Source organism: Papaver somniferum, unplaced genomic scaffold, assembly GCF_003573695.1.
Source record: "Papaver somniferum cultivar HN1 unplaced genomic scaffold, ASM357369v1 unplaced-scaffold_107, whole genome shotgun sequence".
Taxonomy (NCBI): Eukaryota; Viridiplantae; Streptophyta; class Magnoliopsida; order Ranunculales; family Papaveraceae; genus Papaver; species Papaver somniferum.
In genome coordinates, this window is record NW_020619603.1 from 5,837,784 (window position 1) to 5,909,872 (window position 72,089).

The 72,089-nt window shown below is 35.3% G+C and overlaps 3 protein-coding genes and 4 long non-coding RNA genes across 16 annotated transcripts in view; 3 read left to right on the plus strand and 4 right to left on the minus strand.

The window, feature by feature from the left end:
- The window catches only part of LOC113327644, a 3,171-nt gene extending 544 nt beyond the window's left edge, over nt 1-2,627 (minus strand). Inside the window, exons 1-5 of one of the 3 annotated variants that reach the window (XR_003349114.1) lie at nt 2,303-2,627; nt 1,940-2,188; nt 1,632-1,711; nt 1,270-1,460; nt 1,089-1,140 (exon numbers count right to left, since the gene is read on the minus strand). This is a non-coding gene — a long non-coding RNA (uncharacterized LOC113327644). Of the gene's footprint in view, nt 1-1,088; nt 1,141-1,269; nt 1,461-1,631; nt 1,712-1,939; nt 2,192-2,302 lie in introns of all 3 variants that reach the window. The other 2 variants (XR_003349113.1, XR_003349115.1) reach the window with 2 other exon arrangements.
- Nucleotides 2,628-3,483: 856 nt separating this feature from the next.
- LOC113328407 lies at nt 3,484-6,001 on the plus strand. The gene is made up of 3 exons (XR_003349388.1): nt 3,484-4,971; nt 5,115-5,274; nt 5,428-6,001. It is a non-coding gene; the product is annotated as an uncharacterized LOC113328407 (long non-coding RNA).
- Nucleotides 6,002-7,319: 1,318 nt separating this feature from the next.
- Nucleotides 7,320-10,389, minus strand: LOC113328440. 8 transcript variants are annotated; one of them, XM_026575558.1, is made up of 6 exons: nt 9,590-10,389; nt 9,400-9,513; nt 9,211-9,324; nt 8,988-9,088; nt 8,020-8,146; nt 7,320-7,855 (listed from the first exon to the last, which is right to left on the minus strand). In XM_026575558.1, coding segments are annotated over exons 2-6 (351 nt in total). In that variant the 5' UTR covers nt 9,401-9,513; nt 9,590-10,389; the 3' UTR covers nt 7,320-7,847. The 8 variants fall into 8 exon arrangements, 1 of the variants encoding a protein (XP_026431343.1); XR_003349405.1 differs by having other exon boundaries at nt 8,020-9,088; nt 9,211-9,466; nt 9,590-9,920; nt 10,097-10,389; XR_003349409.1 differs by having other exon boundaries at nt 8,020-9,088; nt 9,211-9,306; nt 9,400-9,466.
- Nucleotides 10,390-14,233: 3,844 nt separating this feature from the next.
- Nucleotides 14,234-16,065, minus strand: LOC113327665. The gene is made up of 3 exons (XR_003349126.1): nt 15,687-16,065; nt 14,457-15,143; nt 14,234-14,348 (listed from the first exon to the last, which is right to left on the minus strand). It is a non-coding gene; the product is annotated as an uncharacterized LOC113327665 (long non-coding RNA).
- A 7,268-nt stretch (nt 16,066-23,333) lies between these two features.
- Nucleotides 23,334-26,285, plus strand: LOC113328190 (methylthioribose-1-phosphate isomerase-like). The gene is made up of 9 exons (XM_026575284.1): nt 23,334-23,520; nt 23,609-23,664; nt 24,238-24,396; nt 24,538-24,637; nt 24,894-25,036; nt 25,118-25,223; nt 25,352-25,490; nt 25,585-25,853; nt 25,952-26,285. The coding sequence occupies exons 1-9, from the start codon at nt 23,440-23,442 to the stop codon at nt 26,009-26,011; spliced, it is 1,113 nt and encodes a 370-aa protein (XP_026431069.1). The 5' UTR covers nt 23,334-23,439; the 3' UTR covers nt 26,012-26,285.
- A 601-nt stretch (nt 26,286-26,886) lies between these two features.
- Nucleotides 26,887-29,059, minus strand: LOC113328193 (40S ribosomal protein S29). The gene is made up of 3 exons (XM_026575285.1): nt 28,916-29,059; nt 28,125-28,224; nt 26,887-27,200 (listed from the first exon to the last, which is right to left on the minus strand). The coding sequence occupies exons 1-3, from the start codon at nt 28,975-28,977 to the stop codon at nt 27,192-27,194; spliced, it is 171 nt and encodes a 56-aa protein (XP_026431070.1). The 5' UTR covers nt 28,978-29,059; the 3' UTR covers nt 26,887-27,191.
- Nucleotides 29,060-31,577: 2,518 nt separating this feature from the next.
- On the plus strand, nt 31,578-36,269 carry LOC113328139. Its single transcript, XR_003349270.1, has 3 exons — nt 31,578-31,761; nt 34,376-34,460; nt 35,607-36,269. It is a non-coding gene; the product is annotated as an uncharacterized LOC113328139 (long non-coding RNA).
- The last annotated feature ends 35,820 nt before the right edge of the window (nt 36,270-72,089 follow it).

Consider the following 72,089-nt stretch of genomic DNA (forward strand, 5'->3'; position numbering starts at 1 on the left):
ACATTGTTTCTAATTCATTTATCAGGATCCAATTTAATTAAAAGGAGATGAATAAATTGTTCTTCAAAATGCAAAGAATACATTTGAAATATTAGTTCTGATCCAAGAGTGAAAGATACAAATACTGCACAACATGATATAAACCAAGGATCAAAAAACAATCTATTAACATGACCAAAACATAGTTCTTATCACTTTTCTTAATACTGTGACCTGTTCTTGACATCCAAAATTTTCCTAACGAAGGATTTCCCATTTACACATGCAATTCTTAACTAAAATCCTTTGTCCATAGATTATAACCACACTCATCTATAAAACTCAATGCAACAAGCAAAAGTTTGAAGTATAAACCAGAAACTAATAAAAATCAAAAACAATTATTCTAAGCTAAAATTTCATGAGGGCCAGCTATTTTGTTCTATATATGACATATTCACCAAATATGACCGTTCTACGACCACTGTGTTACATGAAAACAGCCAAAGTGATAATCATTTAAAAATAAAACTGTTTACTACAACAACAACGTGATAATCTCTACATTAGTAGAAACTAGGTAATACATGAATAAACCAATAGCAAACCGAGGTTTTAAGCAAAACTCCAAGTAGCAGACCTAACTTAAAGGCAGCTGCCATCTTATTTTCATGTGTCATACCGGCTTTTGAATAAGATCCTCCCATGTCTTACTTTAGTTTGTCAAAAGGACGATTTACTAATCATGTGAATAAAAAAAACCCTTCCTACAGGGCAAGAACATGGTGTTGTAAATATTGATTGAAGTCCAATATATTGCTCAACAATAGGTACAAAACAACCTGTACAGAAGCACTGAAAGTCATATGCATCTTTATTTAGCTGTAGTGTGATGAACAGAGAACCAAATGTTCAAATCTATACTCAGACCTGCTCAACAAAATTAGCTTTACTACGATTGGATCAACTAAATATTGGCATTAACATTTTTGAGGTGTAAAAAGAAGTTCCATTAAGCATACAAAATCTGGTTCATTATAAGAAAATCCATCAACAACCAAATTAAACCCTAGACAGTGGAGATAAATGCTTGAAATAAACACACTCACGTTAGCAAAGAAAATTCTGAGCTGTTAAACCATATGATACGCACATGTCAACCTTGAAAAAAAAAATCACCAGGATCATCTACTGTTAATATAGTCGACATGGCGGTAATAATTATGTGGGTGACAAAACTAGAAGAAAAAAGAATACCAACAGACAGAAATATCAAAAAAATAACATTACCATAGTGTCTTATAAAATTTTGGATGAAAAAAGTCAAAAGTTCCATCCCTGTGACAGTTATCCCTTCCCACACCCAAATCCCATTAATTAATTTCTGAAATCTCTTGGATTCCAGTAACCCTGCTGCAAGCACAGATATCACTGTCTCACTTCCCAACTTCTCAATATCTGCTGGGCAGGGAGTTATGAGCCTAAAACAAAACAAAAAAACTGTAAAATACACGAAACAACCTAATCTTAAGCTAAACATCTTCCAACTATAGGCCAAATCCACATCATTCCATTCACATCAAACAATTAGATAAACACACAAGTAATTACACTAAAAACCATAAAAAAAAATCAGATATGGAAGACTTTACCTTGCAGATTTCTCCTTTGGACGATGATGAGGAGAGCGAAGGAGATTTCTCCATATTTGAGGTTGAATATTCAGCTTCCCCTGCGCAAAAATTAGATTCATAAGCTTACAAAAGTAATAAAAACTTGGCAGTTCCAAGATAACAAATTTCTGTTACTAAATAAAAATATGAAAAATAAAAACACAATAATAATAATAATGCAAAAAGCAACCATAGAAAATGAAACTAAGACTAGGAATAAAAGAGACACAAATCAAAATTAAGAGACAAAACAAAGAGAGGGCTTAAAAGACAGAGAGAGGACTTACCAAATAACTCGAGATAACTTCAGCTCTGGGATGGAATTCCGATGGATGATCATCACTTTGCCAAATTATTTGTGATTTAGAACCATACAAAACTAAGTTCCCAGTATCCTCCACCTTTGCAAATGCCACTGGTTCTGGTATCTGGGGTAAGTCATGCTCTCCCTGATCTGGCAATGTCCTTAGCAACTATCTTCCACTGCAGATTGCGAGATGAAGAGTCCTTCAACTGGATCCCGATCACAAACCTATCTTCTTGACAAATCGGTGAAGAAATGTGTCCACAGTTAACTCCCAAATTCAAACAACAGACAAAAGTAATACAAACTTAAAAATAAAAATGAAAATTACAATAAAGAGATTTACCATCCCAAACAGATTTCAACTGATCGTTGTCCGTGGTGGCAGATGATGAGAGTATATTTGAGTTTTGAGAGGAAATATCATTGTGCTTGTGAATCAAGAACATCAAGATTAACAATCTCATCTTCTTCTATTTCCGGATGTTTGAGAAATAACGAAAAGATGCATCATTGAGGAAAAAATTTGGCTGAAATTTTGAGATCTGAAGAAAAGGAAATTGAAAGAGAAATTTAGGTTTTCTGAAGGTGCAGAGACGGCGGATGCCTTTTAGGGTATCAAAGAGAGATTGAATAAATGATGATGATCCAACGGTTGGGAGTATTTTAAGGTTAAGGGATACGGGATACCTTCTACTGAAATGAATTCACAGGCACCTGATCTAAATATACTGCTGCATACCCCTAGCCTGGGTTGCACAGATGCGGACACCACAAGACTAAATTCTATTATGTTGTTTTTGTGTATAAATTTTAAAAGATGAGAAGAGATTGTTTGTTTGGTGGGTTTTGAACGGTGTGTAATAAAAATTGTATAAAATGATTTTCTAGATGGTAGCAAACATGCCCTAATCCACACAAAATTTTCTAGTGATGTATTTCAAGACTCTAGTCTCCACCAGCTTCGCTACTAAGCTAGATGTAAGTAGGCATAGTACCTAGAATTTTCTAAGGATAAGCTTTAACAATGCTTTTGAATAAACGGTTTAACAAATATTCGATACGATTTTGATTAATTCATGAATGATTTTTCGAACCAAATTTATAGTCAAACTCGTAATCGAACCAATTTGTACGCTAATTACCATATTGAGTGCCAGAGGCGAAGCCACTGTATAACACTTGCACACCCTGCCCAACATTCTCCAAAGCCTAAAATTTAATAAGTGTTAGGTTTTCAAGCCCATTTCAGCTTACTTGCACCCTCTTATAATTGTTTTGCTCCCCCTAAATTGGATGTCTGCCTCTACCTGTGCTACGCGCGTAAGATATGCAACTCGTAATCCAGCCAAATTCATGAGACCAAGGTTAGTAAGCACAAAGTGTCCGACTCAAGTTGGAGTAAGGCTAACAGTGGCACCATTTTACCACCATTGGTGTAAAAGTGGTGTAATAATCTATTTTTTCTAGTATAAGTTTTTCGCATCCCACTAATTTCTTCACATTTCGTGTTTTCGTTTGAGGACCTTGAGGTACAAATGCGGCTGAGATTGATTGGAAATTGGGGTTTTAGGGTTTTCAGATTCTGCGCGAGATTTGATTCATCAATCATCAAATCCACTAAAGGGGTCTTTAGCATTCACCCTAATTTCATAGTGGTTGTTTTCAATTTTTAATTTAGGTGTATGTCTTTCCATTTCCGATCAGTTTAGGTTTTGAACAACACAGTTCCGAGCTTCCATCCACTTCATAGAAACACATATTACTTCTACAATCTTCACCAATTGATATATCAGAAAGAATGAACTCACCTCAGATCCAGTGGTGTGTGTTGTGATCAGAAGAAGCAAAGATTTCAATACTTCAGAAATTGGATTTTAGGGTTTGCACTTGAAGATCAGCGATTTCCACATTCAATAGGTACTGCTTCCTTATCCATTGTTTAATTTTGAGTTTTCAACTGCAAATTTTGGGGGTTTTCTAAGTTTATTAAGGTTTTATTGTTAAACATTGGAAGAATCAAGAAATGCACCATGTATTGATGGGGAAGATAGAATTAGTAGGTTACAAGATGAACTTATTCATTATATCATGTCTTTCATCGATACCAAACTTGCTGTTCAGACTTGTGTATTGTCAAAAAGGTGGATTCATATGTGGAAATCTCTGCCTTTTCTGAACTTGGATAGGAATTCATTTTCGAATGAAAAAATACATAAGTTTGTAATGTTTGTAGACATGGTATTCCTTTTTTGCAAAGACATTGATATTCAGAGGTTTAAGATACGTAGGGATAACTCTGTGTATGATGATTCAGTGATAGAGCATGTCAATAGATGGAGCCTTATTGCTGCCGTTAAGCACGATGTTCAAGAAATAATGATAAGAATCACTCACTGTCGTAATTTGGCATATGAAATTTCATACCATCTCCTGAATTGTAAATCACTAAGAAAGTTGGAAATGCAAATGTTTAGTAATGCCAGATATGTAGAGATGATTCTACCAAGATCAATGAATTTTCCTCAGCTTAAACTACTTTCTTTTACTGGGGTCTCAATCTCTAATGTAGAAGCATCTAAAAGACTCTATTCTAGTTGTCCAGTTCTTAAAACGTTACGCTTAGTTGATTGTGATGCACAAACTGATAATCAGAAGAATTTGATTGTTGATTCCCTCACCCTTAAGGAGTTTGAATATAGCCATCGTCGTAAATATCTTTTACGCGAAAATGACACTATGGTTAACATTATCAAGTTATGTGCTCCAAATCTGGATGTCTTCACTTGCAAAAATCTTTCTTGAGACAAGATTATTCTCTGGAAAACTCTTCTCCACTATCCAGAGTAAATTTTGACATGAAACTCAAAGCAAAAAAAAGAAGATGAGAACGCAGAAACTTATTCAAATCTGCCTTCAACGGAAAAAGAAGTTTATGCTAAACGTATGATGCAATTTCTAAGAGCGGTTTATTTGGTAAAAGGAATGAGGTTATCATCACCTGGTTTCCTTGAGGTATGGGTTCTTCTTCTCTTTCGTGAATTAAAAACATTATAACATATTTGCCAAAATGGTTTACTCTATTAATGCGTCTTGGTTTATTGTAACTAGGTTAGATTTGATTTTAGAATCTAAAGAATCTTCTTTTGTTTGTCAAGGTTCTCTCACAAGCACCTGACTTATTAGACTGTCAACCTCCTCGCTTAGGTAATCTGCAATATTTGACGTTGGAAATGTGGTGTACAAGAGGTTGTTTGCGTGCTATACGTACTCAAGATTTGTCCTCATATAACTCAATTATTGCTTAAAAACAATGAGGTAACGTTCAACTATATTGTTTTTTAATCGGCCTACAATGTCGTTCCAACAGTTCTAATACAACATCTATATTTCTCATTTATCTCATTCAGCAACATTTATTTTGGGTTACACTTAGATGACCTATCAGTTTTTATAATTGTCTGGATACAGTCAAATCCAGTGGATGTTGGAGATGATTGGGAAGCAGGATTGTCATCTCCCGGAATGTTGTCTCACCTTGAGCTTGTCGGGATTATGGAAATGGAAGGATGTGATAATGAACTCAAATTTCTCAGTTTTTTGTTGAAAAATGCGATGGCCCTGAAGACTGTGGTACTGTATCCTCGTTCTACTGTTGCCTCTCCTGATAGAGTGAGAAGGCAATTTATGAATAAGCTAAGAGCATTTCCAAGAGCTTATTCATACATCATAATGCACTGGGGAGCAGCAAATAGTACCCACCTCAAGATACACTGTACGTACTCAAACAATGAAATGACATGACTTCCCTTGCAAGATCTCTTAATTCAAGGTTTCTTCCTTTAACTTACTTTTGTTTTTTTGGTTATGCATTTTATCTGTTTAAAAGGAAGGATTGGAATGTCTAGTGATCCTATCCTCAAACTCCAGTACTTATTTGTCTGCTTCCATATCTGAACTATACAGTGCGAGGTGGTTTAAAGTTTCTGATCTGTAATCTGTAGGTCTTTATATATATATACTGGTTAAATAAGAATGGTGCCTTTCTCCCTGTAGTGTTTTCTATAGTTACGCTTATTATGAGGCATCCATATGTTATCCATTTTGTGCTCTTTTTGATTTTGAATTTGGATTTTGTTTCTGTATATACTGGCTTAATCTTGAAAATCAATTTGCTCTTAAGATCACATTGTGTAGCCTATTCGTATATAAGTCACAAACGCATGAATTAACACCGAGATATCTGAAAAACCTGAAGTATGTTTTCTTTAAGATACTTGAATAGCTACTGCTAATGGTCTGTAAGCTTTAGGGTGAAAATTCTGCCGATAACCAAGCTTCTACATTTTTAGAAGGGTACCACCTCCCTACATTTCTTGGTTGTCATGTCAGGGTAATATAGATTGTTCTTGAAGAATCCTGTCTGTGGTATGATGGTGTTACTATAAGCTTATTTGCTGCTTTGATCTGCCTGCATATAATATCTATGTTTCCCATAACAAGCTCATTTCATGATCAAAGTTATATCATCACAATGTTTGCATAAATATAGGTACGACTAATATGGTCCATCAGTGCTTTTCTTCGAACCTGTTGTTCTGAGGTATGGTAAGTGCAACGGACTAATTTGCTGCTTTGATCTGCACCCCTGGCTATAAATAGTTGTTTATTTGGTTCTTGTCAAGGTTTACATGTACACAACTAAGTGTATTGGAAATTGTTAGGTTAGCTTTTCAGCTGAATTTCAAGTAGTGTCGTAACTTGATTGTGTTTCCTAGCTAGTACTGTGAATCTTAGTTTCACTGTCAGTTCAGCGTGAAAATGGAATTTGGTAGATAGAAATTAAGATTTTAGGTAAAAGGTGGTGAAGAAAGATGTCATCCATTGTCAGTTCAGCGTATTCATTATGATGAGATTGTAGGTTTTCAGATTCTAGAGCACGTCTGTACACGATCGTCTCTGTGTTTCACCTGAGTTTCTCTCCCTCTCCTTTTCTGGGATTTCTATAAATTCTTCCACTGATTGCAAGATAATATTAGATATCTCATGTTTGAACTAGTATCTCAATTTTCATTTCTCAAATTAGTTCTTATTTTTGTCTAGTATGAGTTGAGTTGATAACTCTTTTTATTTTTATGATCGATATTTGATAACAATTTTAGTATAGGCATAACCAAAAGTATTCTAAATGAATGGTTTTTCGTAGTTAAAAGCTAGCACAAGACAATGGTCACCAGTTTATATCTGGGAAATTCCATTAGATATCACCAGTTTTTGGCTTTGAAGCTATGGACGGACCATGGTCTGGTTTCATTATACTGTGTAGAAAACCTGCAAATCATCACATTTTACTTGCTACAAAATAAAACTGTGAATCAGACCCCAAAATTTATAGAATTCAGTAAAAATTAAGAATCTGAAAAACACCAGTAATGAATCGTCGTCAATCACAAGAGAGCTCATTTCAGTTTAAATTCATCAAAAACAAGAGGAACACAGACTGCGTAGTAATACACTGCTGCAGGGATTCTTCTTCCAAAATCAAGTTGTTTACAAAATCCACAAACCAAAGAGGTATAAGTTATCACATTTAGACTCCAATTATGTTTCACCATCTCTCTGCAACTCCTTCCCCCAGTTGAAGAATGCCAACATATAAGTGTCACACATGTAAGTTGATTTCCCGTTCTCAGTCAAATTCTAGCACACCCATCAGAGCAGTAATTTTGAAAGCAATAGTCTCATGATCATAACCGGTTAAGGTCTGAAAAGTTGCTGCAGATGTTTGAGAAATCGCTAAGGTTCCGCATCAATTGATAGCATGCTGCACCGTTTGTTCTCACACTCCCTGGTGCTGCCATCCGAAAGTTTCTTGGGTGTAGCGTCGTCACTTAAGGTTCTGCAATTAAAATGATTCCTGATAATGTTAAGACTTGTTTTGCCAAAGAGAAATGACTGATAAAAAAAATAGCATGCCATTCAGGTCTGCAGTCTATAGCATACAATCTGAATAACAAAACAAGAGGATGTGATGCTTAAACAAAAGAACTGAGAGAACAACACCTTGGAAAATCCTTGTCTGGATTTTTGCTCCTGTTCTTGCGATAACTGTGGTTGTTCCTGCTTTGTTTTGAGGAGTCATAATCTCTATGAGCTTCACTAGCTCATGTACATACTTATTTCCACTGGCCTGCAATTACAAATTCACAAATCCATAGTCATTGACACTCAAAACGAACATACATTTTAATTCTAATTACCCTGCAATTACCCTTGAGTGTTAACGAAAAAACAAGACTTGCAAACCAAAACTTTTTAAAAAACATGGCAACCACTACAAGGATACATTGTCTGAGGCGGTGACTTTTAATCCCCCTATTTATTATTGGAAATTATGATAGGAGCAAACTGAAAACCATTACTGAGTCACTTGAATCTAAAAGTTAATAAGAAGATGGATGGATTTCAGAAATAGAGAGAATTTATTAATAAAACCTACCAATCATAATCAAACTAAAAAGGACGAAAATCCTTCGGACCAATCAGAAAAACAACAAGAGATCCGGATAAATCTGCAATTGAGATTGCAAAGCACGCTGCAGTTTGCATTTGAAGCATAACCCACTCTTTACTCCACTTCACTAGCTTCGTATGTGATATGTAAATCTGTACTGGTATATATAGACAGTCAATGGCCAAAAAGAAAGATCCCCAAGGATTGCCACAATATCATCGAAGAAAGGAAAAAATATCCACAACAATGTAGTCAGGGAGACAAACAAAGATCGCCAAATCAGTCTAAATGGTTTCAGTTTTAACTGATGCAGTCCTGAAACTGGAAAACAAGGAGGTCAATCGACTTATGTTGACTTGACCAGATTTTAACCTTTGACTAGACCCTAGACCTTGACACAGCATATATATGGTTTCAGAGTTATTAATTAAGACTTGAACTAAACTAACTCATGAAAATTCAACTTATTGCCAAAATTACAAAATAAATTTCTGATTAGTTGATGATGGGTACTAACTCGAGTGTCATCGTGAATACCGTCACCGACAGCACCGAAATTCAGCACGTTGAATGTTGGTAGTATTTTCCTTTGTGGCAGATGTTGGTCTATAGTTGATTCTGCAAGGTAGATAGATCGCTTGGTAAGGTAATTAATCGTTAACAATCAAAGAGATTAACATGAAACGGTTGATATTATTTTGAATATGAAGAACAGGCATGGAAAATTACAGCCATATTACCTGAATTTACTAAGATGGCGAGAAGAAATAGAGTGATGGAGAAGAAGATTTTCCATTGCGTAACAAATCTTGGGTCTGGTGTGGAGAAAGATCTTGCTATATTAAGCAACAACACTACTTAATCAATTAATTTTAAGATTTGGTTACTTAACCAGATGAAGATTTGGTTTACGTAAAAATTTCACATACTTCAGATGATTTTGGTTCATTGGCCACTTGCTACATGATTTCCATGAAAAACCATCCTCCGTAGAACCTAATTCACGTGTTTTAACCAAAAAAGCTTTAGCTTTCGAAAATGATCTAGATCACACAAAAGAAAGAAGTTAGATAAATGTATTAACAATATAACTTCTAATGAGGAACGCATTGAACTTACATTTTTGTTGTTGAATTGTTTGCTGTAATATCATCTCTTTGTGAAGATTTAGGAAAGATTTCATCTAAACCCCAAAGGTTGAGCCTGTTGATCGAAGAAACATGGAGGAAGAAGTTCCGATTGTTTTTCATTTGTAGGGTTTTGAGTTTTTGAGGTTGATGCTTTAGTTAAATTCATCATTTGGAGAAGAAAATGGTGAAGAAAATGACGAGGAAATGATTCAGCAAAAAAATTTCCATTGCGTAACAAATCTTGGGTCTGGTGTGGAGAAAGATTTTCCATTGCGTTACCAATGGGGAAGAACCCAAGATTTGCTAAGACGGATATCGATCTGAAGAAAAGAACCCCAATTACGATTCAGAGAGAAGGAAAAATCAATTAATTATAAACAGCAGAGGCAACAAGATTTTTTTTTTTTTTTTTTTTTTTGAGCTTCCACCAATAGTAATTGAAGAACCGTAATTTCAAAATACTTAATACATTCTAATGTACCAATATTTCATTCACCTGTTGTTTTATCACGTCCATCACCATCAGAACTTCGAGAAACACCTTCATCAGTAAATCTTTGAAGATCCTAGGCTGTGTCGCTGAAAGAAGATTTGGGTTTTGAGAGTAGATATCATTATGCTGCTAGTGAATCAACAACAACTAGATAGAGGATTTTATCTTCTTCTTCCGGGAGTTTCAGTGGAATGATGAGGACAGTAATTTTAACCATGAAGGTATTCAGATTTGTGATAGATAAACATATTCTCGAATCATCCATTGCTGAGAATACAATTTTCTTTGACACAAAATTTCGAGATCTAGAAAATGGGAGAGCAAAGAGGGTTTACTTAGATATTTTCTTTTGTAAGGATACCTCATGTTTTTGATCCAACGGTCGGGATGTTGAAGTTTTTAGGGTGGTATTGATGAAGGCTTTTAGAGTTGTAGTGTAACTCGTTCATGGGTTGGAAAATGGCCCAGAATGCCAAAGTGGTAGGGAAGCGACTGCTTTGATCTGCACCCTTGGCTATAAATAGTTGTTCATTGGGTTCTCGTCAAGCTAGGTTTAATTGCACACAAGGTAGTGTATTGGAAATTGTTAGGTTTGTTTCTCAGCTGAATTAAGTAGTATTGTAACATAAGGTGTCTATCTTAGCTAGTAATGTGAATCTGAAAATGGAATCTGGGTAGACGAAATTTGATTCCAAGATGGCAGCAGATGGTCTCGAAATTGTGATGTGAGTTCAACACAGGAAGATGCAGAAATTGGTTGGTTGATTCAGAAGTTTGACAGTGGTTCCGTCGTCCTTTGTGAGGGTATCAATAGAAGGTTTAAGAGATGGAAGTTTTGACCGATGGAGATAAGGAAGAAAACGAGTTGCTGCCATCGATTTGGGTGAGTAATGGAGGAGGTTAAGACAAGGAATATGAAGCGGAGAAGAAAATGAAGATGTGTTTTTTATCGAATTTGGCTTCACAACAAGGATTGATAGTGAACAGTTTCAGAAGTTATATCAGCCAGGGAAGAGAGGCAAGTTGTTGTTGTTGTTAACTTCAGTGAATAAAGTGCATTTTGATGAATGTCTGAGGTTTATGTGAATGTTTAGGACAGTGGGTTTGTCTCTAATCCACATTTTCTGCTAAGAAATTGATTATGGTAGTTTCCAAGATACATCCATTACACAATCCGTCACCAACTCAAAACTGCACACAAGGTGCTTGGCTAAGTGCCTGAATGACAGGCCAGTTCTTGTTGCCACCTTTTAACTATAGAGTGGTGAGTCTTTGCACAGGTTTTGGAGAGGATTTAAAGTGGTGCCTGAGTCCGTTTAGAAGATTACCAGTTGAGCTGAATTCAAGAACAAGTTGCTTATGAATACATGAGTATTTGGCTCTGGTATTTGACGAGAAAAAAAGGAAGAAAGGTGGGTCAGTTTGCCATATTTTCTTGACCCTGTAACAAAGGTTTGCTGCCGGTTTCAATGGGTTCATTGGTTGTTTTTCAAGGGGCAGTGGAAAATAGTTGTTGTGGATGCTTTTGTTTTGTTGCTTTTTTCATAATTGTTATGGTACTTTATAGTTTTAGTCGTTTTTGAGAGGTGTTGGTGTTGTTGGTTGGGAAGCCACATATGTATTTGGTCACATTGGTGTTGATGTTTGGTCATAATGGTTGAATAATTTGTTATGCATCTATGAAAATGGTTGCATAACCTGTTATGCATCTACAAAAGATGTTGCATAACTTGTTATGCAGTCTAGAAAACGATTGCATAACACGTTATGCAGCTACTTTTTTCTTAGTATTGAAACCAACAAAAAATAAGGTTGCATAACTTGTCATGCACCTACAATAATATCTACATAACATGTTATGAAGTCGTGAAAATAGATGCATAACCTGTTATGCATCCGAAAATATGACTGCATAATGCATTATGCATCGATAAAATTGTTGCACAATCTTTTATGCATCGAGAAAATAAATGCATAATCTTATATGCATCCGTAAATATGGATGCATACTGCATTATGCATCAATTTTTTTTATGTACGCACTAAAATCAACCAAAACAATGCATAACTTTGTTATCCAAATGCATAATTTGTTATGCAGTGGAGAAAATGGTTGCGTAATTCGTTATGCATCTGCAGAATGTGTTATGCATCTTTTTTGGTGGCTGCATAATAGTTATGTATCAAGTTTTCGAAAATTTTGCCTAAAATGATGATCACCTCTGATTTTTTCGTGAATTTTTTTTTTGATATTCTTGTTTGTACTCGTTGCGTAGCTCTCTTAAAAAGATTTCCAACGATATAAAATTTGTAAAATTCCAAGGCGCGGATTTTTAGATATGTTATATCCAAGTTGTGTTGCCAATTATACCCCTGATGCATACATTTTTAACAATTTCTTATAATTATGGGTGTCACGGAAATAATTATGAGTGTCACAATACCTAAAATTAATTGTGGGCTTGACAATGAAAATATTTTTTTTTTTGGGTCTCCCGCTAAGTTTCCCCTTGACAATATTGCAGTCAAGAAGACGAACAAAGATCCCCAAATCAGTTAAAATGGATTCAGTTTGAAAAGGTATCAATTGGTATCCCAGCAATCTGAGCCCATGGAAAACAATCCCAATTCATTTATTTATTTTATAAGAAGATAAAATAAATTGAGAGAAAATCACCTAAAATCATTAATCAAAATAAGAAGATAAAATATTGCAAGTAGAGGCGCACAATCTTACATATCTGAAGAAAAGAACCCCAATTAGGATTCAGAGAGATGGCAAAATCAATAAATTATAAACAGCAGAGGAAACAAGATCCGAATTTTTGTAATTTTGAATTTCCCACAAAAGTAAATGAAGAACACAAATTCCAAAATACAATTCAAAAGGTATCAATTTTTATTCACATGTTTTTTAATTATGTCCATCATCATCAAGACTTGTGATCTATATAACCCCGGCGAGATCTGAAAAACAGCCTAAGAGATTTGAAAAATAGCTCAGCGGTTCTACATTAACCAGTAAACATGCATACTCCGTCTTCTCCTGGTATAATTTTGAGATAACATGAAATCAAAATCGGAAAAGGAACAAGGCAAAATTTTGATCTTAATTATGTGATTTGCTGTAGTTAGGCCTTGAATGTGATACCAGTAATACATTAATTTATGGTGCTTACAGGAAAAACAAGAATGTCAGAAATGTTTATATAAAAATTAGCCAGTAAAGAACAACAACCTCGATGGATTTTGTTGGAGTCTTGCAACAATAGAAGAAACATCATATGTATCAAACAATAAATATAAAGAACCGTATCAAACAACTCTACCACGAACAAATTGATGAGGGCAGAATCACAGGTTCAACAAGCTGTCCTTAACACATTAGTTCGCGGGTATACTCTAAAGTAATGCTAAACCCCAACGTGCGAAGATGTGTCCAGGATAAGACTGCCCGATATAACTTGTATTAGCACAATACAAGTTACCCACTCTTAAACTCAGCAACGGGGATGGAAGTAAAACGCCGCACGAAAATAAAATCAAGAAGATGAAGAAAAGTAGACCTAGAGATGGTCGCTGCTTGTGTGTTTTTTAAAAACAGAATTTCGAGTCATATTTATAGGATGAGATACTTGCAAATCAAGTTAGTTTTTTTTGTTTTCTTCAAAAACAAGTAAAACTCGTAAAAGGAATTTCCCACAAATAAAACTCTTAAAAAATAATTTTGGAATTAAATTCCTAAAGAAAAAATTCTCCAAAAAGTAAATCCGAATAGGAAAGGGACTTGGTGCATGGTATACGCGTATATCGCATGGGTCAAAAGTGTATGATTATATAGTGGAGCTCCTCTTTAGTTTTCCACAATGTGGGACTAAAGGTTCCACTTCATTCACCCAAAAATGAGTGAGTATCCTTAGACCCTTAGGTCATTAGATCAAACCATACCAAGACCATAAAATCTTTTTAATTAAAACTCATTTTCTCCAACAGATTTAACTACAGAATCTTCATTTTCAAATGTCTCACATATAATACATGCATCAAGCATTTTTTCGAACATTTTCACACATAATTATGCATGATATAATGAAATACCATCAACTTTTAAAATTGGTATTGTGCCAATTCCAATGTATCTCCGTTTATTTGGTAAGTATGAGCTGAAAGAGTTTATAAGGACCAGCATTTGCACCACCAGAAGGATACATTGGAATTGTGCCCTCAGTCTTTTAAATTATACTCTGCAGAACACCTGCAGATCATCACATTTTACTTGCTAAGAAATAAAATTGCAAATCAGACGGACAAAATTTATAGAATCCAAGAAATGTAAAGAATCTGAAAGTAAAAAAGAACTTACATCACTAGTGAACCATAATCAATCACAGATGATATCATTTCAGTTTCAATTTGTTAAAAACAAGAGGAACACCGTAGTCATACGGAATTGCAGGGGTTCTTCTTCCAAGATCAAGTTGTTTACCATTTAGACTCCAATAGGTCTTATCAAAATAAAAATCCCAAATTGAACAGCGAAATTTATTGAACTCCGTGAATTGAGAGAATCTGAAATCAACATAGAACTTAGAGTGCCACCCCTTGAGCAGTATTATTGAAAGCAGTAGTCTAAGAATTCAGGATCATAACCCCGTTGAATTCTGAAAAGTTGTTGCAGAGGTTTTTTTAGACATTGCTCAGTCTATCGCATCACGAGTCAGGATCCACTCCCTGGTGCTGCCATCCGAAAGAACTTTAAGTTCTGTGCAATTCAAATTAATGATTCCTGATAATTTTAGACTAGTTTTTTCAATGAGAACAGACTGATAAAGTAGCATACCCTTCTTCAGGTCTCTAGTCTGTAGTATACAGTCTGAATAACAAAAAAATCCTTGCCATGATTTTCACTGATATGCCAATTGCCCGGATCAGATGCAGCAACTTCATTTTTGGTTTTTTCTTGCTCTTGTTCTTGCAATAACTGTAGTTCTCCTTCTGAGTTTTGAGGCGTCAAAACTCTATGAGCTTCACTAGCTCATGTTTAAAAACCCTATCATCATAGTCAACAAGAACCTCAAGACCAGCTAACATTTACCATAATTACATTTCAATTTTAATACCAGGAAAATCAAAACAACCAAGCAGTAATCTCCAGGTAGCAAACCAAATTTAGAAGTAAATCATGTATAATTAAGTCTTTAGAAGACAATGGACAAAGCATCAACATCCAAAACAGAAATAATTTAGTTTTAAAGCAAAAATTGAAGCTAACAAAACCGAATTTCAAAATAAATGAAAACCTTGAAGCAAGAAAAATCAGTCAAGAAGCCATTCCAAAATGAGAGCTATTGTGTAAATCAGTTAACAAACATTATAATTAACCAAACAAAAAAAAAAGTGACAAATTTGTGAGAGAGTGCAGGAAACATTTTGGCATCTACTTCTTTATCAAATTTATTAAGCTGAATATATTATCTGGATCTCGTAGCCGCTAGTGTTATCTATAGATATAATCCAAGGAAAGGCATGTCCTCAGATCAAATACGTTATAAACTCCTTGGATTTTATAACATTTCTATAAATCATGAATTACCAGGCCATCTCAAAAGAGGGCAAGCAGATTCAAAGGTTTCCCCTCGCTCCTGCCGAACCTTATCATAAATCTCTTCAAGATTTATTCACAAGCTTAATACATGCATACAAGCCAATGATTATGTAGTACAGTTGAGTTTTGAGAGGAAATATCATTGTGCTAGTGAATCATCAACCAGATTAGATTTTCATCTTCTTCTTCTGATAGTTTCATTGGAATGATTAAGAGAGTAGTATCAGTGAGAATAATACTGTTCAGATCATCAATTACACAAAAGCATTTTCTTGAAAATTCATCCATTACTGACAAAGAAGAATTTCTTAGACGAGAACTTGTGAGATCTAAGTTGACGAAATAGAACAAGAAAAGTTTACGTCGGAGGCGGCTGAAACGAAGATATTTGTAGGGTTTACCTAAAGCTTTTAGGGTTTCTTAAGGGAGTTATATGAGTGATCCTATGGTTAGGATAAGTTTGAGATATTTTATCAAGATCCACGTTCTGGGGGTGTTAAAGGCTTGGGGTGGTTGTGGACTTGTAGTGTTGTGGTTCATGGTTTGGAAAATGGCCCACTAATAATCATATACTACCTCCGTCCCACTATTAAGTGACCTAGAATATAACTAAATTTAGTTATACACTAGGTCACTTAATAGTGGGACGGAGGAAGTATCAAACTACCCTAAAATGATGTTCAAGTAAAGAGAGATAATCTGAAAGTAGAATAGAAGAGTCTCATACCAACTTAAAGTTTAAATTTTTTTAAAACAAGAGGATTACAATAGAAATCTATGTCTAACAAGCCAATGCATAATAATATGAAGCTGCAGGCGTTCTTCCTGTGATTTAAAATCCAGAAATAAAGTTCTGGAAGCAGATCCATTTCCCCATCCCACATATAACAACATCAAGTAGTTGCATTCCTTTTCCTCAGTCAAAATCTTTCACACACAACCCTAGTGTTATAGAAGTAAGTAGTCTTTCAAGTGAGGATCCTAGCCTCAGAAAGAGCTGATACGTTGATCTAGAGGTTCTGTTGGAAAATGGGTTCAAAATAGAGGATGAAATAAGCATAAAGAAATTGTTGTACTCGTGACTTTCAAGGCTTGAATAGATTTCTTTTAGACGATTATTTCTACCATCCCAATATCAATTGGCGATTGCAACAGGTATGTGAAATAAGGCCTTCAGGATAAAATGAAAGCCCTATAATAGAGAAATTGGATTCAAGGTTTGCACCCCTTGACCCAACCAAGAACACACGAGAGAGAGATTTCTGGTGATGCTTTAGATGGAGAGAAAACAGGTTGAATTGATTGATGAGAATGGGAGAATGTCTTCACTACTTATAGGGTTATTCATGCAGCTGGAACACGTACTGGCGAGACATTGTTAGATATGAATCCCCAAAGAGGCCCTAGGAAATGGATATGGCATTGGATTCATTTGCATAGACTACAGTTGATTAAGCAAAAGAACTACGTACAACGATAACACTGTAATGACATTAGAATAGATCAAACAAAAATCACCAACATTTTTAAAAGTTAGTCAGATCCCATGCCTAATTCAATCAGTGAGCTACCTAAATATCTATGCTCAACCTTGTGTCAATATAGCATATTATACACATTTAACGGAAAACAAAGATGAGATAAGAAATGAGTTCAGAGCACTTTCGTTAAAAGTCATGATTAAGGACTCCGACCATTCCTTCATTGTACCGATATATCTTAAAGGACATGTCACAATGGTGGTATCCGTAAAATATCTCAGTTAGTTAGATTTAAACAACCAATATAAAAATCATATAGGTAGACACAGTATGAATGAAGTACTTGCCAAGAGTTTACTTGATTCTCGACTTCGTTCGAAAAAACTATTTAATTGCTCACTGGATCTGCAAATTGTGTGAAAATGAAAATGAAGAACGGTAAATAAAGCATCAAAACTCCAATTGTATATAATAAAGTATAACCTCCTACTGACGCAATCATTAATTTTTCTTAGTGAATTAGTCGTCGTGAATAGTATTGATATAAATATAGTATCCAGATCCGTCATTCATCACCTCGATTATTTTCTATCCTGTACATAGGAAGACAATTCTTCCAATAAGCATTACTTATATTGTGAGGCCGATTTCATATATCATGCTGGAATAGCCGCTAGTACTCTCTATGCGTGGTATATGAATGGTGTACATACCGTTTTCCTCTTTGGCGAGTTTAAGAGCTTTGGATCTGCATTTGGAGCAGTGCATTTGTACCTCGATGGCAATCCTTTGCTGCAATATCATTACATGTATGAAAATAATTTATTTAGTATGAGAATTAAGATTATGCTTTGCATATATAGAACTGATGATCAAGACAAATTAAAAAAACAGATTGAGATAGCAAATAAACAGCTTACCTTCATGTTGTATCTTAGGTTGTTTATGCCTGAATGCGTAAGAGAACAAATTAAAGACTGTCAATTTGTTTGTGCCATCAAAATCGATCTAGCACCCTATAAACACAGTATTTCCAAAATGCAATCTGAAAATTAATCATAGAACTGGATTACTCACTCCCTATAATGGAGGTCTCAAAAGGTAGTGAAGCAACGCATACAATTCATTTGCAATGCATAAATAATCCTTAATGTTCACCTTAATTAGATGCTAAAAAAATTCCATATTCACACCTTATTTAGTTGCTAAAGAAACTGATAACATCATGATATACATTTAATACAAAAAATAAGAATACCTCATGCCTATTAAAATTGTCATTGTTGTGAATTTCCACCATTGTTCATAAAAGCTCAACTACTATGCATTTAACGGATGCTCCATATAATTAGTTTTGAAAGCTGCCAGATTATTAGAGACCAATAATCTTTTTGACTTGTTAACCTAATTAAGCATAACATGAACAACTTTCAATATCGAGCAGTGAATGAATCACGAAGAGAGGCAGAAGAGAAAGGGGAAATAAAACGGGTGATTACCTTTCTGTAAGGATTTTATTGTTTTTTTCTTTTCGATCGAGTAAAAAATCGTTGCTGTAAAATTGAAAAAGAAAAAACAATCAAAAATTATAACAAAATACACTTGACGGATTCAAAGCTTTTTCACCATTTTTTTCCCCACAGATCGGAGTGAACCGAAGAGAATTAGGGCTTCGAGTTAGCTTTTATGTTTGTGGAACGGGAAAAGATCGGATAGCTAAAGCCTTTAGAATTTTGTGTTTGTTGCGCATGAAAAAATTTCCGAATAAATTGCAAAATTCTTGATTCTTATTGGCCCGGAGCCAGGAGCTCTAGAATTCAAGCTTTTGGCCTAACTTTCAATCTGGAGCCGGTATTTCCTCCTCAAATTATATATACAATGCAAGTCGCTCCCACATCGAATTCCCAGTTCCTCTTCCACCATTAGATACGATGTCTAACCCTAATCGTATTTCAGAAGTTACTGGTCGAGATCTCACTAATGTTCCTGAAGAGTCGTGTCCTTCGAGATGCACCCCAGTGCAGAATCAAGAACAATCTTTTCAAGATGTGCAAAATCAAGAACGAACTTTTCAAGATTCAGTTGCAGAGACGATTCCCTCTCTTTCCTCCGCTACGGGAAGTAGTACTGGAATCACGATTGATGGTTTTCCTGAGAAATCTTTATTGAAATGGAGAGAAGAATGGTGGAAGTCATGTGTTGCCGAATTAAGAAACTCAAATCATGGATTTGATAACTTGAATCTTGCTGCCAGAGAGAAACTCATCAGGGATCGGTTTCTGCTTTCTGATATGATGAATTTGTCTCATGGTAGCGTGCTTCTAGAAGATGTTTACAATTTGGATAAGGTTGTTATTCAAGGTTCATTATTTCTTCAGGTCAATAAGATATAAAATCTAAGTTTCCGTTCACAAGACAGGTTTCAGGATACACCTGCAGGAAAAAATAGGTGTCTTCTGTTGACTATGACGGATGGTGTTCGATTCGTAGATGTATTGGAGGTCAAACCTATCAGAGGTCTTCAAGTTTCAGCTCCTGTGGGTTTGAAGGTTGTCATTCATAATCCAGTGGAATTGAGTGGGCTCCTTATGCTGGTGCCTGATTGCTTTTAGGTACTTGGTGGAAAGGTGGAAAATCTAGAAACTGCACGCAGGAAATTGGCCGAAGAAGTCATTGAGCCTCCTAATGTTGAAATAATGCAAACAGGGGTTACTCCTGCTTTGAAACCCAAAAACTTTGACGAAATTGTTAAAGACAACTCAAGCAGATCAACCGCTGAAAAGGAAGTGATGCGCATGCGCTCTCCATACATGGCTAGTCTGCTCGAAGAATGGGGTCAGAAGAAGACTAGTTTGCTCGAAGAATACCACTATCGCTGATAGAGAACCCAAATATTTTGATGAAATTGTTGAAGGCAACTCAAACAAATTAACCCCTGAACAGGAAGATATGTCTTATACGGACATGGCTGATTTGTTCAAAGAATGTAAGGGGAAGAAGGCTCAGAGTATCATGTGCGGTCTATCTAGATTTAAAATCCACACCTGAACAGGAGCACCCACCCAGTTTAAAATCCAGGGTATCATGTGCGGTCTATCTAGATTTAATTTTGACGAAGACTCAGAGTATAAGCTTACTGTTCTGTTTAAAGACGGGAGTGACATTTCTGAGGTTATCATCCAGCACAATATCGTGGAGCGTCAAATAGGTTTAACTCCAAAGGAGGTCTTTAAAGTCCTCTCTTCTTCCGCCGGTGATGTAATGGAGAAAATCATTACCGAATATATGCACATGTTGTCCAGTCTTCAGTGTACTTTGATCATAGAGATGAACAATGACAGATCTATCCCGGTTGCTATTGAGGTGGATTCCTTATTTGATAAACGAGCTGAAGAGTTGCCTATGGCAACTAGATGACTCGATGCCCCATGACTGTGAGACGTCTTGCAATATCACCTTAGTGCGAAATGAAGCCATCTCCATCAACAAAAGATGAATCTTTAGTTTTTTTGTTCTTTTTTTTAGGTGTTTCGCATGCGATGGGATTCATCATACTGAATTTTCTTTTTTAATTTGATAGTTTATTTAGAAAAATACAATTGTTCCTGAAGGATAGATACGGAGGTCCGTCATTTCCTTGCTGGTTTGGATACTTCGTTCGAATCCATAGCTACATGTCTTATCCACTACTCTGGGTTGTATGAAAACAGGATTTAGTTAAAAAAAAAAAAAAAAAAAAAAAATCTCCTAATACAACAAGTTAAAATTTAATCAAAATCTGTGATATTTAATTTGGCCTGCCAATAGTTCTAATACAACATCTATATTTTTTTTCTCCATCTCATATTCTCATTTATTTGTGTATGACACTTGCTTATCAGTTGTCGTGATTGTTTGATATAGTCAAATCTAGCGGACGTTGGGGATGCTTGGGAAGCAGGAATGTCATCTCCGGGAATGCTATCTAATCTTGAGTTTGTCCAGATCCAAGAGCAATTTAAGAATAAGCTAAGAGCACTTCCAAGAGCTTCATAATGCATTGGCCAGCAACAAAATGTACCTACCTCATAAAATAAACGACCAAGAGATACAAATGGGCAACTCAGAACAATAAAAAGACAGACTTCCCTTATTGCAAGATCTAGTAGTTTGAGATTTCTTTCTGCTGTTCGACTCACTTTTTTTTCGGGCAATTCTGTAAAAACGAATGATTGAAATGTCTACCAGGAAACGACTTTGTTATAACCTGATTCAGATTGTTCTTAAGTGCTAATTAATCAACTGAATTTTTATCCACAAAAACATCCTATTATCCGACTTTAATACTTGCATCTGCTTCCATATCTTAGTTGTATAACGTCAGGTGGTTTTCTTTCGCTAGACGAGGAAAAGCAACGCAATGCCTTAAGGTGGAACTACGTCGTAGCTAGAGTAGCTAAAAGTATTTACCTAGTTTGTCTTCTCTGCAACGTACAATAGCTTTGTCCAGTTTAGTCTTCTTCACAGTTGTGTCTATGTAAATGTGTTGACAACATGCGGTGAGCTTTGGCAGAAAATAGAAGTCCCAAAGGCCTCCTAATGTCACTTCCCGTGTAACATGCTAGTGCTCAACCTTATAGGTAAAAACTCTCAAGTAGCCAGGATGCACGCAGTAGTGCTCTTGCCGCTTTATACCAGGTTAGATTCCAGAATCTATAAAATGTCGGGTTGTCAATTTTTTTATCTAGGCATAACAACCGCCCTATAATTTTTGCTGTGGGCACCGCCACCGGCATTTTGTTGCCTGAGAAAATTCACCCGAATCAGCAGACCCCATACTTGATCTATGAAAAATGAGCAAATTTTGTTGCAAAAAGTCACAGCAGGTAAACACCCTCAAAATTTTACACAATTCTGCAAAGAAATCAGTACTCTCAAGCCTTGTATAGCAATTTGGATCTCTTCTTTTCAGCCAATTTTCTTTTTACACCCTGACTCGGGTCAAAAATATACGACTCAGGGTATAAAAAGGAAAACTTAAAAGATTTTAGTCAAAAATATACGAATCAGTGGCTTAATCCCGTAAATAAGGGGCATTTTATATCCTGACTCGGGTCTGAATATGGGATTAAGTATAAGTCTAATAATCCAAGGCAAACTTAAAATAAACGGTCCGACTCTGGCTCTTGCGGCCGTTTCAGGGACATGTATATTCACGTTGTTGGATCGACACTCCCTGTTGCAATAATTGGGTCTTTGTCTCCATCTTTCTTTCCATGCGTAGATTTGAAGAGTTACCGGGATACTTCCAAAGCCACCTACCGGTCAACTCAGATTAGATTAATAGTTGGGAACTTGGGATATGCCTCAATTACTTAATGTAATCAATTTATAACAACAATAATCATCAATTATTGCCCCGTTAAGTACACAGATGATAACATGATTACACACGACATTGATATACAGAAGACATTATATTCGAAAAAGGGGAAAAAAATCCTTTCACATTCTTAGATTGATAGTGTCTTTGACATTTTCACGTTAGCACGATCAGACTGACACTACATATCTTGACATTTTCGACCCCATTTTTTTTTCTTCCGCCACCAAAAAAATATAAATTTATAATCCAATATTTTGTTCACAAAATTGGTTAAGAATACCAAAATCAACAATTCGTGGGTGAAAAGGATGTTTAGGTTTTGATACTGTTTAAACAAAAATTTAAAAATAGTCAGGATGTAAACATTTTCATCCTACCCATTTTCATATACTTTTTCTTATTTTTAATTTACATCAGGATGTATCCAATTTCTTCCTTGCTATTTTTTAAGTTTAAGTCGGATGAATCTAGTTTCATCCTTGCTATTTTTTTGCTGTCCATTTCATCCATGCAAATTTTTACTTGTCCATTTAAACCATGTTTTAAAAATGTTTTGACAAATGACCCATTTTCCGTATTTTGTTGAAGAATAAATTTTTGGTTATACACTAGTCTCACAAAAAATTAGCACATTTGGTACGTGCTATCGTTTTCGACAGTGCAAAAATTGACATTAAGGTGCTTGATACGGGTTAGTATGGAGGCCCACGTAATAAAGCCCAAAGATCAGAGAAAGCAGTTTTTGTGCCGAAAGGGAAAGGCATTTAAACTGAGATTCTGTTCTGAAAGTGATAAATAGATGAGACTAGTGAGGACTCACCAGAAAAACAAAACACTAAAAATTCATTTCAAAAATTAGGGTTTTGTCCATTTCTCTCAATCACCAACACCAACAATGTCTTCTTCTGCTTCTGTGGTAGAGAATTCACTTCAAGCAATCTGCTATGAACGAGGTTCACTTAAACTTCTTGATCAGGTTTTAATCTTCTTTAATTTCTACTCTTATTATTGGTTTTTTGGTGTTTTTTTCCAAATTCTTATAGATTTGTGTTTGATTATTGCAGAGGAAGCTCCCCCTTGAAACTACATACTTGAATATCCTTGATTCTAATGATGGATGGTAAGATTTTTTTCTTGTACTTTTTTGAAATGTGATTTTAATTGAGTCTAGGGTTAGTAAAATTGATTAAGAAATCAGGAATTGGGTTAGTAAATTATGGGTTTTGCTAAAGTATAATTTATAAGTAATTGATGAAATTATTTGTTAAAATGACTGGTTATCCGGGTTTGTGTTGGTTCCCTATTGATGATTTTGACAGACTTTAATTGATGGATATCTAGTTAAAAGACTTTTCGTCGAGTTTGTTTTAGGGTAATGTGAGAGGTTGGGGAAGTATGGTCTATTGTTGAGGGATTTTGTTGGGAGTTGAGAAACTGGTTATGATAATTGAAGTCTCATGGTCTAATACCGATGATGTTGACAGAGTTCAACTGAAGGTTGTCTAAGTAAAATTCAATAGGATTGAAATTTGTTGTTTATGTTACTTTATTTGACTTGACTTGCTTGTCTTTGGTTTTTTGAGAAATAATAGTTGGTTCTGTTCAGTGTGGTGGTTTTGCTAAAAATACCAAACAAAATGGATGTACGGATTTTGTTCCAGTGATTTTGAAATTTGAACTTTATATGTTGAAGGAATGCAATAAGGGATATGGTGGTTCGTGGGGCACCTGCAATTGCTATAGCTGCAGCTCTTTCTCTGGCTGTTGAAGCGTTCAACTTGCAACCTTATGGAGGGGGGCAGGTTGATGCAGCTTCTTTTCTTATTGACAAATTGGACTACCTTGTTTCCAGGTGCTTTTCTAGTCAAATTTTTTGCAATGGTGATTAAAGCTGTGGAGCTTTTTATTTTTATTTTTTGTTACAGAACATGTTATTTGTGTATTCAAATATTGAGAAACCGTTGCTTACAGTATCACATTTGTAACTCTGCAGCCGTCCGACTGCTGTAAACCTGTCAGACGCTGCAACTAAGCTTAAAGAGGTTATATCAACATCTGCTGCCAAGGCTACTGAAGGGAGTTTGGTTATTCAGGTAATACATTGTGGTCACTTTTTACCTTTTGATATGATAATTTGGCAATTTTAGTTGGGATTTGGCCTTGTTAACCACATTCAAGCTTATTATTTCAGATAGGCAGAAATATTATTGTCTAAACAATCCCTTAGTTTTTATGTGGTTGAGTGGGTTATGAAATTTTGGCATCTATATCACTTAAACCATGAACTACGGTTGATAGTTTTAGTTCTCAAATAGTGACGAGGAAATATTGTGTATGTTAACAACTCAGGATTACATTGAAGCTGCTGAAACCATGCTCGAGGATGATGTTGCCTCAAACAAAGCAATTGGTTCTTATGGAGCAAGTCTTATCCAAGCCAGGCTGACAGACTCGAAGAAGATATCCGTCTTAACCCACTGCAATACTGGCAGGTACCTTGGAATTTTGGAGACTTCTGTTGGTTCTACACTGGGCTACGTTTGGAGTTTATGTTGACTTTTTTTTCTTGTCAGTCTTGCAACTGCCGGTTATGGAACTGCTCTGGGTGTCATTCGTTCACTTTACGCTGAAGGAATCTTAGAACATGCATATTGCACTGAAACTCGGCCATTTAACCAGGTTAGAAAGTTTTTGACTGTTTTACTTGTAGTGTATCTAACTATCTGTAGTAGATAATATTCATATACGGTTATGAGAAAAGTGCAGGGTGTCTGAGTTGACAGTTCAGTGCATTTTTTGAACTTCAGGGGTCCAGGCTAACAGCTTTTGAATTGGTACATGATAAAATACCTGCCACACTAATAGCAGATTCTGCAGCAGCTGCATTAATGAAGGCCGGGCGGGTCCAAGCAGTTATTGTTGGAGCTGACCGTGTTGCAGCAAATGGTATGTTTCGAAACTACATCTGAACCAAAATTTGAACTAATCTTTTACATTAGATTTCAGAAATTTCATATGTTTTCATTACAATCTGTTTTAGGTGACACTGCTAATAAAATTGGAACCTACAGCCTTGCTGTTAATGCAAAGCACCATAAGATTCCATTTTATGTAGCTGCTCCTTTGACTTCTGTTGATCTTTCCCTCTCTTCCGGGGACCAAATTGTTATTGAAGAAAGATCTGCAAATGAACTCTTGAATACCAAAGGTGGGCTTGGCGAACAAATTGCTGCATCAGGGATCTCAGTTTGGAATCCAGCTTTTGATGTTACCCCAGCCACCATCATAGATTCTATAATTACAGAAAAGGTGTTATTTTCTTTCCTGCTCTGCATCTCTTTAAACTGCATTCGAAGAATTTCTAATTACATAATTGAATAACTTGCTAAATTTTCTTATTCAACCAGGGGGTCATCATGAAGAATGGTATGGAGACTGAATTTGACATAAAGCTTTTTGCACAGTGAGGTTCACCATCGGCACACTCCTTAAATGAAATGCAGTTACACATGAAAATCCTTTATTCAGTAAGAAGGGACTCGTGCTTTCACTGTATAAATTTTAAGTGTGGTAGTAGAAATCACTGAATGTTGTTGTTTCTTATAGAGAATAAGAACCCAGAAAAAAAATGTTAGGCTAATTGGTTCAAGAGTAAAATGTTGTGTAAACTTTGAATTCGACATCATGAATGAACTGGATTCAAAGAGAGGAATTCCAATAGAAAAATTAATCTTTCAAATTGGTCTATCTTTTCTTTTACTTATCTCTGTTGATCCTGCCAATTTGTTCAATCCGTTCCTGGCAACGGTCTATGTTTCTCATCTACTTATTCTGTTCCTGGCAATTTGTTCAATCCCAGCTGGTCTATGTTTCTCATCTACTTGTTATTTCTGCTCCTGCCAATTTAGTCAACTGGCAATTTGTTCAATCCCAGCTGGTCTATGTTCTCATCTACTTGTTATTTCTGCTCCTGCCAATTTATTCAATCCAGTATCTGAAATCGTTGAAAGGATGCCAGTTTCAGTTGCATTGGTTGAACCATTTTTTCTGACAACTCATCAAGAAAAAAGCTACAATCACAACATCAGATATCTACTAGAATAGGATCCATCTCAGGGACACTCCCAGTGTTAATATTAAACTTTTACCTAAGAACAGCTGATCTATCTATCACACAATCTGTTAATACAAAGACTCCTCGCAGTGAGATATCAATCTAATGTAAACAGTCTTGCATACAGTTCCATCCAAAGGGCCACTGACAGACAAATTTCTGAAATACTAGACTTCCAACATTCTTATCAACACCCAGTTGATAAAAAATCCACAATGACATCTTAAATTGGTAATAAAGGCACTTAAGAAGTTGAAAAAAGTACTTGACATAGAAGATCTGATTGAGCAAAAGTAAAAATATAAGAATCTGATGTTGATGGTCACTATAACATTCGGATCAAAACATGGAATAATGATGTCAATAACATCTCAACTTATAAATTCTAAATACCAATCAAACAGATCTAACTAAAACTACTTTACTAGGTATAGCCTCATTTCAGTAACCCATCCTTCCAGAGAAACATAACTTCAGCTTTTCCCTTTATCCTCATCCATCACAAGCTACTTGATGGATAAAACCATACTTCCTTAACGGTACTGTATAACAAAGAAACTCAGCTTATTAATCCATTGAAATAAAAGAAGCAGACAATTTAAAACCTTATCATAAGGTCTAACAACGGCTGGTTCGTAACTAGAAAATAAGACCCTCTACAATGATGCAGCCAGATTATTACAAGAGAAAGAACAATAGCATGAACCAAGTTAATTTGTCGTCAAAAGGAAAAGAAAAAGCAAAACTACAAGCATCTTGCCAGTTCCATTAAGAAATATATAGTAGTTCTAACTTGGGAATGTAAGAACTATGTTGGTGCAAGGGTTATGGCCTTACGGGAAGATTAAGGGAACACACTTAAGAACAATGAGTCTGCTTAGGAATTACAGCCTCTACACAGCTACAACATTGCATAGTCACATGCCCCAGCATGAAATATGTAGGTTCCAAATGAATTGAAACAATGAAACTACAAGTGTACTGATGTGCAACCCATCTAAAATAATCAAGTTCACAGCAGAATATCAATTCAAAATCCTACAATAAGTCTAATTTGAGAAGTACAAAATCAATGTCAATGTAACTGACTGTTAAGGGTTTTGCGCAGTACAAGAACCAATTAGGAACAGCAACCAGTTTGCTTCTAGCAAATACAACACTATAAAATGATGCAGTGGGGTCGTCACAGAACAAGGAACAATGTCACGAATCTAGTTGTTTACTTCTCAAAATGACAACAAATGACAAATTCAATCTAGTCAGCATACCAATTTGCTAAGGCTAAGTCCTATAGTGGGATGTGTACAGGATAAGAAAAAACCAATTCAGAACTTTAATTTCAGTAAACACAACCTCTGAGATGTTACATATATTATGGAGGAATCATCACAGCAACTCATCTAACATATTCAAGTGTATAAACAAATTTACAATAAAATCTCCGCAATTGCTTGTAGACAGCTCACCTTGATGAAACCAATCTCCTTGGCATTGCTACGGAAGCACTGCCTGCAGCACATCAGTCCATACTTTCTGATGATAGCATGTGGATTCCCACACACACGGCTGCAAACCAATATGTAAACAGAAACACATTAGCTCCTTCGTCATTAATCTCCGACAACAAAAAACACAATCTTACACAAAAATCCCAAACCAACATCACTAAAATCCACTCCTAATCACAATAAACAAGCCCACAAACTAAAAAAACCGTAATCTGTTGTACACACATCCCCCGTGATCTACATATCAATTTGTGTACACCCATTAGCTATACAGAACCAGTTTGGAGCAAACAAATAGCACACGCACACCAACAATGAAGAGAGCTTCCAAGTGAGCTGCTTCCGCAGAAAACAACAACTTTCCCTTAAAATTCCACTACTATAATCCTACTTAACCAATCAAACACATACATCAAGTTCAAACAGAAATAATTAGTGTAAAAACAATAAACCCTATTTCTCTCAAATAAACGAAATTTATACAGCTCAATCCTTAACATATAATGAGATTACCACCACTAAACTCACCAAGTATAACCCTAACCACTTAATCAATCACTTCATCAAACTAGATTTAATCAAGCCAAAGCTCAATTTAAACAAGCCCAAACTGATTTTAAAAAATATTTCAGAAATCAAAATAAATTACAGTGAAAGCAAAAAAAAACCCTTAGATTTTGATGAAAAAATGAGCAAAAAAATTCACAAGAAAGAATGAAAATCAGAGGTTCTGTTGTTGCTTTTCTTACCAAGTACGAGATCCAGGACCGTAGTTCTTGGGGTGAGAATTCCAGACATTAGCGTGACCCATCTTCTTCTTCTTCTTGGAAAACTCTAGATTTGTTTACAGAGGCGGACTGAGAAGAAGAGAATAAAACCCTTAATACCAAAATCGAAAAGAAAAATCGATTATATATGTTTTTGTTTGACGTTATTAGCCCTGTAAAATAGTGGGAATGACATAGTCTATCCTTTAAGAGTGAGGTCTGATATCGTAATACACGCGTAGTTTAGTTAATTTGGTTTTAGCCGGACCTATGAACATCACAATTTTAATCAAACGGTCGCGATTTTAACAAAAGTTAATTTTCGTTCTGGCCGGACCTATGAAGATCACGATTTTAATCAAACGGCTACAAGGGAAAGGATATTTCCCATGGAATGGGTACCCGAGGAGAGTATGGCTTTTAAAAGCGTAGGCTTGGTGTTTCCGAACACCAAACATTTTGTGTTCAGCTCCACCATTGTCGACCACTGTACCTGGATTTTATTTTTTATAATGTTAAGACGTATATATAACTTTATATAAATATGAGGCATATTTTGATTTTGGGTCCTAATTTTTTGATCAATGTTGTATTTGGATCCTAAAAAATCTAATATTAGAGTTTTGGTCCCAGGATTGTAGTTGACCATCTTGACTGTTAGAAAAGCTGGTTAAATTAGGAAATGACGAACTAAAACTTGGTTCTCGATATATCAACTACGCTAACTAATGCCGTTAACTAATTGTAATAATATTATTATTTTACTAACGGTCAAGATTGTCAACTACGGTCCTAGGACCCAAACTCTAATATTGAACTTCCTAGGATCCAAATGCAACACTAGTTACAAAGTTAGGATCCAAAGTCAAAATACCCCTAAATATTATCTTCCTAAATTATATATATATATATGGATTAGGGAGGTTTAAAAAGTAAAAAAGCTACAGCCTTTATTTCAAACAACTGTTTTTACATCTGTTTTTAATGTTTTGATTGATTTTTACATCTGTTTTGATATTTTGATTGATTTTTTTCAAAGTTACGAATTTTTGTTTTCTATAATTTCTCATCTTATTATTGTGGATGGTTATCATCTTTGTTATGAGTCACCAATCGTTTAATTTGTGGTGCTTTTATGTTAACAATAGAGATCCAGTGGTGGTTTGGGAGCAGTTGTGCAAGAAGTTCTTATTCTCCAATTTTAAACAGTAGTGTTTCAGTCCTTCATTCCAAGTTATGGAAAATCTTAAAATTGCTGGTAGTTATGTTAGTATCAAAGTAGTGGTACTTGTGATTACGTTGTTCTCATATATGTTGCTCAATACAGTGATGTGCAATACCATAAACAATCCTGTCTCGACTCAAATCCATCTCCATCACAAAAAGAAACCCTCTCCGTCACAGAATTCCATCTTTAGAGGCCGTACCTTGTACATTATTTTTGGAAATTCATCTACAGTTCAGGCGCGGTTATGGGATTTCAAAAAATTCAAATTTAAACTACCAAATTTGCAACTCTACAATTCCCCTAAAAATCCTCTTCAGCGTATAAAATGGAGTACTGCATATAATCATAAACATGGAAACTTCTTCCTACGAAAAAAAACCTAAACCTTGACTACACCCTATTTATTTCAGACAATCCCTAAGAACTCAACAACACGTCAGCCTTCTTCTTTTTCTAAAATTGTTCAAGATGTCTCAAATCAACCAACTCCAGCTCGCTGCTATCACCAAAAGAATGAGAGAAGCAAAGCTACAAGGAAAAGCTTCAAGTTCAAGAGGAAGTTTGATTTCAGCCGAGGAAATCAAAGCAGCTGCAAAAAACTGGAACAACTGCCTCATTGGGAAGATTATAAAAAAGGATGAATTCGGTTATGAATCTGTCCAAAAGGAAGTAAGCATAATATGGAGACGTTACAAAAAAGTTGGTATTCACACTATGGGGAGAAATCTCTTAAATTTGTATTTCAATTCTAGAATGCTGATGATCATCAAGACGTCCTCAAAAATGTACCGTGGATTATGAACAAAGCTTTGGTTATTTTGGGAGATTATGATTCAAAAATTGATCTTACTGAGTACAACTTCACACACCAAGTGTTCTCAGTCTTGTTAAGGGGTCTTAAGCTTGAACATATTGATGCGGGAATAATCGAAAAGTTGTATCTGGATATTGGACAAGTAATTCCAAATGGATCAAATGAGAATTACTTAGTTAGAGGCAGAGTAGTAAATGAAAAAATTGAAGTTGATATTAGGAAGCAAATGAAAAGGGGTAACCGGCTATACTCAGCTACAATGCAAAAAGTATGGGTTAAATACCACTTTGAGAAGCAGCAAAGGACTATCTGCCCTAAATGCTATGTTTTGGAGCATGATGATGCAAACTGTGAAAAAATTGATTTTAACCACTAAATCTTTAGAATGCCGGAAGATGAGTTTCAAGCGTTGCAAGCTACTAATTCTCACAATGTGGAGGAGTTTCATCAAAATAATGATGGGTCTGTTAACACGGATGAGCCGAGTGACTCTAAGTCGGATGGGCTTGACACAAGAAAAACAAAGTGACAAAGAGATGATGCTAGAGAAGACAACATTATTCTTCTCGACAAAAATCGTAAAATCCCCTCTCTCTCCAAAACGAGGAACAGAACCAAGGAACCCTAGCTTATGGAAATGGTAGAGCAATTCCCATTGAGAATCAACCCAACAACACAGGCGATGTAGATATCGGAATGATGGACTCAGATCTGGGAGGATGGGAACATCTTGCACATGATTCAAAACTCCCTGCTACTGCTGAACATAGGAGCACCACAAATTAGGTTTCTTATTCTCTCTTAAATGAATTTCTGCTTGCTACTGTTAATTTGAATTTTCCTTTTACTCTAATCTCTTCTTTCAATAGCTTTATTCATTACAAATTTTGGTTTTTGTGTTACTTGACTCCTGATTTATATGCTCCTCACATATCTCTGTGTCGTAATAATCTAATTTTTCACAAAATTAGGTCTAAAGTTCCATCTAAATCACGGTGAGGTACTCGCTAATAATAATTCTTCGGTCAGTTTGAGTGATATAGTTTGGGATTTTAGGTATTTGAAAATCCCTAGGGTATACTTGGGGTTTGTGCTTTGTTATAATTTGTTTTCTGCTCAATTCAGTTTAAGTGATATAATTTTATCAAACAATTTAGTTGGTTTTTTCTCAATTTAAATCTAAAGACATTACTCAGGTTCTTTTGCCTATCAGAGTTAGGAAAATTAGGACTTCCAATCCCCTTAGTGTATACTTAGGGTTTGAAGGCCATAATTTTATCTACTGTTATATTGAGCTCAATATTCCTCTGAATTTTTCAGGTATTGCCAGTTTTTATACCAGAATTGATAAAATGAAGGTATTATCTTGGAATGTCCAAAGGTATGGTAACAAACATACTAGATATCACCTTAGAGACCTCATTAGATCCAATGATCCAGACATAGTATTTCTTTCAGAAACTAAGAACATTAAAAAGAAATTATTAGGTACACCAAGTGTTTGAATTTCTCGAAATATTACTTTGTTAACCCAATTGGATTGTCTGGTGGTTTATTTATGATGTGGAAAGAAGGTTTTGAGTTTGAAGTAGTTGAAATGAATAACAGATTTATTGTTTGTGTTACCTGTTTTGATGCTAGGAATGAGAAATCTCTTTTAGTTTGCATGTATGGAGCTTTAGATGATCAGAAGATAGCTAGTCAGTGGGACTTCTTACATAATATGGCAAATAAATACAATGTAACCTTGGTAATTATTGGAGACCTGGATTTTGTGACCAAACAATGTGAAAAACAAGGGGGAGGCATGTCTCCCAATCCCAACTTTACTTTGTTAAAGGCCACCTTGATGCTCTTGATATTACTGATGTGAATTACATAATCATTCCCTTTACTTGGACTAATAGAAGGTCAGGAGATAATCTTACTTTAGAGAAACTTGATAGAACTCTTGTTAGTCATATCTGGTTTGATTTATTTCCTAATGTTATAGTCTATCATCTGGTTAGTCTAGGAAGTGACCATCTTCCCATGTTATTGGTTAGTTCTAGAGAAGAAAATTCGACCAGGAAAGCCTACAATTTTAATAGATGTTGGTTCCTTGATTAGAACTGTAAATCCTTAATCCAAAATAATTGAAATCCAGGTAGTAATGGCTCTCATTCTTTTAGATTAACTAGGTCTCTTAAAAATGTTAAGCATGTGTTAAGTGAGTGGAATAGGAACACCTTTGGTAATATTCCGATCCAACTCACTATAATACATGATAAGCTAGCTCGTACTATTCTGAATGGAAGTAGTGTTGATAATTCAGCTGAAATTCATAATCTTGAAACTCAAGTTAAATAATTGTATGATGTTCAACAAGATTTTTATAGTCAGAGAGCCAAACATGACCTTCCTTTCCAAGATATAAGCACTAAATATTTTCATGATAAAATGAAATATAGGAAAAGGAGAGCTCAGATGAATACTATCCAGTCAAATATAAGAGTTTGGTTATCGGGCAGAGCTAGTATAACAAATGAACTAAAAGAACATTTCTCTAAAATCAGTAGGACGACTAATCCTGATGATGCTGGTGAATTTTTACTGAATCTTGACCCTTGTATAACTGATGAAGAAAATGTGCAGCTTATTTCTATCCCTAGTGATGAGTAGATCAAGAATGTATTGTTTCAAATGCAGCCCTGGACTTCACCGGGACCTGATGGGTACCCTCCTGGTTCCTACCAACATATGTGGCATGTTGTTGGAGAAAGTATCATTAGTATGATAAGAGCTTTTTTCCATTATAGGCACTTACTGAAACAAATGAATCATAGCTTCATTAGTCTTATCCCTAAAACTAATACACCTAAACAAGCGTCAGACTATATGACAATAAGTCTTAGCGATTGACTTATAAAATAATCTCAAAACTATTATCTAGCAGACTGAAAAGAGTTATGGATAAATTCATAAGCCCCTTTTAAGAGGCTTTTCTCTCTTCTAGGTTAATAACTGATAACATAGTAATGGCCCACGAAATTGTGGATACCATGAAGAAATGCAAAGCAAAGAAAAAAGGCCTTATGGCAGTCAAGCTTGACATATCTAGGGACTTTGATAGGATTGAGGAATTTCCACTCTTAGGCGTTTAGGTTTTCATGAACATTGGTGTGATATGCTTTTTGAATGTGTTTCAACTGTGTCTGCTTCTATACTTCTTAATGGAAGTCTTGGAGAGGTTTTCTATCCTACAAGGGGTCTTAGACAGGGAGACCCCTTGTCCTCATATATGTTTATCATATGCATGGAATCTTTTTCTCGTTTACTTGTTCATGCTGAAAGTATGGTAGTATTCAAGAAATCAAAGTTACTAAAAATAATCCATCAATTAGTCATTTTTTTTTTGCAGATGACTGTTTAGTATTCACTGGAGCTACTATTAAAGGAGCAAAACATTTGGAGCAGGTGATAATCCATCAATTTTGGAAAATCAGGTTTAACTTTCAGCCCTAAAATTAGTCCACATATTAAAGACCAAATTGCTAGTATTCTAAATATTAGGAAGATGGCCTTACAGGAAAAATATTTAGGAGTCCCACTGTTGATCCAGAAAAAATAAGGAAGAAACTTTTAGACATCTTCTAGATAGATTTGACAATAGGATAGCCATATGGCAAGGAAAGCACATAAACCAACCAGGTAGAACAATGCTTACCCAATCTACTTTAGGCTCTCTAGATTCACATCACTTAGTTGTATTTCCCATGCCTAAAACCATAACTGATATGATTGATAAAGCACAAAGGAATTTTTTGCTAAATAAGAAACAAAATGGTAGAAGCATGCAGCTTCGGATACTGTAAGTCAGTCTAAAGCTCTGGGAGGGTTGAACATAAAGAAGACTGAAGTCATGATTGTTGCTTTACTTTGTAAGTTAGCTTGGAGAATGATTACTGAAACGAACACTAAATTTTCCATCACTATGAAAAGTAAGTATTTACCTAATCATAATCCACTTCATTATGCTAATGACAAGCACGGTTCTTGGATTTGGAAGGGTGTTTGCAGAGGTCTAGACATTATTAGAGAAAATTATTATTGGGAAGTTGGATATGGTAGAAACATATTCATCTGGAAGGACGTTTGGATCCCAGGTTGGAAAAATCCACCACCATCTCAATATGCTTCATCATACATAGAGACTGTTGATCAATACTAATTGATCAAAACACAAAAACTTGGAAATTAGATATCTTACATTTTCTTTTTGATGAAAATATTGTTAGGGATATATGAGAATCAGAATTCCAAAAACTGGTAAGGACCAATTGAGGTGGACTCCATCTTCAAATGGTATTTTTTCTGCCAAAACTTCCTATAGGGTTGTGGATAGTGCAAACAGTAGTCATGGCGTTGTAAACTTTCCCTGGAAAATATTTTGGGGTATGAAGCTACCTCCAAAAATCTTGCACTTCCTGTGGAAGTTTATACAGGACTGGTTTCCTGTCAGAGAAAGACTAGGAAGATATGTTAATAATATTTGTCCAAAATATCCTCTGTTGAAAGAGAAAATGAAAATGTTTATCACCTTCTAATTGAATGTACTTTTGCTATACAAATTTGGAATATGGTGGTTGCAGGTACGCTCGCTGGAATATCAAATTTTACATATTGGATAGCAAGCTGGTTTCAAAACGGTGAAAATAATGTTATACAAGACAATTTTATAAGTACTGCATCCTTTACATTGTGGGTATCTGGAAAATGAGATGCTCTTTTGTATTTGATAATGTACAAGTGAATGTGGAGAATGTTGTAGGTCAAATCAACCAAAGCAGGTTGTACTAGACTACTAGTATTCAAAAACATGTCTTGAATAGACAAACAGGCGGTACTATTAGAAATGCAGTGCAATGGGAAAAACCACCTTTCTCTTTTATAAAAGTCAATTTTGATGCAACATATTCTAAGAAAACAAATTTGATGGGAGTAGGATTAATTATTGTCGATGATGCAAGTAATCCAAGGGGAGCAGGGTGCATACCAGGCTTATCTGAAGATGCAGAAAAACCAGAATCCATAGCTGCACTAGAAGGAATTAAATGGGGCGTGGAGCATAATGTTGCAAACCTCATTCTAGAAGCAGATTCTGCAAATGTGGTGAATGCAATTAATGGAAAAATATTATTAATGATTGTTTAGATTTGCTCAAGTTATTAAATAAATGGGAATGTCATTATGTCCCAAGAGAGATAAATGAAGTAGCTCATCTTCTATCTAAAGATGCAAAACTTCTAAGTAGTGCTAATTACTGGTCAAAGAATTTACCAATGTGGTTATCTTCTCTGATTCAGGAAAAACTGGATGTATCTCAATAAATTTTATTAATGAAAATTAGTTTTTTTCCTATTAAAAAAAATCTTAAATTATATACTTACCATTAATAATTAACTTGATTTTTACAAGAGTGCGTCTGCTTAAAACATAAACCATGAAACAATGCTTCATGCTTCAACATAAAAAGAGGCACGCTTCTTTTGCGCTTCAAAAACCTTGCCGGGAAGGAAGGATAAGACCTGTCATGCAATTTTGTGGGATGGTGTCTAAAATATAAAACATATTATAGTTCGTGCTTTTTTCTAATAATTTCGTGGAAATAGATTTTTGATTAAACGGCGGAAAACATGTGATAATTGAGTAATTTATTTCGGCAGAAGCAATTACAGTCCAGGAATCAGTTGACTAAGCTTTGGAGTTTAACATTCAAGTCATCGTGATCAGGACAGAATGCAAGACTGGGTCTTACGGTTCTTGCCAAGCAGTTCCAAAATCATTTTCCATTGCATCTTGGGTAGATCCAATCTTGAGCTGTGTTCGCTATTTGTACTGTTGATGGACAATGGTTGTCTAATTTTGTGAAAAAAACGAACAACGGTTATCCATTCTCTATTTTATAGCTCCACTTACACAAATTTTAAGAAAACGGAAAGTGACGACCCGTTTTCTTATAGGTTATATGATTTTTAAGCAAAACTTCTATAAATTATTTATGGACCCACTAAGTTACAAGATTTTTAATCTAAAAACTAATAATCATAACAAATAATTATTTTTTAATATTAATATCTTCCCGCAAGGATTCCCAAAAATAAGAAACATGCATGAGTGGAAAGAGGCGCATAAGATCATGGTTTTTGCGTGTCGAAAGTGCTTGAGAATCTCCGGTACACCTATTCTAAGGAGGCAGTATCTTATATTAATAAGAAGGACCACATATATCAAAGATAAGATCGGGTCACTATGTAATAATAACAAACGCCACTTATATATATATATATATTAACAACATAACTGTCATATACTTTCAAACTTTTAATTTTCATTTCACTTATAAGGAAAAGTTATTAAAAATCTTATAAATCCTTTTTATTTACACACTATAGGTTCGACCGACCATGAGAATTGCTAACATGTTTCACAGGCAGTTACATTTCATAAGGCATATACAAAATTAACAATCAAATAAATTACATGCGCAATTTACTTCAAAATAAATATAGATTACGAGGAGAATTAGATGTTCTATTCAGGAATCTAACAAATTTAAGTGTTGGGTCCTAACCAATTATTTATATAAGTTCATATGTCATATACCAAGCTGTAGATTTGTCAAAACAACACCCTTTTCTATTTGTACAGTCATGTTTTCTTATGTTGTTGAACAGTACAAATGAGTGAATGAATGCTTTATCTGAACATGAACATGGTTTTGTACAAAAAAAAAAAAAAGACAGCCGATAATTAAAATATAAGCCCCAATTTGGTTAATTCCTAATAAGTCGATTAAGAGAAGTATTCCTAAACTTAGCTGGTAATTTTGTTTGATCAATAATTCCCACAAATTACAAATCAATGAAAAAGAATCCTAAGGTTTACACGACTTAATGGTATTGAAATTATGGTCATAGAAACCAAATCTGTGATGTCTGTGAAAAGACGAGGGTACCCAAATACACCATATTTTTTTATTTCAACCTATAAGTCCTCTTCTGAATGTGATCGTCTATGGACAAAGTCGAAACAATACGACAATTTGGATACACACCTTGTGTGATTGTCTATGGATACGAGATCGAGAGAATACAACAACAAAGTGTGCAGTTGATAATAGGTTTGGTAATAACCGAAACTCTATAGGACCAATATCAAGTGTTTATGGAGTTAAAACACTTGCGCATTTTACTTAATTATAATAACAATTATAATATGAAAAGCAAAGTAAAAGACAGATCAAGATTTTGCTAACGAGGAAACCGCAAATGAAGAAAAATCCCAAGACCTAGTACAGTTTTGAATACTCTCAGAGTTAATATGTTATACAAAATCAATTACCAACTTCGTATAGTTGAGACCAAGCATACTACCCCTAGCTACTTAGTTCCCTCAGTATCCCTGCTTCTTCGACTTCAAGAGTCATGCACGTGAATCAAAATTTCCTTTGGATCGTATTCCAAACAGTAAAGCATGGAATTTGTTCTGTACTAACTCTAATCAAACTTGTGATATGAGTTTGACAAATAATCTTCCGTTTAATCTAATAAACTCCTTTGTCGGGTTTAAATCAATCCAAATCAGTAACTTAGATTCAGATTACAACTAATCATATTCGAACACTGAAGAATGCCACCAAATGATAGTTGACAGTTCTCGCAACTAGAAAATCAAATATATCAAAATTAAACCGATTCTAGTTGGATTGCATCTTGATCAAGGTTTGTGCACTAGATACACAAGATACGAAACTAATAAGAAACCTTCTTCGTCTTAAAATATTCTATTTCCTTCAAACTAATACATGCATAACAATACTTGAATCCTCTTGTAATCAGTCACACACAGAACGGAGTCTGTTAACAATAGTTTATCAGAAGATGTATTTAGATCAAAAAATTTAAAGATCCCGTTGATACTTTGTGTTAGAGCATAGCTCAGTCAATCTCGCATGCGTTGCTATCTCAAGCATTTTTGTCAATGTTAGTGATCAAAACTATGAGTCTCAATTTCTAGCCTACATAGCTAAGTCTCGGACTAGGATAGAAAAGTGTAGTTGAGCTCAAGGACTTCATGGAGATTCATCATACAACGACGAAGATCTACACAAGGAAACGTGGAACTTCATCAACAAAAAGGTATCTGGAGACTTGAACTTATCTATCACTCAAAAGTCTATCTCTTCTATCTCCTACTTCTTATAAGAAAAAAGTCGTATGCTATATAGACTGGACCATACACGTTTGATATTTCGAGGCGAGTATATCTCGCCTATCTATATCTCGAAATCATGTGTTGTTAAAACGTTTCGCTTTGATCAAGTTTATCTTCACCTAGTGATGAAAGTCATGAAAAGTTTCAATTACCTTGAGAATTGCTCTGACGCGAAACGGTCTGTGAATAACGGCTATATAACGTCCTCTGAGAATGTCTCAATGATTGGAATGAGAGTTTAGATTACATAACCATGTATTCCTTAATCCAAATTTTTCGAATTTTGTTGATTGAGAGAAACCGGAGGAATTATCTTTGCCAAGTCCGCGAACCCAGTCCGCGAACTGACGGAAGTTCTCGACCGAGAATTTCTGTTGGGATTTTCCAAAAACTCATTTGCGTGTAAGTCCGCGAACCTAGTACGCGAACTGGCGAAAGTCTCTTTGTCGAGATTTTCTGATGAGTTTGGAAAACTCCGCCAGTTGTCTTAATTCCGCGAACTTGTTTGTGAGCTTAAGTGGTTATGATCTAAAGATGTGCTCTGAACATGAAACTTAAATTACTAAGGAATGCTTTATGCAAACTGTGGCTATAAAGTTCATGAGACGATTCAATCGAATCTAATCATCTTTGTTTCAATTGTGTCTTGTGTAGTTACATAAGATCTCATAATAATCGAACAACTCTTTAACTAGTTCATTTGATTCAATTGAACTAGTTATGGTGAAGAAGAACAAGGTTAATATGAAATGTTCATATGGGTAACCTTTTGGGTTACTATGTTGAACCAACATACGCGTACACGTTTGGGCATGGTTTTCGCAAACCCAGTAAACGTCTACCCAAGTGTGTGTGACAAGCTAAGTTTCGATCTAACGGTTGAGAAATATTATTTTGAATCTAAATCAGGTTTTCATCTAACGGTGAATATGGATTGCTTTGTAACTAAGGCAAAATCCTGATTTGAAGGATATATAAAGGATACATCTAGAATTGTGCAAAACTAATCCCCACATGTCTGTGTGATACTAGTGCGCTCGCTAGAGTCGATTCTCCTTTAACCTTTGGTTTTCTTCTCTAAAACCATGTTAACGACTTAAAGACTTCATTGGGATTGTGAAGCCAGATCCATACTACTTTTATCGTAGTTTTGTGATCTGATCTTGCGTCTTCTATCGTACGAGTACAATCGATTGATTGGCTTGAGATCGTGAGAGTTCTCCGATAGGCAAGATAAAGAAGTCACAAACATCTTCGTCTCACTGTTTGTGATTCCTCGACAAACCGCATGTGTAGTCAGGAAGAATTGTAGAGAGGTGATTGATTAATCTAGGTTGTTCTTCGGGAATATAAGACCGGATTATCAATTGGTTCCTGTTCACCTTAATTTCATATCTTAAGACAGAACAAAACCTAGGGTTTATCTGTGGGAGACAGATTTATCCTTTGATAGACTTTTCTGTGTGAGACAGATTTGTTTATTATCAAGTCTTCGATTTTGGGTTGCAGCAACTCTTGGTTGTAGGTGAGATCATCTAAGGGGATCAAGTGCGCAGTATCCTGCTGGGATCAGAGCGTAGGAGTACAACTGTACCTTGGATCGGTGGGAGACTGATTGGGGTTCAACTATAGTCCAGTCCGAAGTTAGCTTGGAGTAGGCTAGTGTCTGTAGTGGCTTAATACAGTGTGTATACAATCTGGACTAGGTCCCGGGGTTTTTCTGCATTTGCGGTTTCCTCGTTAACAAAATTTCTGGTGTCTGTGTTATTTCTTTTCCGCATTATATTTTATATAATTGAAATAATACAGGTTGTGCGTTCGTGATCATCAATTGGAAATCCAACCTTTGGTTGTTGATTGATATTGATTGATCCTTGGACATTGGTCTTTGGTACCGTTCAAGTTATCTCTCTTTGATAAAGACTCGCATATTTCTATTTGATTGAGTAAAGATCAAATCGAGAGATTGAGATATAAACTCTTTGATATATCTTTGTATTGATTGAGTCTGACTGTCTGGTTGATTCTCATAAAAAGTATATTGGAGTTTGTCCATACAGATTGCTAAGCGAAATATTGGGTGGTGTTATTAGACCCCCGCTTTTTCACTTTGATATAGTCTGAGTGAATTAATCTTATATCAGAAGAGAAGATTCTCAAGAATAAACAAACTAGGTGCAATCAAAGTTTCAACAACCGTAGCGCAAAGATACTGAAGAAACTAGGTGAACTATAGGTTTAGTTGCTTGGTCTCAACTATATGTAGTTGGTTTAGATTTTGTATAGGGGCTTAATTATGAGAGTATTCAATTCTGGACTAGGTCCCGGGGTTTTTCTGCATTTGCGGTTTTCACGTTAACAAAATCTTGTTGTGTCATTTACTTTATTTTCCGCATTAAAATTGTTTTATTATAATTAAAGTAAATTTCACTTGTATGTGAACGGGGAACTTGATATTCATCCTATTGGTTTTGGTTATTACCGTACCTTTTATCGAGTGATCATTTTGTTGTTGTATTGTCTCGATTCCATATCTATGAACGATCATACAAAGTGTATTGGATTTCTCCACTTGACTTTCATATTTAACTCACGAGTTAGGCCAGTTCGGACTAACCCTATATCAAGTGGACACTGTGTTGAAATATTCCTTGAGTGATTGTTGCTCAAAGAGGTTTATACACAGTGGGTCTTGTATATGTTGTGATCAAAATAAAAGGTTGTGGTCTATTTGGGTACCCTCGTCTTTTCAATTGGTATCAGAGAAGGCAAACACGAAAAGATCTAACAATTTGTGTCTAGTGCGATCCAACCTATAAGAAATGAACTCGAGTTCTCATGAATCGATTTCAATTAACGTACCGCCAAGATTTGACGGAAAAAACTATCTATGGTGGAAATATGCTATGAGATCTGTTCTTCAATCAATTTAATACTTGGCTATTAGTCGTTGATGGTTATAATTGCCCGAAACTAGAAAATTTGGAAACCGAGTTTAAATTCTTAGTGGATTATTCAAACGAAGAAAAGGCTTTTGGAAAGCGGAATTCATATGGTTTGAATTCTATTATACATGTTGTAAGTCGTGATCTACAACATCATGTATCAACATGCCAAACTTCAAAGGAAGCTTGGGATAATCTTCAGATCCTATTCGAAGAAAATACATCAGAGAAAGAAGCTAGACTTCAAACTCTTACGTCCGATTGAGAAAACCTTCGAATTGATGACAACGACACTTTTGAAGATTTTCATATTAAAGTCTCTGAGATAGTTAATGCATATTTCTCTCTTGGAAAGACTATTTCTGAAAAAGATATAGTATGCAAAATTCACAGATAGTTGTCATCTAGATACGAATCTAAGAAGCATGCAAGCATAAAATAAATTGATCTTTCAACACTCTCACGAAGCACACTCGTTGGAAAGTTAAAGATTTTTGATCACGAATCACAGTCTATTCAAGCTAAATGAATTGCGTTTAAAGCTGCAAATCTTCCAAAAGCTCCGATGGAGAAAGATAGATTGATGGATGATTCTGATGAACCGACTGCAGAAAATTCTGATGATGAAATCGAACAATCATTGTCATTGATCACTAGACAGTTTCAAGATCTCTTAAAGAAAAGGAATAAGAGATTCATAAAATATGATCATCGATCTTCTCGTCCCCATGATCGAGTTCCTGTCAAAAACAAGAAAGATCAAGAAGAAGATGATGAATATCAGCCTCAGTGCTTTAAGTGCAAAGGTTTTGTCCATATGTATAAGGACTGTCCTAATCTTAGGAAATACACCGGAAGCAAGACATTGGCTATAATTCTAGATGAGACCTCTGATTCATATGATTATGAAGAAGAGGAAACATCTAATATTGCATTGGTTTGCAATATAATTCCCTCTTCCTCCATTGATGATTTAACCATTTTAAAAATGGACATGTCTTCCAATGTTAATAAATCATCTAATGGTAAATGGAAAAATAAGACAAAGTGTAAAACTGTCTCAAAAAACAGTAGTGCTAAAATGTGTGGATGCATTTCCAACCAACCTCAAAGAACTTTGTTAAGTCGAGGTAACAAGAAAAGGATTTTTCATACTACACTAGATCAAGAACACACTGGTTGTTCCAAATCTCATTATGAGAGAAAATCTCATACTAATACCACGTGATCGGTATTAGAATTATATCCTCACCGTGTGTGCCGAATTTGTGTGTGAGGAAGTAAAAATCAAGGCACCCTTGCGTAGGTTATGGGAATAAAATCTAGTAATTGAATATATATATTTGAGATGTTCATATTTATAGGAATATTATATTTCGGAAGTATGAAAAACGTAAAAGAATTCTTCTCCTTCTTTGGTCATTCCTTGTACGAACTATGATTCCGGATCCGATGTCTTCTCTTGATGAGATGCTGGATCTGAAAGATCACTTTAATAATAAGTCTGCATCTTCTATTGATATTGAGAAATCAAAGAGGAAAATCAAAAAGAGAGATTGGCTTAGCAAGAAGGAAAGAGAGAATATGCTGAAGAAAGATCAGTTTATCGAAGCATTGAACACATTTCTCTGTTCAATCAAAGATAGAATTACATGCTCTTGCAGAATCCTTCACAAAAACTTCTTAACTGCAAGAAATTCTGGTCAAGCAACAAGGTTATCTACTTTAAGAAATTCACAAGCCGAAGAATGAAGGTAATGATTTGCCTTCCTCTAGCACTGATATGAAGGATTAAGTTATGAAAAATAGAAAATAGTTTTTGATTTAGTTCAATTATTGTATAAGGTTTATTATGAATAAAATTATTAGTTTATAATTTTTCTTGTGATAATTTTTCCGATTACATAGCCTGTGCTTGAATGCTTTATATTATTGCTATGTGTTTATGGAATGTTTGATTTCGGTTTTCTTAGCCGTAATATTTGATCTCATATGATGTGAACCCTTATGGTTTGTGTGGCCTTTTGATTTAGCGGGATTAAGTTCTATCCCATGTTGGTAGGCTTTATCAAAGGATCATAAGGTGTTCCGATTGAGACTCATATGTAAAAATTCACAATGTGTTGAAACAATTTGTGTTTACATGAGTTGTGTTTAGGATAAACATATATTTTTCGGGTTTTCAACTTTTTCTATTGGCACACATAAGTTAAAACCGATTGAACCTTTCTTTGGTAAATGTTGTTGTTGTTGTTGTTGTTGTTCTTTTGTTCTTGCGAGAGGATGATAACATAATGGGGGAGAGTTTTAACTTGAATTTGCGCTTAATGACATATCTTTGTGGGGAGAAGAGGATGCGGAATCTGAGGTAACAAATTTGTTAGTTAATCGTTTTCCTGTTTAAGAAAAGCCTGTTTATATTTCATATATTTTGCTTTTTCTTAACAAAATTCGGTACAATTGATGTTTATTCCATTATGTATGTATGGATGTGTGTGTGTGATTCAATTGTTTCCAGTTAAGAAAAACTATTGTTTGATATCTTGTTTATTGTTCGGTATCATATATATTGTTTTTGTCTTAACAAAATTTCGGTGCAATTGCGGTGCTATAATGTCTACGTTTGTTTCAATTGCTTCTGGTTAAGAGAAATAATTGTGCAAGTCAATTTTCTTTTGGTTTGTATGTATTGTTTATGGCTTAACAAAACACGTGATCAGTTGTTTAGTCCAATTCGATTCTGGATAAGATAAACTAAGTTCATTCTGATCTTAGTTAGACTTATCAAAGTGAAGGATCGGTTATTCAAGTCTAATCGAATGCCTTGACAAGAAATACTAGTTAACTAACCTAGTACTTGTCTTGTCTAAAGTGAAAGGTCTAAGTTATTGTCTGAATAATTAGAACCTGATGAGAAAAATAAAGTTAACTCTGATCTTTATTTTGGTCTTATCGAAATAAGCGATTGTATTTGTGCAATCGGTTTAGTAAGGAAACTAAGTTTCTTAGTCAATTTGTTAAACTATTAAGGAAAATTGCTTCGGGAAATTGTTTCCTTGATAACATATTAAAACCAAATTACTTGTAGTTTCGATTTTGATATTGGTTATCTAAAATTGTATGTGAAACCTTCGTGCTTAACACTCATAGGTTGTACAAGTCTTTTAGATTTGTAAGATCCTTTAGGTTTGACCTTTATTTGCTCGAACCTTTGTCATTTTGTGATAAAAATGGGGAGAAATATATGGAGTAAACAAGTGATTTGTAATCACTAAGGAAAGGACAATTGTGCTTAAACATTATATCTAATGAAAGAGTAAAACATTGACGAAGGAGGAGCAACATATCATATTGCTATTGTAGTTATCTTGACTACAAAAGAGAAATAACAAAGATGTTCGGATTGAAAATCTACCTATTTTGCCTTTAGGGGGAATATTAGCTTTGTTGTTCAAATGTCAACAACGGCATTTATGGATTGAATGTATACAAGTTATTGTGTTCTTGAAACTTGGAATCAAGCGTATGTGTAATGAATTCTTGTAATTTGTTTATCCATATGTATTAAGAGTTTTGTCACTAAAATTGATAAAGCGGGATTTTGTTAGAGCATAGCTCGGTTGAACCCACCAAGCGTTGCTATGTCAAGCTTGGTTGTCATATTTTAGGGAATCAAAACTCATCTAAAGAGTCGGTTAATTATGTATTAGAGACAACTTCGTATAGGTTAGACTAGAAAGTCTAGGATTATGAGACATACAAGTATTACTTGAAGATTTGAAGAATGTGAATAAGTAACAAGCTACAACGACGACATCGTCCTTCCTCTTGAGATTAGTAATATTTGGCTTGAACTGTTTCATTCCTGACATATCTTTCAAGTCGTGCTATATTGAAAAAATAACTGCGAAGCTGTGAATGATTATACTTTAGTAGTAAGACATGATCACATGATCATAGGGTCAAGGAATTAGGATACGAAGTATAACGTTTATCTTTTAAACTTCGTATATAAGACATCCACATAATCGTATGAATGCTATTGTGATTATGTGTATGGGTAAAGGTGAAGATTTCATCCTAGGAAATAATGTTTACATTTTTTTTAAAGGAAGTACATTCACGAACCTGTTTTATAAATAGAAAGGGAAATTGCTAGGCTTATTGGTATTGTTATTTATTGTGTATATTTGGATTACCAATATAAGTGAGTTAGTAGAACCAATCATAATTTATGATGTATCTTGGTGTAACTAGTCACAGTGCCTGACTTATGATTTGGTATGACTTTTTGTTAGTGTAACCGATCCTAAGTATAACGTTTATCTTTTGAACTTGGTAAATGTGACATCGACGTAATCTATGTAATATTTAATTGATTGTGTATTGGATATAGGTGTGATTTTATCCTAGGAAACTATGTCCAATTCCACGAAAAGAAATCAACAGGCGTTTTGGTCTGGTTTTCAATGAAGATCTATTGGATGACCAATTCGAACCTAGGTATAAGAACTTTGGTAGAACCGATCTTAACTTATGTTGAGAGTTATGATGGAACCGATCTTTACCCATTTCAGGAAATTTGTTAGAGTATTTCTTGGTTGAACCCACCAATCATTGGTATGTCAAGTTTGATTGTCATATTTTAGTACCAAAACTCAATTAGAGTCGCTTGATTAAATGTGCTAGAGTCAACTTTGTTTAGGTTAGACTAGAAAGTCTAGGATTAATTGTTGAGATATACAAGTATTACTCTGAAGTCCTAAAGATCGTGATAACTTATCAACTATAATGAAGACATCATCCTTCGAATTTGAGGTATAATGATACTGACTTGAATTGTTTCCATTCCCATCATTACTTCACTACACCATATTCTGCGATTCGTAACTAAAATTGAAAAGATAACATACGAGGTTATATTTAATACTCTAGTATTAGGTTTGGTCATTATTATGATCAAAGTGTCAAGGATGAATATTTGATTACGAAGTATAATGTTTATTTTTTGAACTTCAAAATGTGATATCGACATAATCTATGTAATTCGTTACTTGATTGTGTATTAGATATAATCCTAGGAAACTATGTGTAATTACATATGTTGAATGGAAGTTCATATAAGAAACCTTTTTTGTAATCAAAAGGACATCAATGGGCGTTTTGGTCCGGTTTTCATTGGAGATCTAATGAATGACAAAATCTAACCTAGGTAATAACTTTGGTATAATCGATCTTGACTTATGTTTGGAGCTATGGTAGAACCAATCTTTACCTAGTTTGGGATATGCAGTGGAACCGATGTTGACTTATGTTGAAATCCTTGATAGAATCGACACTTACCAATTTTGGGATACAAGGTATAACCTATCTTAACTATTGTCAAGAGAACCTTGGTAGAACCAATCCTTACCCCTATTAGGATAGTTGGTAGAACCTATCCTAGCTTTTGTTAGGAGTCATGATAAAACCAATCCCTACCAAATTTGATGACTTGGTCTTAAACTATGTTAGGAGTCATGGTATAACCGGTCTCAAGACAAAAACCGATATTCTATATTTACTTTACGGTTTTGTGTGAGTTTGGAATTAGGATTTTCTAAATAGGAAAGTTCCGGGTGTAAACATATTTTGAACATGAATACAAATCTTATCTTTTATTGTCCAAATCAAAACATATCTCTTGGAAAGTTCTATTAGTTAAGTACTAAACTAATACTAAATATTTTCTAATGAGAGGCTTCAAAATTACACGTTGGATATTAGTTGGAAATAGGAAAACCGAAATTAGGTACTTATCGGATATCTTGAGAATATTTTCGGTTTTGGAATTTCCTTGTTGTCCAAATAACCTTGGTTTATAAATGATGAGTTTTCATTTATTGCTAACTATCCTAAGAGAAAGGAAAAATTCATTCATGTTGTTTCTGGCTGAGCCGTCTATTCAGAGAGAAAAGTACCATAATTACGCGAAATCTCATTCAACCACTCGTTTAAAGACTTCTATAGGATCAAGAAGCTATAAGAGTACTGTTGGTTGGAAACAAGAAATTTATAAGGTTATTTTAGCTTTTGGTTATTGATTTGATTGACTAACAGTTGTTGAAGCTTTGGTTGCACCTAGTTTGATTATTCTTGAGAGAATTCTCTTCTGAGATAAGGGTCACTCAAACTAGATCAAAGTATTGACGTGATCTTTAAAATTGTTGTTAGATCTAAAGACAACTTGTGATCATCCATTGATAAAAGACTCCGTTTGGTGCGTGACCGATCATAAGAGGGTTCAAGTTTGTTTTTGTGCGTGTTATATAAGAAGGCAATTGAAGATTTAAAGAAAAGAATATTTTTCTTATTGGTTTTCGTATCTCATGATTTGTGCACACATCTTGATCGTCTGGGATCCGATCGACTTAGATCAAATTTAGCTTTGATATATTTGATCATATAGTCGTTTAGATCGACAACTATCATCTGGTGGTATTCTTTAATATCCGAATCTGATAGTTGTGAATTCGAATCTATGTTATTGATTTGGATTGATCTTACCCGACAAAGGAATTTTCTTGTTTAAATGGAAGAGCCTTTGTCATAACTCAACCAATCTTTTTCTAAAAGATTGTAGGAGTAGTTACCAAACATCTTTGTTCCTTTACTGTTTGGATGACGATCAAAAGGAGTTGTTAAGACTTTACATTGGTAAAGAAACTCAAGATAGTGATTTTCTATCTTAGGATTCACGTGCGTGACCAGCAGGTCATAGACGCAGGGATACTGAGGGAACTAAGTAATTAGGATTAGATCACTTGGTATCAACTATACGAAGTTGGTTTTGTTCTTTGTATAGCGGCTTAATTCTGAGAGTATTCAAAACTAGACTAGGTCCCGAGATTTTCTAAATTTGTAGTGTCATTTACTCTAACATTATAATTTTTTTATTAAAATAAAATAAATAACACTTGTACATTAAATCCTAATCGCTTGATATTGATATTATATATAGTAAATTGGTTTCAGACCATAGCTTTTATCAAGTGAATACCTTGTAGTTGTACTGTCTCGATTTTGTTCATAAACAATCACACTCGGTATCGGATTTATAGGTTGAAACGAAAAAACGTGGTGTATTTGGATACCCTCATAATTTCATACACCCTTATTAGTTTTTATACAAACTACGACGCCAAGAATATTTTAGCATGAAGAAATTTCCAAGACACATTTATTTGCAATTAATCATTTGTCTCCATTTTTTCAGTATAAGGTTTTTTAGTTACATTGTTTGTTCTAGTCGTTTAACTGATGTTTCAAATGTGAATTTTATTTATATACCGGGAGCATACATCTATCGATTGCATAACATATAAATACGGTTCATTTCACTAAGATTTGTAAATTATAATAATTTTAGTTTCAAACAAATAGGGTTTTAATAGATTAAGATGGCGATTGTTCGAAAACTCCAAAAATAACAAATGCTTCACAAATTATACTTATATACACTAAATGCACAACCTAGAATTCAAGATTTCACTACTATGCAAACTAGATTGTTGTAATCATTCTCTATTAAATTAAATTACTTAAGACGGCTTAGGAAAATTTTATGTGTCTTGGAAATAAAGAGTTACAGCTGTAAACAGTTGTAAGGTTCACTTTTCTGCACGCATGTTCACATTTGATCACATCATGCCTAGCACAAGGAGCTAACCATTTATGTTGAATATATCAAGATAGACTCTTATTGCAACATAACTCTTATCTTTCGTGATCCTGAATGCGGATCCCAGTCCAATAAAGAGTTATTACTGAAATCTTGTTTAAAAAATTAGTCTTTACACCCAAACCAAAAATAAAAGCCAAAAGACAGTCGCATGAAGAGTTTCTAACGGCCGCACCAGCACCAGAAGCACCCAGCACCAGCTCCATCACCACATATCAACAACGCGTCATCAAAATTTTTAGAAACAATCGACATGAACTATATGCTCAACCTTTCTATATTCAACGTGAAAATAATTCATAATCCTCGAGTCTTTTGGTGAGTTATACATGAAGCTCTTGGACCTTTTGGAGTTATCGTGAATTTGCTGGTGAACTTTGGAATAACTTGCATATATTTGTAATACAAAGTAATATATCCTCTCTTTTTTTTAATGAGTTTGAGAACTCTTATTCAAAGTAAAAGATCTATCAAAATAACTATTTTTTCTTTCTTTTCATGAACTTTGTCATGATATTTTGGCATCGCCACAAATTGGCATCAATGTTGCCAAAATTGCACAGAGCAATCTTAACTTGTTCGAAACATTTGTTGTGATATGTAGATGTACAATGAGTGTTTCTGGGATTAGATTGAATTTTCTTGCTCTAATACATTCTTGAATTGCATTTGCAAATATTTATGCATGCGGTATCAATGGTGTCTGTATCGGCCATTTTCGGAGATCCCAAATTGGATTCTTCGACATGTACCGGAACCGGATACCCGTACCAGTATATGCGCAACCCAGCTTTGAAGTAAAGAAGAAAGTATAAGTGTATAACCAGCCTCCCTTAGATGCTTTCACTACTCTATTGTTGAGGAATACACCAAAAAAAATAACAATTAATGTAGAACTTAGTAGCCAGGAACGGGAACGAGATCGGAAGCGACATACGTAAAATTTTCGAAAAATGAGATATGAGGAGCGTGTCGGGAGCCTAATTTAGTTTATCGGAATAGTTGGTACTACTAATTTTGTTGCAGTATCTCATTCGTTCAGTTCTTTTCTTTTCTTTTTCCGTCTTTTGGGAGCATTTTAAAACTAATTTTATGCTTTTGTGCAAGGGAAGATGTTGGACTTGGGCTCCAACTTAGCCCAGAGTACGCACAAGATGTTTTTAATTGAAAACCGAATGACCCTAGGGTTTAGAACAACCTCCTTTTTCTTCTCCAAGCACCAGCAGCCGTCTTCTTCCCTTTTTTTCTTCCTTTTTCTTTACTGCGTTCTTTTCCTCTTTCTTTTTCTCTATTTTCTTTTCCCCCTTATTCTTCTCCCTGTGTGATTTTTTGTAATGAAACGTGTCTGCTAAGACAGGATCGCGTTTCTCTCGTGATAGGAGTGCGCTCCCATCGCGTTTCTCATTGAGGAGCGGAGAATCGCGTGTCTCAGGGAGATACGTGATGTGTTTGGGCGTTCCTGGCTACTAAGATTGTAGAACAACCCTCTAGTCATCTAAATACCTGCCATGTACAGTTTTTTGCGTTAATTATTGATTCCAATGGTATACTACTTGATTCATCAAACTATAGATCCAGTTTCACTAATTCATCATAACCCAAAACTTATAGTACAAAAACCGTACCATTCTCATAGTACGAAGTATATTAATTCATTCACAATTTTATTAACACGAAAAGATAATATGATCAGCTTCAAATTCTAATTGTAAGATTGGGGGTTAAATCTTGTAGAGAACCATTTAAATCTTTTTAGAACCAAAATGTAGGTCTCAATGGATACGATGAAGTGATTGACCTGTTGATAAGTACTAAAGTGGCATACACTAACTGGTTAACTACAATTAATAACTCCAAATGCATTTTTTCTCTTAAAGTCGTCCACGAACTGGTTAGCTGCAATTTGAAAAGATAAGAAACTAGCAACCACCTTCAAAGAACCCAGGTTCCAATATATATTCATGTAACCAAAAGGCTAGAAATTAGTAAATATATACATGGATAGACGGTGTCATAGATTGTACTATCCTTCTCCATTCTCTTTTGGGAAGGCTTATGAAAAAACTAGTGTATAATTGACTTGCCATTTGAATAAAATCATCAATTGGAGTCCTGGCCTGCAAATCGATAACAAAAATAAGAGGAAGATCACCATCCATGCAAAATCATCTTAAGTTGGAAAAGACCAACAATCCATCATCCCCCAATCAGATAAATTAGATTTAAAATACAAAACTAGTGATAAAAACCAAGGTGACCAAACCCGTGATATAAAAATCCCACTTAAATGTTGGGAACCATTAAAACTTTATCTTAAACAAAATCCATACAAAAACCCCATCAAAACAAAATTGATACAAAAATCCCAATTTTCAAATTTTGGTTTCATCAAATTTTATGTTGGTTTCATCAAATTTTATGGGGTTTTTGTGTTAATTTTGTTTTGATGGGGTTGTGTTACTTTTGTTTTGATGGGTTTTTTGTGGATGGAAAGTGACACCTTTGGGATTATAACTCGGGGACCGTTTAAAATAAGTAAAAACAATTACTCCATCCCTTTCAAAAAGACAGTGCGCTTTGACTTTGTCAAAATATTAAGGAGACCATAATACTTTACTTGACTACCCTTAATTATTTTAATAAAAATGCAAGTATTAAAATCTGCCTAAAATTGTTAAGAGTATTATGAATAGGAAATAAAAAAGGAAAATTAAAATATATCGAATTTATGGAGTATAAACTCTTTAGGGAATTTAATTCTCGGAGTCGAATATATTGTCTTTTAAAAGGAATGAAGGATATGTTTGTTTCCTTAATTGTACGAATTTCTTTAATATTTTAGATTACGCCCCATTAATATGCATTTATGAATATAAAAATTAAATGCTATAACTCACGAAAATGAATACAAATCTCTTTCTGAAACAAAGGGAGTAAGATTTAAATTGCAGCGTATACCTATATTATTGTTTGCAAAAGATCTTAATTGCAGCTGGTGTCTCTGTAGTACAATTAATCATACCAGTGATCTGAGTTCGAAACTTGCCGGCATCAAGTTCTTTATCGGTCAAGAAAAACAAGATAGTTACCTGAGTTCGAAACTCGCCACCATTACCATACGACCCGAGTTTGAAACTCACCGGCATTAAATTCTTTAAACAAAAAAAGATCTCAATTGCATAGATGTAAGAATATGAAAAAATCTTAACGGGGAAGCGAGGTTTCATCACCGTTGTAGGTTGATTTTTGGAATTGTTTTTGTTTTCGCACTTGCTCTTTGAGTATTTTAGGGAATTTTTCTTGAATGTTGATCTCTAAGAACTTTTCTGGTTTCCTTTTTAGTATTTTAGTAGTTTAGGGAAGAACATCCATCGACAAAGTTGGTTTTCATGATCCTGAAATATTGACTCCAATCAGGTCAGGATGGCTAAATGTCCCTCCCAAACGAATTAATGATCAAACTCTTCTCTTTTCGGCCGGTAGGAAGCAAGGGTTTCACCACCGCTCAACATGGGAGCTCACAAAGTTTAGAGCATTAATGGGAGAAAATTAGCGTCCAAATACCTCAGAGCTTGTCCAGTTGAACTGTTGAAGTGAAAACGATAATATCAGAGGCCTTCTATCTTAATTGTTACACGCACCTAGAAAATGAATCACAATGATGACCTGACCTCAATGCAAAATGTACATAAACAAATTAACCAACAATCATAAGAGGACATAATACCAAAACTAAGCCCCAGAGGAAGCAGTAGATTTCAAATGTGACGTTTGTTCTCCAACAAATTTCAAAGCTTTTCTTGAAATTTATCTCTCGGTTCATAACCTTCTCTTCCCTGCGCCATATTTGGTAAACAGCGTGTTAGCAGAACTCTCTTTAGTAAGTGTCAGACATAAATATGATTTCCTATAAGTTGAAGCGAACCATGAAATTTGCACAAACATATAATCCTCGAAACTAGGCTCATAATGAGTTTAAACGTACGGTTCATATTTAGACAGGTACCGACAAGCTAAACACGCTGAACTAAAGCTTACCAAAGTTTGACCTCAGCACTTGGAAGAATTTTTTTTTTTCTAATGCAAAAGAAAGAGAAAATGTTAGGTCCAACTGCAAATTATACTAGTACTTTGTAAAGCCGTTCAAATCTTCTTCAGACTCAGTATATATGCCTTACTGGTTGCTCAAATTCCATGTTTCCTGAATTCGGTAGAGCACAAGAATCCAAACAAGTTAATTGGTGATAAATGCAAACCTACCGAATGGTGAAACAGATACTAACTCTACCATATGGTCTCTCTAGACAATGATTTAAAAGTGCGAAGATGAAGAGGTAAGTCCACTCTCCTAAAGGTTTCCAAAGGCCTGGATCTGTTACTAATAACAGTAGCCATTATGTTTGTCAATTGGGAAGGAAGAAGCAATACGTGGCCTTCTCTGTAAAGTGATTTGACGGCGGATAAGCATATATGAGAAAGAAACATCTTATTAAGTATAGAAAACGATGCGGGTAGATCTACAAAGAAACATAAACGAGAACTGCAGTATCCAAACTCACATTATTAGGTGCCGCACAATTAATCTTTTCACAGCACAAACATTAGTTCCTTCACTGGCCCTTGAATCTGCCAGAAGAATAACACCTTCCTAAAGATAACAGTGAGTTAAAAAAAATAAAAAAAATGAAATAATAACACTTCTAATTAGAAACATTGCAAAATTAGATCAAACGCATAATTTCACCAACAGACTCAATGTGATTGATGACCTACAATAACACTTTAATTCTTTTCGAAGATGAAACTCAACTGGGTAGGAGTTTCTCAACACACCACCCTTTGATAAAACATATTAATTGCAGTTCAGATGATCGATAAAAAACCATTTTGAAGGCACAAAGAGTTCTTGCTCTTATAATACTATAAAAATGTTTTATTAATTATTCAATAACTATTTGTTTCCCATGAGAACCAAATACGGCTAATAATACGAATACCACTTATGAGAGTTATAGTAGACAGCATCTCTACGAAAACTCCAAAAACAATTATCCGTCCAAAAAACTTTCCAGTCTCTTCTAAATTCATAAGAAGTAAACTCTAGCATGTGAGGGCCTTTTCCAGGCTCATACCAACTTGATTGGCATACGAATTTAGTTGTCCTCTTCCAGTTAATTCTAAATCTCCATAAGAAATCTTGCTTGTAATATAGTGTATGCTCACCAAAATCATCTTCACTTGACCAACAATGAATTGTTAATGGAATTTTTGGATCTATGTCATTTTGGATCGTGATGGTTATTTTGCCATCAACCAATTGTGCACCGAATAATGAAATGATAAGAAGAGTAAAAAGGACGGCAGAAACTAAAAATGATGATCTTGACATTGCAAATGGAATTGGAAGCCAGCCTTGAAATGAAACTAAGTGTAATGATAATGGTTATACTGCTTTTGTTATGGTGTTATATAAGTAGTGTTCCAGATCCATATAGTTAGGCATGTACAGTATATACTATGAATTCAATTTATGTCGAATTGATTGTAAAAACATATCTTACTATACACATGTTGAGTTTACCGGATATGATGGGTTTTATCTTTTGATTATATGATATAAATAAATGAAGGAAATAATTTCTTAGTACGTCATTTTTTCCATTTCTATATTCTTATAATTTTCTTCCCTTATTTTCTATATTTTTCACTTAAGTATATTAAATTAGGATCATCCATGCCATCATTGGATGAACAGTCTGGCAGCTACATTATGCGGCAACGGCATCGATACGCTAGGTGATGTCGGATTTGTTCTTACGCCTGCTCTGTCTGTTCCACTTCCGGCACCAGCAAGGTGGCCCGTACGAATCTGGGCTGACTCTCGATGTAACTTTGATGACAAACGGCATTGGGGTATGTGCAACAGATTTTTTTTTTGAAGCATGAAGATATATATTAAATTAAATTGTTCCCAAATTTTCGTTGAGTAATTGAGACCCATAGAGTTATAATTCGACTAATACAAGATGGGATTGCCTGCTCCCAAATTTTCGTTGAGTAATTTGATATCTGGCTTCCTTCCGCTGCTTCGTTTGCTAGACCGTCTGCTGCTTGATTTCCCTCTCGATAGCTGTACTAGATATCACAAAATTGGATTAGCTCATTCTGTATTTTATTTCAACGATCACTTCTGAAATATACCACGGGGCTTCAGTTGGGGTCTTTATGAATCTCATAAGATTCTCTGAGTCCGTTTCGAACAACACTTTGGTCCAATGTCTTTCCATCGCCAATCTGGTTGCTAACACAGTCGCCCACGTCTCAGCGGTGATGGCATCCGTTATGCCTAATGGTTGTTCAATAGCCGTTATTTTATTGGCATTTGACTCCCTGCAGATGATCCCTGCTCCTGCCAATCCTGGATGTCCCCTAGCAGCGCCATCATTATCTGTCATATCCAGTCTGGTTCTGGTCTGATCCAGCCTACATAAATTGTTATTGGTGTTCTGAGGTTGCTTGTAGTAATCCTGGTTGGTTGTTCTCCTAAAAATACCGGGAGATTGGAATTTTTTGCCCATCCAAATTCTTGTTGTTGTTGTAAGGCTGTCGTTAGAATGATTTCAGGTATGGAGTCAGCTTGTCTAAAAACTATTTCGTTTTTGGTTGTCCACAGGGACCGTAAGAGATAACAGTAAGCTGTGATAGTATATGTAGTTGCTGGAGATTGAATAATTTGGGATATTGTTGTTTGAGATGTTATGGTGAGTGGATGGTTGTTTGTGCTTGGTTGAGTTATTTTTATTAGGTTTGATAGCCTATACCGAGTGTCTATTGCTGTTTGGCATTGTATAGGCATGTGTTGTGTTTTTTCTGGGGCGATTTTACATCTTGGGCATAGATTGGAATTTGAGAGCTTGATATGGTGTAGAAGAGAGAAGGTTGGAAGGACTTCGTTGATAGCTTTCCACAAGAAAAGCTGAATTTTTGGTGGACAAGGTAAATCCCAAAGAAATTTGGTGTGTGGAAGGGGGTTTTGGTGTGATATGATATCTTGTTGTATGAGACTATCATATCCAGAAGCGGTTGTATATTTACCAGTTTTTGACAGTGGTCAGATGATTTTGTCTGGGGTGTTGTCAGATGGTATATGGATGTTTATTATATGTTGGATTGCTGTCGGTGGAAGGGTGAATAATTGATCATGATCCCAGTTATGAGTGACCGGGTCAATAATATATGCCAGTGTTTGGATATGGTAGCATTGTATAGGGTCAAGGTTTTGGAAATGAGGTATCCAATTAGCATGGATAGGTGTTTCTACACCATTTCATATGCGATGAAATATTAACTGTTTGAAATAAGGGACAAGAGTTGTTAGTTGCCTCCATTGTGGACTGGCAGTACTATGAACTCGTATAGTACCTTGAAATATAGGTTGATAGTTGAGGTATTTTTCATTATATAGTTTGGAGCAGATGGAGTGAGGATTGTCGTGTATATTCCATATTCTTTTCATAAACAAGGCTTTGTTGTGGTGGATACTTTTCCTAATGCCTATCCCACCTTGTGCAATTGGTTTATTTAGCTTGATCCATCCTAATGGGTGTAGTTTTCTGACAGATGAGTCATGTCCCCAGAAGAAGTTTCGGGTTATTTTATCAATATTTTTGTGGACGTGTGTTGGAAATAACCGTGTTTGCATAAGATGGTTGGAAGTGGGTGTGAGAGAGGTTTTAATAAACACTAACCTTCATGCAGGTGTAAGACATTTTGTCATCCATCATTGAGCTTTACGAGCTAACCGTTGAAGTAGAGGTTCGAAGATATGGTGAGAAGTTCTTCCATGTTTGAAATGTACTCCCAAATATATGGGTGGTGTTCATGTGGTTGGCGTGTTAAAGAATCGTTGTAGGGATTCTACTTTATGCAGTTGTAGGTTCGGGTGGTGAATGATTGTGGATTTAGCGGTATTGATATGTTGTCCTGCAGAGGTACTGTAGGAATGAAGAATTTTTTGTAGGTGATGGTTACTACCTTGAGTTTCTTTATAGGAGCTGAGGAGATCATCAACATACATCAGATGTAATATTGGTGGAGATTTTTGTGAAATGCGGAGCCCTCCTATCGCCTTTTTTTCTTCTAGGTTTCCCAGATTTGTTGATAAGATTTCTGCACAAATAATGAATATATAGGACGAAATTGGGTCTCATTGTCTGATGTCTCTCTTCAGGTGATGAAACCATGAGGTGTTCCGTTGATGTTGACAAAGTAGGTGACTGAAGATATACATAACATGAATCCAAAAAAATGGTTGGGAATCCTAGTTTAGTAAAGTCTTTTTTAATGATCTTTGTGGTGACCAATCCATGCTATCATATAATTTCTCTATATCTAATTTCATAGCGTTTTTTGGATTTTTGGTGTTTGTAGAGGTTCTAATATGGTGGAATAGCTCTCCGGAAATTCCTATGTTATCATGTATTGATCTTTGTGGCACGAAAGCACTTTGATATGGACTTATTATAAAAGGTAGGATTGTCCGTATACGATTGACTAATATTTTGGAAATGACTTTATATGTAACATTGCAGAGGATGATATGCCAGAAATGGGATGGTTTTGTTGGTGTTTCTATTTTTCGAATTAGGGTAATGTTTGTGTGGTTCATGAGAGGGTGAATGTTCAGTGAATCAAAAAAACTACGCACCATGGCTACTAGCTGAAATTGAGTAGTTTCCCAAAAAAATTTAAAAAACTTACTTGTATATACGTCGGGGACAGGAGCGCTCTCAGAGTTTCTGGAAAATAGAGCTTGTTTGATCTCTTCTATGGTTATATCCGCCGAACGTTTTTGACATTGGTTTGGAGTCAATCTCGGCTTGATTTCCGCAAATAGTTAGTCATCAATTGTTATTTTCGGGGTTGTGTATTGGTTGGAGAAGTGATCAAGTATGATGTGGACTACCTGAGGTTTGTCGGTGACCCAGTTGTTTTGATGATCTTGTAGTTTTTGTGTATTATTTCGACTGCGATGGATAGTTTCTTTTGTGTGGAAGAGCGTCGTATTATTGTCTCCTTATGTGAGCCATTGCATTCTTGATCTTTGTTTCCAATATGTTGCGTGACATTGGAGCAGGTTTAAGTGTTGGTTTCAAAGTTCTTTCTCTTTTGTTAATCGGTATTCTACAACTCTTCCATATCGAGCAACGCACTGATGCTGAGCCTATTGAATTTGAGTCATTAACTTTTTAATTAAGTTTGGTAGGTGACCAAATGTCTCTTTATTCCATTCCATAAGTATTTGACCAGTGGTGATTAATTTTAGCTGAAGATTTAGCGCTGGCTCTGGATCTTGCTGCTGACTCCAAGATGATTCCACTATTTGTCTGAGATGCGGGTGGCCTAGACACATATGTTCGAACTTGTAGTTCTTTTGTCCTTGCCAGTCCATTATTTTTGGTATGCAACAACATGGGCACGTGATCAGAGGCAATCCTAGGAAGATGAGTGACCGCTGCATGAGGATTCGTTGTACGCCAATGCGGAGTTGAGATTGCTCTATCTAGTCTTTCCAAAATGTTGTTCTGACCTTGCTGACTATTTTCCAAGTGAACGGATATCCACGGAATCTAAGGTCGATGAGACCCATTTGACCCATCATGGTGAAGAATGGTTGAGTTTGACTATATGTGACTTGCCTTCCGCCTTTTTTTTCCGATTGATTCATGATTTGATTAAAGTCACCTATTAACACCCAAGACGTTGAACTGTTGATGTTGGGGAAGATGGACGGGAAATCTCGCTAGAAATCGATTCAAGCGCTTGGTTGAGGGGGACCATAAATTCCTGTAAAAAGTCAAGGTGTCCCTGGTGAAGGCGGAGTGGCGATAGCATGTATATAACTCTGTGACTTGAGTAGATCCTTAATGTTGTTGTTTTTCCTCCACATAAGGCATAGTCCTCCACGTCTACCAACTTTGGGTACAGTGGATAAGTTCTGAGACTGAAGGCTCTGGCAAGTCCCGACATTTGTCTTTTAGTTGCTATTGTTTCGGAGAGGAAAAGGATATCAGGTTTGTGTAAAGAAATGAGTCATTTGAGATGTTGAGTTGTGGTTGGGTTATTTATTCCTTGACAGCTCCACGCTAAAATATTCATTTTTGGTTGATAGATTGAAAACAGATATGTTTGCTAATGAGAGTTGTGTGTGAAAGGTTGTTTTGTTTTGATCAGGGTATTGAACTGGGTCGTTAATGGTATTGAACTGAGTCATTATGATCGGTTTTGTGGATCTCTTTTTAGGTAATATTTTCAGACGATTACAGTAGATAGGAAGCCTTATGGATAGTGCTGAATTGTAGAATTAGAGGACCTGTATAACACCCAAGAGGAAATCGCTTAGCAATTGTCGAGAGTCAATTTTGTAAAACTAGGAGAAAAAAATACTAAGTATTTCCACATAAAAACCTTAAAGAGAAGAGAACTTAACCAAATTGATTGTCTTTTAAACCGAATGGGGAAATTTTGAAACAAAAACTCAAATGACGGAGGAAACAGAAAATGCTTTTTGAAACTCTGTTCACTGTCTCTCCTACTGTCCCTGACCAAGAGCTTATGAATCTTATCCCTAAGGTGATTTCTGAGCTGGACAATGAGGATTTACTACGGATTCCAACTTCATATGAAGTTTGGATGGTGGTAAAATCAATGAAGTCAAACAAAATAGTTTTTGTGACAAAAACAATTAACCAAAATCCCCTAGTGATTTCCGACCAATAGGATTGAGTATTGCCCCTTATAAAATTCTATCTAAACTTATAGCAAATAGATCGAAAATTCACTTAGAAAAAATGATTTCACCTTTCCAGTAGGCATTCTTGTCTTCCAGAAAAATTGCTGATAATATTGTGGTGGCACATGAAGTGGTCCACTCAATAAAGAAAATAAAAACAAAAAAGGGAGGATTGGGCATCAAAATAGACATGTCCAAGGCGTTCGACAAAGTCAACTGGAATTTTTTACTCCAAACTCTATCTTCCTTTGGTTTTAGTAAGCATTGTTGTAATCTAATCCATCAATGCGTCTCGACTGCCTCAATCGCTGTTATTCTAAATGGTTAGCCAGGTGATTTCTTGATTCCTACGAGAGGGTTAATGCAAGGAGATCCAATATCTCCTTACCTTTTATAATATGCATGGATGTTTTTTCTAGGCTACCTTCAGCAAAGGAGAAAAGAAAACATATAACTGGAATTAAAATTTCTAGACATAGTACCCCAATCTCCCACCTTCTTTTTGCAGACGACTGTCTGCTGTTTTCTAAAGAAAGTCTCGTTAACTGCAAAAACCTTTTAAATATAATTAACCAATTTAGTAGAGCCTCGGGTCAGCTAATAAGCTTCTCTAAGTCAAGTATTTTATTTAGCAAAAAAAATTCATTCTAGACACCAAAAAATCATGATTAGACTGATGAAGATTAAGAAAATTAGCATTACAGACTCCTACTTAGGTGCTCCTTTTGTTGATAGGTAAAAAATTAAGACTTTGATAAAAATGTTACAAATATGGAACACAAAACTCAAATTTGGAATGGTATAAATTTAATCCAAGCTAGTAAAAAAGTCCTAATTAAATCTGCTTTATCTAGTCTGCCAATATATCAAATGGGATGCTTTTCCCTGCCTATCAAAATCACAGATAAAATTGATGTAGTCCAACGAGACTTTTGGTGGGGTTAACAAAAAAATTCTAAGGGTTATTATCCCATTAGTTGGGGCTTTATGTGTGAACCAACTGAAGTAGGAGGTCTAGGGTTTAAGGAAGCAAACAAAATGAATAAAGCAATGATTGCTAAATTAGCATGGAGAATTGCAACTCAACAAAATACCTTTTTAGGCTCTGTTCTTAAGAACAAATACTTTAAAAATACTACCATTTTCCATTGCAAAATCATTATAATGCTTCGTGGATATGAAGATGTATTATGCAGGGACTTTCTTTAATTTTCAAATACAGCTGCTGGGAGGTAGGCGAAGGTAAGTCTATACACATTTGGACAGATAAATGGGTCCCAGGTATGGCACGAAACCTCATAACTCATTGTGGTAATCAACAAAAACTTTTAACACTTGTATCTGAGTTGATAGACTCAAATACTAAAAAGTGGAATGTAATGAAAGTCTGAAGTAGCTTTGCACCAGAAATTGCAGATAGCATTCTAGGAATTAGAATTTTTAATAATCAAAAAGGGTCACTGAAACAAGATAAACTAAGATGGATTCTTACAAATGATGGAAATTTTACCGTTAAATCTATGTACAGAAAACTAAAACATCCTTCGATTGATAACATTAACACGGATATTACTGCCTTCTGGAAATCTTTTTGGAAGTTAAAGATATCTGAAAGAATCAAAATCTTTTTGTGGAAGTGCATACACAATGCCCTTCCTGTTAGAAAAAAACTAGGTGAACAAAAAGACAATATAGACATGAAATGTATCTCCGCGAGCATGATTGTGAGGCTTTAAAGCATCTATTTTTCGTTTGTCCTTATCCTAAATCAGTTGCACTATTACCTCCTGTGGCAGGAACAAGTTTAAGTAGAGATATAAGCGCTTCCTTTTCTCAAATGTATGATAACTGGATAGCAGGGGTGTATGACAATTCAGAAATAGAAATGATGGCCACCAAATGTTGTTTGATATGGAAGGAGAGATGTCTAAGAATCTTCCAATCCAAATCGACCACAAGTATTCAATTATCTCTGGCTGTTCAGAGAAACCTGGTATTTTGGTCTCCCCTGAGACAAGTAAATCAAGGAGTAATCTCTAACTCTTTTGCTACCTTACGAAATCATACAAACATACAATTTAGTGGTTGGTCAAAACCTCGGGAGAACCTAAAATTAATTTTGATGCATCTGGATTGATGCAATTTCTCATGTTGGATATGGTATAATTGTGCGATGTGATACAGGTAATGCAGTCCAAGCTACAACTGGGACTTTCAGGGCCTCCATAGCAGAAGAAGCAGAGGCTTTGAGCATTGTAGAGACAACAATCTGAGCAAAGAGTATGAACGTCAAGGATTTCTGGATGGAAGGTGATTTCCAGAGGATAATCTTCTATGCTCAGGACAAGCAAAGTAATATTTTTTGGAGAAATCAGGATATAGTCTCAGAAGCAGTAAAAATTCTGTAGACATGTGACAATTTTTTGGGCTTTATGTTTACAAATAGGCAAGGTAACGAGTGGCAGACATTTTGGCTAAAGCAGCGCCCAAACAAGATATTCACAAGCAACAATGGTTTGTGATTCCTCGGTTTTTAAAATTTTTTTTATTTTCAAATTTACGCTCTTCTAGTTCAGTTGTTAGTTTACATAATAGGGATAACATTATGTTGGTAGATGCCAATATCTCTAATCAGGTAGAAGAGATAAGGGTAACCAACATTTTAGATAATCCCGTGTAATCCTTTTTTTGGTTTCAATATAAGTAATGTTCAAAAAAAAAAAAAAAAAGCTTCGGAACGTTTGCAACCACATATTTAAACATCGGCCATTAGGGGCCAACAGCAAGCAGCACAAACCGCACCTTAACGTGGCTAGATTCAAGAACGACGAAATTAGGAATCGGGATCCACAACCGCACGACTGCTCGACTTTTGGTGATATATAAATCTAAATCCAAATAGATGGTCGACTTCAGGTAAGGTTAGGTATAAAAATAGTCCCTGTGCCGTGCTTTTCTTTTGTTGGGCATGATTATGCTGGGAAAGGGTCTGGTGCCAAGCTTTTCTTTTGTTTGCTACTTACTGCATCTGTTTCAGAATATTAAGAACCAGCCATAGGTTCCATTACGTGCAGGAAACCATGGATGGTAATGTTGGTCCTCAAAAATTTTCCAACTAAAACAATTTGGGACGCCCATCATATATCAAGTTAAGTGAACCCTGTGGCTGTGGATGCATCGACGACTTCTTGTATGACACACGGCAAGAAGATTTTAGCTCGAAGCAATCCCGGGATAGCATGAAGTAATCCCGCATTATTGGAATTTTGGTATGGGAACCAATATCTCAAGATAAATTAGGATTGTATACGCAATTTTGGCAGCTTTGAGGCACAATATCATGATACAGTTACTTAAAGAAATTTTTTAGAACTACAACTATATTAGAGATAAAATTAAACATTAAAAACATTGAAAATATAGAAAATATTAAATTCCAACAAAACTGATATAATAATTTTTTTTTTTCCAAACAACTGATTCATTATAATTTGGAAAAATTATCCGTTTTAAGTATGTATGTTCCTGACGTGTCAATCATAATTAGTTTTAGATACCATACTACATTGAAGATTCTCTAATTCATTGCATTTGACATAAATGGGATTCCAATTAAGAAATCTGTTGCCATATATACATGGATAGTACGTACATGCCTCTAATGATACAAAGACACTATAAAACACCATCAATGAGTTGTCTAGTAGCATCCATTAGCGTTATACCTAGTTTTCATTTCAAGGCTGCTTCCAATTACAACCACAATGTCATCAAAGTCATCATTTTTAGTTTTAGGATCTGCTGCAGTCTTCTTTGCTCTTCTTACTTTAATCTTCTTTGCTCTTCTTACTTTATCATGTGCAATGTCAGATGGTAACGGTATGGAGACTGTTTGGAAGACAAAAACTGTCACGGTGAGAAATGATATAGATCCTAAAGTAGCTTTGAACATCCATTGTAGATCAAGTGAAGATGATTTTGGAGAGCATACACTATATTACAACCAAATTTTCTTATGAAAATTTAAGGTTAATTTTTGGGAGACAACTAAATATAAATGCAATTTAAGTTGGTATGATCCTAATGTAAAAAAGGACCACAAAAAGGAGTTTTTTGCTTACAAAGCAAGAAGAGATTGGATGTACAATTGCGAACATGATTGTAGATGGAGCTTTCGTCAAGATGGTGGCTATTATGGAGATGGTTATCTTACAAAGCAATTTCCTCCTAAAAAGATGTTTAATTATGATGAATGATTCTAGACTGACAACGGTGTATGGTTTTGGTCCCAGCATTCTTCAGATTTCAGTTGTCCATTTTTTCATTATGTATTTGGATTCTTAATGTATTTGGTTCTATGTGAATCATAATACTTATTAATAATAATTAATAAAATTTCTCTATTATAAAATTTCAGGTTGTAGAAAACCGAAGCTAATAATTCGCAAGTTTGTGCTCCAATGAAAAATTCATCATGGGAGTAATTCAGTAGAGGTAATTTAAGGATCTGTAGATAATCAATCAGAGAGAAGGAAATGAAACTAATGTATCGACCGTCAAATCCAATACGCAACAGTTTTGATTCATCAGAAAAACTGTTGAGATTTTCTTTAGTATTGTTTTGTTAACCTGGCTTCTTGATCCAGATAAAGGGTTTTGTACAATGGTTTTCTTTTTCTTTCTGAATTGAGGACCAACCATCTTTCCATTGGTGAGCGTGCAAGAAGGCCAGGTCCAAGAAAGATGGATAGTAAAGTTGGTCCCTAGAAGTAATGATTTTTTGGTAAGTAAGAAAGAGTGATTCCTAAAAATGGGTTTGATCTCCAACCTAGGATTATGTTCTTATAGGATTTGATCTCCAACCTCGTTTATAGTCATGTAGCGTTTTTGGTTCATAATTGGGTTCAATCTCCAATTTGAGAAACATAAACTGAATTTTTATCATAACATGTTTGTAGTCATGTAGCGTTTTTGGTTTTATCCTAGCTTTTAATCTCCTCTCCGCTGCTAGGTATGTGGACCAAATTTTTAATTATGGTCGTCCATTGTAGACACTTTAAGGTTTGCTAAAAAATCAAAATTCAAGAAGAATAAGGAATATAGAAGAAATAGAAGTAACTTGGCTACAGTCATGTAGAGTTTTTATTTACTGGTATGGAAAAGGAGGTATTGTGAACATCAGCCTAACATGTTTGTAGTCATGTAGAGATTACGTGGGAGTTTATTTTATTTTATTTTGGTTCTAACACGATTAACGGTTAGTAATTTGAAACACATAAAATGAAATTTTATCGTAACATGGCTGCAGTTATGTAGCGTTTCTGGTTTTACCCTAGCTTTTAATCTCCTTTCCACTATTAGGTTTGTGGACCAAATTTTTAGTTATGGTCGTCCATTATGGACGCTTTAAGGTTTGCTATCAAAATTCAAGAAGAAATAAGGAATATAGAGGAAACAGACGTAACTTGGCCACTGTCATGTAGTGTTTTTTTGTTTATAGGTGTGCAAAGACGAGGTACTATGAACATCAGCGTAACATGTCTGCAGTCATGCAGAGATTACGTGGGAGTTTATTTTATTTTTTGGTTCTAACACGATTAAGGGTTAGCAATTTGAGAAACATAAAATGAAATCTTATCTTAACATGGCTGCAGACATGTAGCGTTTTTGGTTTTATCCTAACTTTTAATCTCCTTTCCACTATTAGGTTTGTGGAACAAATTTTTAGTTATGTTCGTCCATTCTGGACGCTTTAAGGTTTGCTAAAAAAATCAAAATTCAAGAAGAAACTAGGAATATAGAAGAAACAGACGTAACTTGGCCACTGTCATGTAGTGTTTTTTTTTTATAGGCGTGCAAAGACGAGGTACTATGAACATCAGCGTAACATGTCTGCAGTCATGTAGAGATTACGTGGGAGCTTATTTTATTTTTTGGTTCTAACACGATTAAGGGTTAGCAATTTGAGAAACATAAAATGAAATCTTATCTTAACATGGCTGCAGACATGTAGCGTTTTTGGTTTTACCCTAACTTTTAATCTCCTTTCCACTATTAGGTTTGTGGAACAAATTTGTAGTTATGTTCGTCCATTGTGGGCGCTTTAAGGTTTGATAAAAATCAAAATTCAAGAAGAAACTAGGAATATAGAAGAAACAGACGTAACTTGTCTACAGTCATGTAGAGTTTTTACATAGCCGCATGAAGACTACAACCGCTTCCCAAAAAACAAAGATTATCTGTTAAAACAATATTTGTAGTGAGAAACACAAAAATGTTAAAATCAATATATAGGACCCCATGTACCGTGAAAAACAAAACCATTAAAACCATCTTCGGTTCTTGTCTAATATGGAGTGAGACTTAAACTAAGTTGGGAGTTGAGACTATATGTAGTAGAATAATTTCTTTTAGTAGTAAAATATTATTGATTGAATAACAAAATCTTGTTGTATATTTTTTTCTTACTCTATATTATCTCTGGTTACTTAACCTTGATTTGTACACACACGTGTTGATGGTTTTCAAATACTTTGTTGCACGCCTAGTTACAGGAGTGAACCTTTATTCTCTAAGGTAAAGAGGTGATATCTTAAAGTGGTCTATCAGTGGTAATTCTGATTTCGTAGTAAATATAGCTAATGAACTGATGCTTGGAGGTGGGGGAGTTGATACCATTGAAAGCGTATTGACAAATATAGTGTAGGAGCTGGAAAGTTGAATAAGCACTGACCTTCCTGCAGGTGTAAGACATTTTGTCATCCATCGTTGATCTTTACAAGCTAACCGTTGAAGTAGAGGTTTGAAGATATGCCGAGAAGTTCTTCCATGTTTAAAATGTACTCCCAAATATATGGGTGGTGTTGATGTGGTTGGCGTGTTAAAGAATCGTTGTAGGGATTCAACTTTATGTGGTTGTAGGTTCGGGTGGTGAATGATTGTGGATTTAGCGGTATTGATATGTTGTCCTGCAGAGGTACTGTAGGAATGAAGAATTTTCTGTAGGTGATGGTTACTGTCTTGAGTTTCTTTTTAGGAGCTGAGGAGATCATCAACATACATCAGATGTAATATTGGTGGAGCTTTTTGTGAAATGCGGAGCCCTCCTATCGCCTTTTTTACTTAAAGGTTTCCCCGATTTGTTGATAAGATTTCTGCACCTATAATGAATATATAAGACAAAATTGGGTCTCATTGTCTGATGCCTCTCTTCAGGTGATGAAACCATGAGGTGTTCCATTGATGTTGACAGAGTAGGTGACTGAAGATATACATAACATGATGTAATCCACAAAAATGGTTGGGAATTCTAGTTTAGTAAAGGCTTTCATAATGAATCTCCAATCCAGGCTATCATATACTTTCTCTATATCTAATTTCATAGAGATTTTTGGATCATTGGTGTTTGTAGAGGTTCTAATATGGTGGAATAGCTCTCCGGAAATTGCTATGTTATCATGTATTGATCTTTGTGGAACGAAAGCACTTTGATATGGACTTATTATAAAAGGAAGGATTGTCCGTATACGATTGACTAATATTTTGGAAATGACTTTATATGTAACATTGCAGAGGATGATAGGCCTGAAATGGGATGGTTTTGTTGGTGTTTCTAATTTTCGAATTAGGGTAATGTTTGTGTGGGAGGGTGAATGTTCAGTGAATCAAAAAAACTACGCACCATGGCTACCAGCTGAAATTGAGTAGTTTCCCAAAAATATTTAAAATACTTACTTGTATATACTTCGGGGCCAGGAGAGCTCTCAGAGTTTCTGGAAAATAGAGCTTGTTTGATCTCTTCTATGGTTATATCCGTCGAACGTTTTTGACATTGGTTTGGAGTCAATCTCGGCTTGATTTTCCCAAATAGTTCGTCATCAATTTTTATTGTTGGGGCTATGTATTGGTTGGATAAGTGATCAAGTATGATATGTATTACCTGAGGCTTGTCTGTGACCCAGTTGTTTTGATGATCTTGTAGTTGTTGTGTATTATTTCGACTGCGATGGATAGTTTGCTTTTGTGTGGAAGAACGTCGTATTATTGTCTCCTTATGTGAGACATTTCATTCTTGATCTTTGTTTCCAATATGTTGCGTGACATTGGAGCAGGTTTAAGTGTTGGTTTCAAAGTTCTTTCGCTTTTTTTAACCGGTATTCTAGGACTCTTCCATATCGAGCAACGCACTGATGCTGAGCCCATTGAATTTGAGTCATTAAATTTGTAATTAAGTTTGGTTGGTGACCAAATGTCTCTTTATTCCATTCCATAAGTATTTGACCAGTGGTGATTAATTTTAGCTGAAGATTTAGCGCTGGCTCTGGATCTTGCTGCTGACTCCAAGATGATTCCACTATTTGTCTGAGCTGCGGGTGGCTTAAACACATATGTTCGAACTTGTAGTTCTTTTTTCCTTGCCAGTACATTATTTTTGGTATGCAACAACATGGTCACGTGATCAGAGGCAATCCTAGGAAGATGAGTGACTGCTGCATGAGGATTCGTCGTACGCCAATGCGGAGTTGTGATTGCTCTATCTAGTCTTTCCAAAATGTTGTTCTGACCTTGCTGACTATTTTCCAAGTGAACAGATATCCACGGAATCTAAGGTCGATGAGACCCATTTGATCCATCATGGTGAGGAATGGTTGAGTTTGACTATATGTGACTTGCCTTCCGCCTTTTTTTCCCGATTGATACATAATTTGATTAAAGTCACCTATTAACACCCAAGACGTTGAACTGTTGATGTTGGGGAAGACGAACGAGAAATCTCGCTAGAAATCGATTCAAGCGCTTGGTTGAGGGGGACCATAAATTCCTGTAAAAAGTCAAGGTGTCCCTGGTGAAGGCGGAGTGGCGAGAGCATGTATATAACTCTGTGACTTGAGTAGATCCTTAATGTTGTTGTTTTTCCTCCACATAAGGCATAGTCCTCCTTGTCTACCAACTTTGGGGACAGTGGATAAGTTCTGACACTGAAGGCTCTGGCAAGTCCCTACATTTGTCTTTTAGTTGCTATTGTTTCGGAGAGGAAAAGGATATCAGGTTTGTGTAAATAAATGAGTCATTTGAGATGTTGAGTTGTGGTTGGGTTATTTATTCCTTGACAGCTCCACGCTAAAATATTCATTTTTGGTTGATAAATTGAAAACGGATATGTTTGCTAATGAGAGTTGTGTGTGAAAGGTTGTTTTGTTTTGATCAGGATATTGAACTGGGTCGTTAATGGTATTGAACTGAGTCATTATGATCGGTTTTGTGGATCTATTTTTAGGTAATATTTTCAGACGATTACAGTAGATAGGAAGCCTTATGGATAGTGCTGAATCATAGAATTAGAGGACCTGTATAACACCCAAGAGGAAATCGCTTAGCAATTATCGAGAGACAATTTTGTAAAACTAGGAGAAAGAAATACTAAGTATTTCCACATAAAAACCTTAAAAAGAAGAGAACTTAACCAAATTGATTGTCTTTTAAACCAAATGGGGAAATTTTGAAACAAAAAACTCAAATTGCGGAGGAAACAGAAAACGCTTTTTGAAACTCTGTTCACTGTCTCTCCTACTGTCCCTTACCAAGAGCTTATGAATCTTATACCTAAGGTGATTTCTGAGCAGGACAATGAGGATTTACTACGGATTCCAACGTCATATGAAGTTTGGATGGTGGTAAAATCAATGAAGTCAAACAAATCACCAGGGCCAGATGGTTTCCCGGTGAGTTTTTTTAAACACAATTGGTCACTAGTTGGGAGTCAAATAGTTTCAATAATAAAAAATGTTTTTGTGACAAAAACAATTAACCCAAAGTTAAATGAGACATTTCTTTTCCTACATCCTAAACTAGAACAACCAAAATCTCCTAGTGATTTCCGACCAATAGGATTGAGTATTACCCCTTATAAAATTCTATCTAAACTTATAGGCAGACATGTAGCGTTTTTGGTTTTATCCTAACTTTTAATCTCCTTTCCACTATTAGGTTTGTGGAACAAATTTTTAGTTATGTTCGTCCATTCTGGACGCTTTAAGGTTTGCTAAAAAAATCAAAATTCAAGAAGAAACTAGGAATATAGAAGAAACAGACGTAACTTGGCCACTGTCATGTAGTGTTTTTTTTTTTATAGGCGTGCAAAGACGAGGTACTATGAACATCAGCGTAACATGTCTGCAGTCATGTAGAGATTACGTGGGAGCTTATTTTATTTTTTGGTTCTAACACGATTAAGGGTTAGCAATTTGAGAAACATAAAATGAAATCTTATCTTAACATGGCTGCAGACATGTAGCGTTTTTGGTTTTACCCTAACTTTTAATCTCCTTTCCACTATTAGGTTTGTGGAACAAATTTGTAGTTATGTTCGTCCATTGTGGGCGCTTTAAGGTTTGATAAAAATCAAAATTCAAGAAGAAACTAGGAATATAGAAGAAACAGACGTAACTTGTCTACAGTCATGTAGAGTTTTTACATAGCCGCATGAAGACTACAACCGCTTCCCAAAAAACAAAGATTATCTGTTAAAACAATATTTGTAGTGAGAAACACAAAAATGTTAAAATCAATATATAGGACCCCATGTACCGTGAAAAACAAAACCATTAAAACCATCTTCGGTTCTTGTCTAATATGGAGTGAGACTTAAACTAAGTTGGGAGTTGAGACTATATGTAGTAGAATAATTTCTTTTAGTAGTAAAATATTATTGATTGAATAACAAAATCTTGTTGTATATTTTTTTCTTACTCTATATTATCTCTGGTTACTTAACCTTGATTTGTACACACACGTGTTGATGGTTTTCAAATACTTTGTTGCACGCCTAGTTACAGGAGTGAACCTTTATTCTCTAAGGTAAAGAGGTGATATCTTAAAGTGGTCTATCAGTGGTAATTCTGATTTCGTAGTAAATATAGCTAATGAACTGATGCTTGGAGGTGGGGGAGTTGATACCATTGAAAGCGTATTGACAAATATAGTGTAGGAGCTGGAAAGTTGAATAAGCACTGACCTTCCTGCAGGTGTAAGACATTTTGTCATCCATCGTTGATCTTTACAAGCTAACCGTTGAAGTAGAGGTTTGAAGATATGCCGAGAAGTTCTTCCATGTTTAAAATGTACTCCCAAATATATGGGTGGTGTTGATGTGGTTGGCGTGTTAAAGAATCGTTGTAGGGATTCAACTTTATGTGGTTGTAGGTTCGGGTGGTGAATGATTGTGGATTTAGCGGTATTGATATGTTGTCCTGCAGAGGTACTGTAGGAATGAAGAATTTTCTGTAGGTGATGGTTACTGTCTTGAGTTTCTTTTTAGGAGCTGAGGAGATCATCAACATACATCAGATGTAATATTGGTGGAGCTTTTTGTGAAATGCGGAGCCCTCCTATCGCCTTTTTT

Excerpts from the sequence above, each read along its gene's own strand:
- LOC113328440 (XM_026575558.1), bottom strand. Across the intron at positions 9,089-9,210 it reads CGCCATCTTAGTAAATTCAG|AATCAACTATAGACCAACAT; the intron begins GTAATATGGCTG and ends TCTACCTTGCAG. Across the intron at positions 8,147-8,987 it reads GTATTCACGATGACACTCGA|GCCAGTGGAAATAAGTATGT; the intron begins GTTAGTACCCAT and ends TTGTAATTGCAG.
- LOC113328193 (XM_026575285.1), bottom strand. The coding sequence starts at position 28,977 with ATGGGTCACGCTAATGTCTGGAATTCTCACCCCAAGAACTACGGTCCT. Across the intron at positions 28,225-28,915 it reads GGTCCTGGATCTCGTACTTG|CCGTGTGTGTGGGAATCCAC; the intron begins GTAAGAAAAGCA and ends ATTGGTTTGCAG.
- LOC113328190 (XM_026575284.1), top strand. The coding sequence starts at position 23,440 with ATGTCTTCTTCTGCTTCTGTGGTAGAGAATTCACTTCAAGCAATCTGC. Across the intron at positions 23,521-23,608 it reads CACTTAAACTTCTTGATCAG|AGGAAGCTCCCCCTTGAAAC; the intron begins GTTTTAATCTTC and ends TGATTATTGCAG. Across the intron at positions 24,397-24,537 it reads TTGGACTACCTTGTTTCCAG|CCGTCCGACTGCTGTAAACC; the intron begins GTGCTTTTCTAG and ends GTAACTCTGCAG.